General features: G+C 48.2%; 1 protein-coding gene across 1 annotated transcript; it reads left to right on the forward strand.

Annotated features, from left to right (window-relative positions):
- The first annotated feature begins 16,187 nt into the window (after window positions 1-16,187).
- LOC140386949 (heparin cofactor 2-like) lies at window positions 16,188-57,133 on the forward strand. The gene is made up of 4 exons (XM_072469870.1): window positions 16,188-17,385; window positions 31,217-31,490; window positions 49,998-50,145; window positions 51,915-57,133. Exons 1-4 carry the CDS (start codon window positions 16,581-16,583, stop codon window positions 52,104-52,106), a joined length of 1,419 nt encoding a protein of 472 aa, XP_072325971.1. The 5' UTR covers window positions 16,188-16,580; the 3' UTR covers window positions 52,107-57,133.
- The last annotated feature ends 14,956 nt before the right edge of the window (window positions 57,134-72,089 follow it).

Genomic DNA, 72,089 nt, shown 5'->3' on the forward strand with positions numbered 1-72,089 from the left:
ACCTTCAGAAACTGCTTTGTTGCTTAACTTGTCCAGCATCAAGTTACGGGTGATCAGGGACTTTCCCCAACATGCAATGCCTTGCTATGGTGTCCTATTTAACCCTAATCCCTTGTAACAGCTGTCACCGCTTACTACCACTTATTATAACCACGGCAACATGGGCAGCACGGTAGCACAGTGGTTAGCATGGGTGCTTCGCAACTCCAGGGTCCCAGGTTCGATTCCCAGCTTGGGTCACGGTCTGTGCGGAGTCTACACGTTCTCCCCGTGTCTGCTTGGGTTTTCTCCGGGTGCTCCAGTTTCCTCCCACAAGTCCCGAAAGACGTGCTTGTTAGATGAATTCTGAATTCTCCCTCCGAGTACCCAAACAGGTGCTGGAATGTGACAATAAAGATTATTATTATTGTCTCTGTCTGCTTTACCACAATCGATCAGAGCTGATGAAACTCTTACCCACACCTCTGTTACCTCCGTATTGAACGTTTCCAACACACTGCTAGGTCCTCCCCAGCGTATCTCAACTCCAGCCCATCACAAGAACTGCTACCTACATCCTGCCCCATATTCAGTCTCACTTGATCTTCAAGGTGGCACAGTGGTTAGCACTGCTTCCTCACAGCGCCAGGGACCAGGGTTCAATTCCGGCCTCAGATGACTGTCTGTGCGGCGTCTGCATGCTCTCCCCGTGTCTGCGTGGGTTTCCTCCGGGTGCTCCGGTTTCCTCCCACAGTCCAAAGACGGGCGGGTTAGGTGGATTGGCCATGATAAATTGCCTTGCCGTGTACAAAGATGTGCAGGTTAGGTGGGGTTAGGGTGGGGGAGTGGGCCTTGGTAGGGCGCTCTTTCAGAGGGTCGGTGCAGACCTGATGGGCCAAATGGCCTCCTTCTGCACTGTAGGAATTCTACGGTTCTACCCTGACTCACCTATGCTGGGGAGGATCTAGCAGTGCATTGGAAACATCGGGGTGGACAAACTGATATAAAACGTTGACACTTGGAGTCCAGATGCAATGTTCAAGTGGCTTTATTACACTTGCTGGGAGAAAACGCTGAGCCGTCAAGTTGCTCCACCGAGGTTCAAAATGGGCCGTTTATATATGTTTTATTATCAGTTACTACGAACAGCATTAGGTAGACAAAGGCCACAGGGCAATGGCCTCCGGTGGACTGGTAATTGTGTTGCTGTACAATATTATTCTGGTAATTGCATTACAGAAACTTGGTCTTGGTATCGTTTTCCAGACACAGCAAAGAACGTATTTATTTTGCATGAAAGGTTCACGGAGGTGAATGGATGTTGTTTGGGGCCATCGAGCTGTGTGACGGTAGCCTCCTGCCTTTCTTAATGAGGTTATTCTGTGTCATGGTTTGTGTTGTTGGAATGCACCCCCCCCTCGCCCACACCCTCGCTGTCCATTTGTTATTTGCAAATTTTTAACTGAGCTCTCTTGTAAGGCTGTGGTTGCCTGTGTATGTTACGGCAGCCTAGCTGCTGGAGCTATCTGCCACACTAAAGCCAAATTCAGCACCTTCACAGTCAATATTCTCATCCTCATTCCCAAATAACCTGCAGGCTCACATCCCGCGTGTACCTCCACCCAGCTCCCACCTCAGCCACAGTCCTTTAGGCCTCTATGTTTGGCCTTTCCCCTTTTCACCATTGGTCACATTGGGTGGGGTTTTCCGTCGCCCGACGCAGAAATCGGAACGGCGACCGGGCGGAGAATGGCTCCCGACTCCGGAATCAGGACAGACACCAGTTCGAGGCCGGGTCGTGATGCTCAGCCCCCTCCAAATCAGCATCATCGGGACCCGCGCCGCGCGCAGTCGCAGCCCCGATGGTGGGTGATTAGCCAGCCCAACGGCGCGGGCCACATGTGGTCCCAGCAGTCGGGGGGGCTTGGTGTGCTGGCCGCGGGGAGGGAGAGAGCGTGTGAACAGTGTCCAGCGCCACCACACTCGGCCGAGATGAGTGCCGCTGGGGGAGTGGCGGGGGGTGGCCAGGAGGTGGGCTGTGGGTCGGGGTGGGCGGGTACGTGGTCCAGCATGGTCGGCAGCATCTTTTCCGACACAACCGGTGCGTGTGTGGGGGGTGTAGGCGTACGCGCGTCTGCAACTCGTCAGCCCTGCGCATGTGCAGAACGGGACCCGGCGATTCTCCAAGCGTTTTCCACACGTTCTGCAGGTGTTTCACATCAGTTTCTGACTGTGCAGAGAAGTCTCGAGATCCTCATGAATCTACAGTGAAAGCCATTACAGACTGAAAACAAAGACCTGACCCAACTGAGCGCCTAGACTGAAACGGTCTAACTAGCAGATGCCCATCTGAAATGAGATCTTCACACTTTTACTTTTAGTATTATTATTACCTTCCTCTTTCCCATCTGTGTTTGTCTGTCTTGTGTGTGTACAGAGGGTGGGGCGTGTTAAAGATTAGAAATTAGATAATAATTAACCAAATGTATTTGCTGCCTATTTAATTATAGTTATTATTAATAAAGTTGATTGTGTTTAAATTTACAAACCTGGTGACTGTAATTATTGGCCAGCCAAAGACCAAAGGCTTTGGGTATTTTTTGAATTAAGAGTTAATTTCAATTCTGTTGTGACTCCAGGTCAAGTGGGGCTGGGGTTGACCTGCCCACTAGGCCAGGGTGTTGAGCTAGGGCAGACGGAGACAATGGGCGGGGTTCTCCGTAGCCCGACGCTGAAATCGTGATCGGCGATCTGGCGGAGGATGGCTTCCAACGCCGGATTCGGGGCTGGCGCCGGTTTGGTACCGGTTGGCAATGTACTGCCCTCTCCAAATCGGCGTCATCGGGATGCAAGCTGTGCGCAGTCGCAAGGCCGTGGCCGCGTCACCACCCGGCCCATCCGCGATCCTCCGCGCCCAATGGGCCCAGCTCCTGACGGCATGGGTCACGTGTGGTCCCCACGGTCGGGAACCGGGCGTGCCGGTTGCGGGCAGTGTCCTGCGTCGCTAAACCCGTCCGGGATCTGGGCCGCTGGCCGGGGGGGGGGCTGCTGCTAGGGCTGGGGGGTGTGGTGGGGGGTGGCCACGGAGGTGGGCCTTGGGGTCGGGGCAGGCGGGTTAGGGTTCCAGCACGCACGGCGCCATGTTTTCCGGCTCGACCGGGGCTGCTTGTCAGACCTGCGCATGCGCGGCCCGGGACCCGGCGATTCTGCGGCCGTTTTCAGCGCGATCCGCGGATGTTCAATGCAGCTCCGGTGCTAGCCCCTCACCGGTGAGGGGGCCATGCCGATTTTCCCGTCGTAAATCATCCACAGATTCTCCTTTGACGCAGGCACTTAATAATAATCTTTATTGTCGGGGCTTCCGGTGGCGCCCTCGAGGAAGCAGGCCGCAGGTCGGATCGCTCCCGCCCGCGATGGGCAAACGGACCTTTTCCTACGGACATTTTCGGGACCTGGCGACCTGAATCGGTGGAGGGGACGATAGGCTCCCCCCCCCCAGGGTATGGACAGCTGGACCAGAAGTGGTCGAGTGGAGCGGCAAAGAGCGAAGTGGGAACAGCGGGGACCCCAGACCGGACGGCGAAGCATGGCGGACGGCAGGGACCAGGGAGCGGAGGCTCACTGGCCAAGAGAGCAGCAGATGGAGTTCTTCAGGAATTGCTTCGCCGAACTGAAGGTGGACACGCTGGACCCGATGAGGGCGGTGATGGACCGAATGGTCGAGGCGCAGGCTGTCCAAGAGAAGGCGCTCAGGGAGGTTGAGGTGAAGCTCTCCAGCCAGGCGGACACGGTAACGGAGCTGGAGCACGAGGTGGAGGAGCTGAACGCCCGCCAGAGGAGGATGCAGGAGCAGCTTGAAGAGCTGGGGAACAGATCCAGGAGGCAGAACCTGAGGATCGTTGGCCTCCCTGAGGGCTGTGAGGGATCGGATGTGGGTGCATATGTGATGGGTATGCTCGAGGCGCTGATGGGATCGGAGGCCTTCCCTCGACCCCTGGAGTTGGATGGGGCGCCAAGGGCAGGGGTCAGCGTAACTAGCGTAGGTCAGGGGGCACCAGGGAGAGTAGGAGGAGGGGCGGGCTAGGGCCAAGCGCAGGGCTGACCTGGCAGGTCAGGCCTCGGGGGGCAGGGGAGGTCGGGGTGAGGGGTGGGGGGGGTCAGCTGAGAAGTAGAGCAGAGGAGACTTAAGTGGGCAAGGGGGGGTGACCAGGGATCCCCCGGGGGAGAAGGTCGCTTGCAGACTCTCAGGGAACAGCGCAGGAAACCGACAGCAGCAGCACCGGGGGGTGGGGGGGGGGGGGGTGGACGGCGGCGCTAGAGCCACGTTAGTTTAGTTGAACACGTGTGGCATGGGCAGACAGAGCTGACCGGGGAAGTGCCTTATTACCATGTTTATTCTTTCCCACTGTTCGTTTCCACTATGTTAAGGCTCTTTGCATAGGGCCTTTTTCTCTCTCTGTAAATGTTACAAATTTGTTTTAAATAAAAAATTTCCAAAAATAAAAAATAAAAAAATAAAATTCTTTATTGTCAGAAGTAGGCTTACATTAACACTTCAATGAGGTTACTGTGAAAATCCCCCTAGTCACCACATTACGGCGCCTGTTTGGGTACTCGGAGGGAGAATTCAGAATTCATCTAACAAGCACGTCTTTCGGGACTTGTGGGAGGAAACCGGAGCGCCCGGAGGAAACCCACGCAGACACGGGGAGAACATGTAGACTCCGCACAGACCGTGACCCAAGCTGGGAATCGAACCGGGAACCCTGGAGCTGTGAAGCAACTGTGCTAACCGCTGTGCTACCGTGCCACCCATAGCCTCAGGAACAGAGAATCCCACCCAATATTGCTGTGGTTGTAATAAGTGGTCCTGGGGATAGCTGTCACGTGCGAGTAAGGTTAAATAGGAGACCAAAGCAAGGCATTGCGTGTTGGGGAAAGCGCCTGATGACTCGCGACTTGACGTGCTTAAGATTCTGCAGATAAACTTGAACCACAACCTGCAGACTCGGAGGCAAGAGAGTGCCAACCACCAAGTCAAGACTGATGGGGCCGATGGAACTACTGTGGTTGTTGTTGACGCATCTCTGCTACAGCAGTGGCTGGGCACTATAATTGGGCCTTGGTATCTCCTGGCCAGAGAGTAAAGTAAAATCGTACTCTGGGCTCATTCCCGTTACCAATGGTTATCCTTTGATTTCTGCTGCCAATTGTGCAATTACGAGGCAGAACAGCATGATGCGGAACGATCGCCCTTTAGTTTGTGGGGACAGAGTCAGATCATTTCCAGGCTTCAGCACTGTTCCCAGGAGAAGCTGGTGATAAATGTATTCATGTGGTTGCACTGCCAGATTCCATTAGCAGCAGCCAAGTGGTGCATCTGGCGGAAAAAAAGAGTCAGAAGCAGTCGGATAAGAGGGGAACAAAACAGAAGAATTGCTTTTCCAATGAATTAACAGTGAACTCAAAACAGCTTCAGGAAAAAAAACAGCGAATTGACCATCTGCACAGTTCGTTATACAGTAGTATTTTGTCAGCCAGGATCGATAATCTTTTGAGTGCTGGACTGATAACAGTTATCTTGCAGACCATGCATCTTAAGCTGCTAAGCTTCAGAGCTGATTTTTATAGAGGGTAATGGATATGTGGAGAAGAAACTACATGCAGCTAACACACACTCTGGAGACAGACACAAGGCAATATAACACATTGACGGGTTGAGATGATGTCTGCGTTGTACCTGGGATCTCAACCTCAAGATTTATTACTGCCATTGTACACAACTTAGAGAGTGCTGTTATTTATAGCACCAGGAACAGAGGGATTTCATGGCCCTTCAATGTTCTCTCCTCACTTCAAGAAGATGGCCTTACCCATGTTGTCGGTGTGTGAGTCCTGACAGTAAGTGTGCGAGCAGGCAGGGGGTGCAGGGTGGTACATCACAGTCATAGCTGCACCCAAGGCTCATACAAACACAGGCACACACAAGCAAAGAGGCATACACACACAAATATATCCACAAACACCCCCACACTTACACAAACACCCCACACATACACACACAAATATATCCACAAACACCCCCACACAATTACACAAACATCCCCACACTTACACAAACACCCCACACATACACACACAAATATATCCACAAACACCCCCACACAATTACACAAACACTCCCACACTTACACAAACACCCCACACATACACACACAAATATATCCACAAACACCCCCACACAATTACACAAACACCCCACACATACACACCCAAATATATCCACAAACACCCCCACACACTTACACAAACACCCCATACATACACACACAAATATATCCACAAACACCCCCACACAATTACACAAACACCCCACACATACACACACAAATATATCCACAAACACCCCCACACACTTACACAAACACCCCACACATACACACCCACATATATCCACAAACACCCCCACACACTTACGCAAACACCCCACACATACACACACAAATATATCCACAAACACCCCCACACAATTACACAAACACCCCACACATACACACACAAATACATACACAAATGCCCCCACACAATTACACAAATGCCCCCACACAATTACACAAACGCCCCCACACTATTACACAAACACCCCCACACAATTACACAAACACCCCACACATACACACACAAATACATGCACAAATGTCCCACACAATTACACAAACAGCCCCACACAATTACACAAATGCCCCCACACAATTACACAAACACCCCACACTTACACAAACACCCCACACATACACACACAAATACAGACACAAATACCCCCACACAATTACACAAATGCCCCCACACAATTACACAAACGCCCCCACACTATTACACAAACACCCCCACACAATTACACAAACACCCCACACATACACACACAAATACATACACAAATGTCCCACACAATTACACAAACAGCCCCACACAATTACACAAATGCCCCCACACAATTACACAAACACCCCACACTTACACAAACACCCCACACATACACACACAAATGCCCCCACACAATTACACAAATGCCCCCCACACAATTACACAAACGCCCCCACACTATTACACAAACACCCCCACACAATTACACAAACACCCCACACATACACACACAAATACATACACAAATGTCCCACACAATTACACAAACAGCCCCACACAATTACACAAACGCCCACACACAATTACACAAACACCCCACACATACACACACAAATACATACACAAATGCCCCCACACAATTACACAAACACTCCCACACAATTATACAAACGCCCCCACGCAATTACACAAACACTCCCACACAATTACAAACACCCACACGCAAACACCCACACACAAACACCCACACACATACACACACAAACGCCCTCACACAATTACACAAACACTCCCACACAATTACACAAACACTCCCACACAATTACATAGATACCCACACACAATTACACAAAAACTCATACTTACACACACACTCATTCACAAAAACTTGCACACAATTACACAAACACACATACTTACACCACACACACTCATTCACAAAAACTCACACACAATTACACAAACGCGCATACTTACACACTCATTCACAAAAACTCACACACAATTACACAAACGCGCATACTTACACACACACTCATTCACAAAAACACACACAATTACACAAACGCGCATACTTACACACACACACTCACTCACAAAAACGCACACACAATTATACAAACGCCCAGACTTACACACATACTCATTCACAAAAACTCACAGAAACAATTACACAAACGCGCATACTTACACACACACACAGTCATTCACAAAAACTCACAGACACAATTACACAAACACTCATACTTACACACTCACAAAAATTCACAAGCATAATTACACAGTCACCCTTGCACACACACTCACTAAGCTCACACACACATTTACACACCACTCATAATTACACACACTCATAAAAACCCATGCACACAAATACACAAACACTCATACTTACACACACACACACACTCACTCACAAAAACTCACAGACACAATGACACAAACACACACACAATTACATAAACACACTTGCACACACACTCACACAAACACATTCACAGGCACAAACACTCACACCTACACACAAACAAACACACAACTTCAAATACTTTATGACAGGGTGTCAGTCACTAGGGAACAATCAGGAGTGAGAATATTGGGTGTTGTGTTCTGCGGCCTTGTCCTTGCAATAATTCATACAGAACTGCTGGTGACTTAACTAGAATGATGATTTATTGATTTACATGTGATAAGGTAACAATCAGAATGCTATACAGACTAAGTTACTAAGTGAGTTACATGTACTCTCCTGGAACCACCCCTATGTGCAACTATCCTCGTGTGTGCCTTACAACTTTCTGTCAATAGCCGGATGTCACATGACTGATGTCTGACGCCCCCTGCTGGTTGGAGGCCACATAGCTAAGTGTATATTGTTCACAGACATTTCACCACATCCCCTTTCCTTTGGAGATGTTGATCTTTTTTTAAAAATATATTTTATTGAAAATTTTTTCGATCACAATTTTTTCCCTTTACAAATCAAACATAACAGTAAAGAAAATTTAACAATAAACAAATGGCTAATCAACATGGTAATCTAATGGTTTAACATAAACTAAAACTTCCATAACCCCCCCCCCCCCTGGGTTGCTGCTGCTGGCCATCTATCTTCCCTCTAACATTCCCCTAGGTAGTCGAGGAACGGTTGCCACCGCCTGGTGAACCCTTGAGCCGATCCTCTCAGCGCAAACTTTATCTGCTCCAGTTTTATGAACCCCGCCATATCGTTTACCCAGGCCTCCAGTCCGGGGGGTTTCTCCTCCTTCCACATGAGTAGAATCCTACGCCGGGCTACTAGGGACGCAAAGGCCACAACGTCGGCCTCTTTCGCCTCCTGCACTCCCGGCTCATCAGCAACTCCAAATAAAGCTAGCCCCCAGCCTGGTTTGACCCGGGCCTTCACCACCTTGGAAATCACTCCCGTCACTCCCTTCCAATACCCCTCCAGTGCCGGGCACGACCAAAACATATGTGCGTGGTTTGCCGGGCTTCCGCCGCACCTCCCACACTTGTCCTCCACTCCAAAGAACCTGCTCAGTCTTTCTCCCGTTATGTGTGCTCTATGTAGCACCTTGAATTGAATCAGGCTAAGCCTGGCGCACGAGGAAGAGGAATTTACCCTGCTTAGGGCATCAGCCCACATACCCTCCTCTATCTCATCCCCTAGGAGATGTTGATCTTTAAATACAAATATGATAAATATCATTAATTTGCACATTTGGCTTATGTATAAACAGATTTAACTAATGCGTCCATAGACATGATATGCCTGCTAGGTGCGTGTCCCTTGTGCACAGTCATAGTGCCTCCCTAATGGGATCAATCAGCTGATCTTCTGTGCTCTTGTCAGCTTTTTTGAAGACTGGTTTCCGTGCCGGTCTTTTGCTCTTTGCCCATTTGACGCAATTCTTTTTGAAGGCATATATCCTTGTTGGCCACACGTGCGCCACCAGCTTTTTCTTTTTTTGTGTCCGTACACGATGCTCTTTGCTGCTGTGCCATTGTGCATTCTCTGTCTCTGGCTTCTCGGCCACCAAGTCAACGTCTTCTCCCTTGGTGTCACCAGTGGGATTCACGGCATCGTCCACTCTCCTGCTCTTCCTCTTCTTTGCTTTGATCACCATTTGCGAGTGATTGCGTGAGTGCTCCTCTTTATGAGTTTGGGTTTGGCGACCCCTGTCTTGCCACCGGTCTGCACCATGGGAACAGCAGTGTGTGGCGCATCAGTCGGGACTTCTCGTGCCGGCATGCTTCCGAGGGACTGGGTGGTCGTGACCAAGTCTGTGCCTTCAATGGGTGATTGCAGAGACTGCCGCCCTGCTGCCTGGATCTATACCGTCGGGTATATCTATACCGACTGATGTCTGATGCCCCCTGCTTGTTGGAGGCCCCACAGCTAAGTGTATACAATATCGTTCATAGGCATATCATCACACTGGGGCGGCATGGTGGCGCAGTGATTGGCGCTGCTGCCTCGCGGCACCGAGGACCCGGGCTCAGTCCCAGGCGACCTCCATGTGGAGTTTGCATGTTCTCCCCGTGTTTGCGTGGGTCTCAGCCCCACGGCCCAGGGGATGTGCAGGTTAGGTGGATTGGCCATGCTGAATTGCCCCTTAATTGGAAAAAAATAATTGGGTACTCTAAAATTAACTCAAAAAAAAGGAGTGAGAATACTGGCTGATTCTCCCCTCCCTGGTTCTACCAGGCACTGGTCCCGAGTTCCTCCTGCTCCTGTGTAGTGTAACAGGTGATGGATTCATCCATTAAGTCCTTAGGGAGATGGCACTGCAAAAATCGTATGTGGAACAGAAAGTTACAGAAGAACATTGTCATTACACCGTGTTCCTCAGCTCCGCTGGCTTCTCGTTCGATCTCAACGAGGCTGCGACTTCAAAAATAAATGTGTTTTGATAAAAATAAGACACGGGGTCGAGAGAGGCTGACGTTTTGGCCTTTGCCTCCCTGGTAGCCCGGAGATGGATATTGCTAGTGTGGAGGGACTCGAAACCCCCCAAATCAGAGACCTGGGTTAGTGATATGGCTGGGTTTCTAAGCCTTGAGAAAATCAAGTTCGCCCGAAGAGGGTCAAGGCTAGGGTTCGCCCGGAGGTGGAAGCTGTTTATCGACTTATTCGGGGAAAATTAACTGTCAGCAGAGGCGATAAATCTAAAGGGGGAGGGGGAAAGTTAGGCTATTTTCTGTCAAGGGTAGGAGGGATTGTTGGGGACGGAAATTATGTATGTACTATGTTTATATTCGCTTTCTTTTCTGTTGTTGTTATTATTATTATTTAAAATTACAAATACCATAATAAAATGATTCTTAAAAAAAATAAGACACACTTGTTCTCTATTCGATGAATCACGATATATAAACACTTTTCCAACTTCAATACGGAAACAGCTGCTTCAGGTCTAGGCTGCAGTAATGGAAACAGCTGGAAGCGGACTGACCTGACCATGAACTTCTATGATTTGTCAATCTAATCAAAAGCCTGTTGGTTGTATTGAGCGGTCCACTTCATTACATTTTTAATGATTAGGTGTTGACTATTCAATGATTGTATCAGCTTTGGCTCAGTCAGTGGCATCCTTATCCCTGAATCAGTAGGTCATGGGTTCAATCTGCATTCCAGAAACTCGAGGATGTAATCCAGGCTGACCCTCCCAGTGTAGTACTGAGGGAGTGCTGCATTGTCAAAGGTGCTGTCTATTGCCATGATTTTGTGAGGTTCTGTAACGTGACTCTGGCCCATAACAAGGACAGAACGGGAAATTGAAAGTTCAGATGGGCAATTAGCTTGAACTAGGAGCTATTGATTCTTTGATTTAAATCGCAGATTTCAGATGGTTCCAACTGTCTTAGCAGAATAGATACCCAGGAAAAGTTAGAAGACATAAAACCACTTCTAACTAGGCAGCACGGTAGCACAGTGGTTAGCATTGATGTATGTACTCCCCGTACCGGCCTCCCCGTACAGGAGCCGGAATATGGCGACTAGGGGCTTTTCACAGTAACTTCATATGAAGCCTACTTGTGACGATAAGCGATTTTCATTTCATTTCATTTTCATTTCAGCATTGTGGCTTCACAGCGGCAGGGTCCCAGGTTCAATTCCCGCTCAGGTCACTGTCTGTGCGGAGTCTGCACTTTTTTCCTGTGTCTCCGTGGGTTTCCTCCGGGTGCTCCAGTTTCCTCCCACAAGTCCCGAAAGATGTGCTGTTAGGTAATTTGGACATTCTGAATTCTCCCTCGGTGTACCCGAACAAGCGCTGGAATGTGACGACCAGGAACTTTTCACTGTAACTTAGTTGCACTGTTAATGTAAGCCTACTTGTGACAATAAAGATTATATGTAAAAAAGCTGGGTAACTATAATACTGAACCTCCCCCCCTCCCCACCTCCCTTCGCGAAATCCCCACTGGACTTCCCCCGACTTCCTCCAAACCTCTCAATTAACCCCCGAACATCTAACTACCCCCCACGAAACCCTCAACTACAACCCACACCCTCCAACTAACCCCCAGCCCCCAAAAGCACCCCACTCCCTCACTGACCACCCGTCTCCCCCCACTGACCATCCAAACCCTTCCCACTGACCATTCAGCCCACTCCCTCCACTGACCACTCAACATCTCCACGGCCCATACTCCTGCCATCGTACCCCTGACTTCTCAAAGTGGCTGGATCTTTAAACTTACCTGCTTTACGGCAGCTGGTGCTGTTTAAAAAAAAAGGCTGCATTTTGCCCGATGCTGCTGATCTCAACTGAAGACCTGGGGGATCCGCTGCACTGCTCTATTCTCAGCTGGCCCAAGCTGAAAGGATGGGATGAGTAAGGCGTCACTGCATTGCAGTGTAAGTAAAAAGGAATGGAGTGGCTCCCCAATGGGATTGTGGTAATGTTTTGAGGCTATCTTTTAAATTCCAGATAAAATGAAGGAATGAAGGGATCTGCCATGAATTCTCCCCCTCTCCAGGCTTGGTTACTACGAGACAGGCAAGCTGGTCCAAGATGTTCACACTTGAAAACAAAAGGCAATAGCAGCTGTGCTGACTGTGGGTAGGCTTCCAGTCGCCAAGCTTTCAAACAATAAAGGAGAGAGCGAGAGAAAGAGGTCTGACAGTGAGAGAGAAAGGGCTATAACTCAGAGAGGGGAAGCTGCGAGTTCTCTGTGAGCTACCATAGCAGAATGTGGAGAAAACATGGCGCGCGAATCAGCGACCCCGTTTGCTAATGAAAAATTAGGACTCGATGAATGTCAAGCATCAAGAAATCCCCATTAAAGGACAGCACAGTGGTGCAGTGGTTAGCACTGCTGCCTCACGGCGCCGAGGTCCCAGGTTCGATCCCGGCCCTGGGTCACTGTCCCATGTGGAGTTTGCACATTCTCCCCGTGTTTGCAAGGGTTTCGCCCCCACAACCCAAGGACGTGCAGGGTAGGTGGATTGGCGACGCTAAATTGCCCCTTAATTGGAAAAAATGAATTGGGCGCTCTAAATTTTTTTTTTAAGTCCCCATTAAGTAGCATGAAAAGTGCCTGGAACAGGAAAAGAGATTAGCGATGGATCAGAACAGGTGGTCGAGCACAGGATTGATAACCACAACTGATGAAATGTTGGAACTTCACCGTGAAAGGAACAGATGAGGAAAATTCTAGCAAATAGATTGAGGATCTAACAAGTGAATTGGAGAAATGTAAGGAGCAGTCAGCGACCATAGAAAAAAGACTGAACGGAAACTGAGCGCCCAGGCGAAGTTGTTCAGCTTGTTTAAAGATTCCACAGAAAACTCTGAAACAAGGACAACCGAGCTCACCAGAATAGTTAATGAGCTGAATGAAAAGATGGATAGGCTTGAAAAAGAACCGGAAATTAGGAGAGAGAACAAATACTTGGCTACAACCGTTAAACAAGTGGGAATGAAGCTTCCATTTTTTGAAACATCAAATACCAAGAGGACTCTATGGCAGACACCATGGAAAAATAAAACCCGAATCCACTCTCTGAACAAACAGAGCAAATATTCCCTCCGGGAGGAATGGGACAAGCCCTTGGTATCTGAACAAAAAGGATGGTTGTCAACAAAGAAAAACAACACTAAAGAGCGTAAGGAGCAAACCAGATGTTGAAACCCGACTCTTTGAAACATCAAGTCTGACAATTTAAACTCTCAACCAACAAATTATTCAGTCCGAAAGAACTGGGATCGCCACTCCTCCGAATGGGCAGAGAATAAGATCTAGAAGAGTTATAAAGCGACCAGGCCATCTGAATGTGTAAAGTCAAAGGCTTTTTTTGTCCGGGGGGGGGGGGGGGGGGGTGGGGGGGGGGGGTGGCTGGAGAATGGGTAGAATTGAAATAGTATATCATAATTATTTTTTAAAATAAATTAGGAGTACCCAATTATTTTTTGTTCCAATTAAGGGGCAATTTAGCGTGGCCAATCCACCTACCCTGCACATCTTTGGGTTGTGGGGGTGAGACCCACGCAGGCACGGGGAGAATGTGCAAACTCCACACAGACAGTGACCCAGGGCCAGGATTTGAACCGGGGTCCTCAGTGCCATGGGCCGCAGTCCTAACCACTGCGCCACCTTCCCGCCATTATATCATAATTATATTTGGAAAAGGACTTGGTGCAGTGAGTCTTTTGGGTTTTAAAAAGAAAATGAGTCTTTGGGTTTGCCAGAGCTAATGTAGGACTGGGGAAACAGTGCTGCCCACATTATGATGTAGAGAGTCACACAATAGTAAACTTCTGTGTGGACAAATTTTGAGAGAAATCGGCATGAAGATAGCGCCTAGTTAGGGCTATAACTTGGAGATGTATGTATATATACACGTTGGGGCTGTTTAGCACAGAGCTAAATCGCTGGCTTTGAAAGCAGACCAAGGCAAGCCAGCAGCACGGTTCAATTCCTGTACCAGCCTCCCCGAACAGGCGCCGGAATGTGGTGACTAGGGGCTTTTCACAGTAACTTCATTTGAAGCCGACTTGTGACAATAAGCGATTTTCATTTCATTACATATATATATTGAAAGGAATATGTTGATGGGGTGAGTTGTAGGGGCTGGAAGGAGTTTGAACACTGACGTGGGCCGAATGGCCTTGCTCTAAATTCTATATGGGAAAAGCCCCTCACTGTGTGAAGCGTTTAAAGCCGTTTTAACAGTACGGTGAAACATCGCATCAATGCAAGTAAATGTTCTTTCTCACACCCTGAACTTTCTAAATATTGATTGCTGACTGCTCCGGTAAGATGCACCCCTGCCGTGAAAAACTCTCCCTCCTGCCCGTCCCTCCTCTTTGGGAGGTGTCAGGTCTCTGACTTCACCGCTAACTCTCAGCTCAGATCATAGAATCATAGAATCTCTACAGTGCAGAAGGAGACCATTCGGCCCATTGAGTCTGCACCAACCCTCCAAAAGAAACATAGGGGTGGGATTCTCCGACCCTCCGCGCTGGAATCACTGCCGTGGGGGCGGAGAATAGCCGTTCACGCTGGAAGACGTCACTTCCGTGATTCTCTGCGGACCTGCCAGTCCCACGCGTGGGCCGTTGGATCAGGCCCCCGCGGCGATTCTCCGCGGTCGACCGGCCGAACACCCGCCGCCGTGGTTTACATGTGGTACCTACCACCCAGCGGGAGCTGGGACCCGCAGTGGTGGTCCTGGTGTGGGGCAGGGGGTATCTAACTCCGAGGAGGCCTCAGCAGTGGCCAGGCCCACGATCGGGGGCCACCGATCGGCGAGCCATCGCGATCTGGGAGGGACCTACCTTCCTCCGCGCGGGCACGCTGTGTGGCTCCGCCATGTCGGCGGCGCCCGGGCCGAGGTGGGCCGCCGCACACATGTGCAGACCCGCTTGCGGCCGCCGGGCACATGCGCGGCCGTGCAGTCTGGCTAGCAGGGCCCCGCCGGCAACCAGCGGGATGCACGCCGGGGCTCCGCTGGCCCCCTGTAAAACGGAGAATCACCCCGGACCTTTGAGGAAAAAGCCCGGAGTGATTCTCACCCGTTTTCCGGCGGGCGTGGGGACTTAGTCCCCAGAAGGGAGAATCCCACCCAGGCTTCCTACAGTGCAGAAGGAGCCCGTTCAGCTCCGACCCTCTGAAAGAGCACCCTACCTCAGCACACTCCCCCTCCCTATCCCCGTAATCCCACCTAACCTGCACACCTTTGGACGCTTCGGGGCAACTTAGCATGGCCAGTCCACCTAACTTGCACCGGAGCACTCTTACCTAGGCCCAATCCCCGTAACCCCACCCAACCTGCACATCAATAACTGGAGTTGGAGGATTGTGGGCAGGAAGGATTCTCTCTCCCCCACTCCCCCACCCAACCCTAGCTGCCTAACTTTAAAATGTGCCTTGCTGTGGTCTCAGGGCGTCCCGGACGTCCTTGACAAACCCATGACCTTTCTTGAAGGCGCCGCCAGGATCAGTAAAACCTGTTGTAGGGAGATTGTCAAAGCAGGAAGACGCCTTTTGGCAGGCACTTGGGACGAGGTAACTGACACCCCACACATGGAAATAGTTAGCGACTGGGAAAGAAAATCGCTACAATTCGCCGCTGCGGCTGCACCGCATGCGAGAAACAATTTGAAGTCAGGGAGGTTCCCTTCTGCCAAAACACCGCCCTTAATTCATTTCAGTCGTCCTGGCAGGGTTTGAGGGAATTCTTTCTGTCTGCCTTTAGCCGATGGGATTGATTTTGTCGACAGGGTCACCCCGTGTCGTACAACAGCTGTGAGGGAGATGGAAAATAAACTACAATGATTCAGGAAGTGAAGTATTTTTGAAAGTTGTTACTTGCTGAAGGGAATGGGCTGGCCTCAGCTTTTTATTTATTTTCGGATTTAATTGAAGGGGGGGGTTCTCAGTCTTCTTGCTACAGTCTTCTCCACTTCCCTGGGTATAGACAAGCAGCCGAGCGTTGGGAGAGGATTGACATGAGGATGATGTGTGGGGTTTGCTTTGTGCTGTGTAGTCTGTGTTTGCTCAGCACAGAGGCAGCCGGGCCCAACTCCCACCCTGGGCAAGGGGAGGTGCCCCTAGAGAGTAACACCCTGACCCGGGAGCTCAGCGTGCCTGAGCTGGACGAGTATGAGTACTACGCTGAGCCCGGGGACTATGAAGATGAGGAGGACCACCCAGCGGAGGTGGGCAAGGGGCGCCTCCCAGCCCCCAGGAGCTGGGATTCCCTGCGGAGGAGATTCAGGGGCAAATCCCGGCTCCAGCGCCTGGCCCTGCTCAACACCGACTTCGCCTTCAGCTTCTACCGGAGCCTGGCCAGGTCCCAGCCAGCGGCCGACAACCTGGTCTTCTCCCCCTTCGGCCTCTCCAGCCTGATGGCCATGGTGGTGGCGGGGGCTGGGAACGGGACCCGGGAGCAGATCTCTCGGGCTCTGGGCTTTAATATGTTCATGGCCAGCCAGCCTGGGGGGGAGGAGATGCTGCTACATGACATCTTCCACAAACTCAACCACCGGCTCTACAAGCACCACTTCGGCTACCGGCTCAAAGGCTCCTCTGGCATCTACATCAGGGGTGGGCTGGAGGTCAGGAAGACCTTCGAGGAGGGCTTGAGACATTACTACGGGGCCCAGGCCCAGTCGGTGGACTTCCTGGACCCGCAAACAGTGGCCAAGTTCAACCGGCTCATTTCAAAAGCCACCAAGGGCAAGCTTCAGGATGTGGTAGAGGACATTGACCCCCAGACGGTGATGCTCATCTATCAGGCTCTCCACTTCAAAGGTCAGTGTTGCAGGACACATGCCGTTGAATGAGACATAGGTATACAGGTACATTCTATACATTGGGCCAGGATTGGCTGGCAAAGACATAGGTAGGCCGATGCTGTCACGGGTGTTCATGTGTAAATGCTACTGGTTTCCGCTGCTAGTTCCGCTAGATGGCACCTCGCTATTTGCCTCTGAAACGCTCTGAATGACATCTAGCTACTGTGTCACGCGGAATGCACAGAAACTCAATTCGCGACAGAAAGCCAACTCTCGTCCATCCCAGTGTGTGCACATTTGAACGACGAGACAAGTGCTAATTGCTGCCAACCAAACCTCCCTGACAACTGCAGATGAACGATTACATCTGTCCAGTTTCATTCTTTCAGGTTTTAATTGCCGGACATTTTTCAAAAATGTCACATTTTTTTAACTTTTCCATTCCATTTTAACTTCTTTCTACCTCTTAATCCAGTCGTTCTCTCTATTTCTCTCTCTGTATCTGACTTGACATTGAATTCATCCACTTTAATTTACGCTTTCTTCTCCGTCCCTACACTGTTAATTTCACAATCCTTCAATCCTGATTAAGGAGCTACAGTTACTTGCTCGGAGCTTCCAGATGCCCTGTTTTTCTCACTGTGATGTTATCAGCTTGTACTTGCAAGAACTTGCCATGTAAGGTCAACACTAACTAATGGCAGACGCTATTACATGCCCTGCCACGGCAAATTATGGCCCATTATTAAAAAGGCATGCAGCAAGATTGCTGGATCCTGAGTAAATGTATTACACCGTGTCGTGTGACATTTCCAAGAGGTACAATGGCATATTAGTGTTCCAATATGCTGCGCCCCGTGGCAGTATGTGGGGTTCTGTCTGCAATGAATCGCGTGCCAAGCAGGAGCCAGACATTTTAGTCACAGGGAAAAGGTGGGGTGAGGACTGAGTAGAAATTGTGAAACAGGAGGCATTTCAAGATATTTAGCAACTTTGCCTGTCTATTCTCTTGGAGTACAAAAAGACCTAAAAGTGGGGTGTCATCTGACTAACATAATCAAACACAGCTCAATCAAACCATTGAACACTCGCCTCAACACATCTGCTGCTGAAGGGTTTCCTGCATAATTTTGTCACCTCCAGACTAACTATTCCAATGTTCTCTTGGCAAACTCCCATTCTCCACCATCCATAAACTTGAGCTCAACTCTACAGGTACCCAAGTCCCACTTACCCATCATCCCTGTGCTCAGTGACCCACATCAGCTGCCAGTCCCTGAATGCCTCTAATCTAAAATTCACTTCTTTGTTGCTTCAACCTGTTTGTGGTCTCACCTTTTCATATTTCTGCACCTTCAACCAGTCCTGTAACTTCCGGGAACTTTTTGCTCCTGCACCATCTCTTATGCATATGCCCACATCATTCAGTCCAATATTGGGGACTCAGCTACTTAAGCCATAAACTCTGAGATTCCCTCGCTAAACCAATCCATGTCTCTCTCCTCCTTTAAGATGCTCCTTAAGTTTTTAATCATTGCTCTGAATACTCGTTCTTTGGCTTGATATAAATTTTTGTCTAATTATGTCCTTGTCGGATGCCTTGTGACTGTTGAACCTAATTTATTAATCAAGCTTTCGGTTACCTGCCCTAATGTAACCTCAGTACTGCACGGCAGCTCTGTGTCAATTATTTTGTCATAGAAGGCATCTCTCACAGAATCCCTACAGTAAATACCTACAGTGCAGAAGGAGGCCATTTGGCCCATCTGGTCTGCACCGACCACCTGAAAGAGATCCCTACCTAGCCCCTCTCATCTGCCCGCTCTGCCCTATCCCAGTAACCCCATAACCTGCCTGCAGATGCCTGGACACTATTTAGCAATTCAGCATGGCCAATCTACCTGACCCGCACATCTTTGGACTGTGGGAGGATACCGGAGCATCCGGAGGAAACCCACACAGACAGTGACCCCAGGCCGGAATTGAACCTGGGTCCCTAGTGCCGTGAGGCAGCAGTGCGAACCACCGTGCCGCCCTCATTTTATCTGATGATATTCTTGCAAGCGCATTGTGAAGCTCTACTGTCCACTACATTCTGCCATATGTCTGCTGCATCTCAGTTGAGTGTTTAAGACATAAGGCACTGGGTAGGCTGATGCTGCCGTGCGGTACTGAGGGAGTGCTGCACTGTTGAAAGTGCTGACTCTCAGATGAAATGTCTGCCCCTCAGATGAATATAAACAATCCCACGGTACTGTTTCAGAAAAGAGCTGCGAGCTATCCCTAATTCCAGCCCCATATTTATTCCCCAAACTCAATTTCAAAACAGATTATTTGGTCATTATTACGTCGCTGTCTGTGGGAGCTTGCTGTGCGCAATTTGGCTTCTCTATTCTTTCATGGGATGTGGGTGTGGCTGGCTCGAGTGAGTGGTTTGCTAGAGACCATTTCAGAGGACAGGTAAGAGTCAACCACACTGCTGTGGATCAGGAGTCACGTGTAGGCCAGACCGGGTAAAGGACGGCAGATTTCCTTCCCTAAAGGACATTAGCGAGCCAGATCACTGTTTAGGACAATCAACTTTGGTTTCACGGTCATCATTAGACTCTTAATTCCAGATATTTATTGAATTCAAATTTCACCATCTGCAATACCTTGCACCTCTGGATTAATATTCCAGTGATGATAGAACATAGAAAAATACAGCACAGAACAGGCCCTTCGGCCCACGATGTTGTGCCGAACCTTTGTCCGAGATTAATCATAGATTATCATTGAATTTACAGTGCAGGAGGAGGCCATTCGGCCCATTGAGTCTGCACCGGCTCTTGGAAAGAGCACCCTACCCATAGCCAACACCTCCACCCAACACTAAGGGCAATTTTGGACATTAAGGGCAATTTATCATGGCCAATCCACCTAACCTGCACATCTTTGGACTGTGGGAGGAAACCGGAGCACCCGGAGGAAACCCACGCAGACACGGGGAGGATGTGCAGACTCCGCACAGACAGTGACCCAAGCCGGAATCGAACCTGGGACCCTGGAGCTGTGAAGCAATTGTGCTATCCACAATGCTACCGTGGTGCCCTTAAGAACAAATAAATCTACACTATATCATTTTACCGTAATCCATGTACCTATCCAATAGCTGCTTGAAGGTCCCTAATGTTTCCGACTCAACTACTTCCACAGGCAGTGCATTCCATGCCCCCACTACTCTCTGGGTAAAGAACCTACCTCTGACATCCCCCCTATATCTTCCACCATTCACCTTAAATTTATGTCCCCTTGTAATGGTTTGTTCCACCCACTGAAAAAGTCTCTGACTGTCTACTCTATCTATTCCCCTGATCATCTTATAAACCTCTATCAAGTCGCCCCTCATCCTTCTCTGTTCTAATGAGAAAAGGCCTAGCACCCTCAACCCTTCCTCGTAAGACCTACTCTCCATCCCAGGCAACATCCTGGTAAATCTCCTTTGCACCTTTTCCAAAGCTTCCACATCCTTCCTAAAATGAGGCGACCAGAACTGTACACAGTACTCCAAATGTGGCCTTACCAAAGTTTTGTACAGCTGCATCATCACCTCACGGCTCTTAAATTCAATCCCTCTGTTAATGGACGCTAGCACACCATAGGCCTTCTTTACAGCTCTATCCACTTGAGTGGCAACTTTCAAAGATGTATGAACATAGACCTCAAGATCTCTCTGCTCCTCCACATTGCCAAGAACTCTACCGTTAACCCTGTATTCCGCTTTCATATTTGTCCTTCCAAAATGGACAACCTCACACTTTTCAGGGTTAAATTCCATCTGCCACTTCTCAGCCCAGCTCTGCATCCTATCTATGTCTCTTTGCAGCCGACAACAGCCCTCCTCACTATCCACAACTCCACCAATCTTCGATTCATCTGCAAATTTACTGACCCACCCTTCAACTCCTTCATCCAAGTCATTAATGAAAATCACAAACAGCAGAGGACCCAGAACTGATCCCTGCGGTACGCCACTGGTAACTGGGATCCAGGCTGAATATTTGCCATCTACCACCACTCTCTGACTTCTATCGGTTAGCCAGTTCGTTATCCAACTGGCCAAATTTCCCACTATCCCATGCCTCCTTACTTTCTGCAGAAGTCTACCATGGGGAACCTTATCAAATGCCTTACTAAAATCCATGTACACTACATCCACTGCTTTACCTTCATCCACATGCTTGGTCACCTCCTCAAAGAATTCAATAAGACTTGTAAGGCAAGACCTACCCCTCACAAATCCGTGCTGACTATCCCTAATCAAGCAGTGTTTTTCCAGATGCTCAGAAATCCTATCCTTCAGTACCCTTTCCATGACTTTGCCAACCACCGAAGTAAGACTAACTGGCCTGTAATTCCCAGGGTTATCCCTATTCCCTTTTTTGAACAGGGGCACGACATTCGCCACACTCCAATCCACTGGTACCACCCCTGTTGACAGTGAGGACGAAAAGATCATTGCCAACGGCTCTGCAATTTCATCTCTTGCTTCCCATAGAATCCTTGGATATATCCCGTCAGGCCCGGGGGACTTGTCTATCCTCAAGTTTTTCAAAATGCCCAACACATCTTCCTAACAAGTATTTCCTCGAGCTTACCAGTCTGTTTCACACTGTCCTCTCCAACAATATGGCCCCTCTCATTTGTAAATACAGAAGAAAAGTACTCGTTTAAGACCTCTCCTATCTCTTCAGACTCCATACACAATCTCCCGCTACTGTCCTTGATCGGACCTACCCTCGCTCTAGTCATTCTCATATTTCTCACATATGTGTAAAATGCCTTGGGGTTTTCCTTGATCCTACCCGCCAAAGATTGTTCATGCCCTCTCTTAGCTCTCCTAATCCCTTTCTTCAGTTCCCTCCTGGCTATCTTGTATCCCTCCAATGCCCTGTCTGAACCTTGTTTCCTCAGCCTTACATAAGTCACCTTTTTCCGCTTAACAAGACATTCAACCTCTCTTGTCAACCATGGTTCCCTCATTCGACCATCTCTTCCCTGCCTGACAGGGACATACATATCAAGGACACGTAGTACCTGTTCCTTGAACAAGTTCCACATTTCACTTGTGTCTTTCCCTGACAGCCTATGTTCCCAACTTATGCACTTCAATTCTTGTCTGACAACATCGTATTTACCCTTCCCCCAATTGTAAACCTTGCCCTGTTGCACGCACCTATCCCTCTCCATTACTAAAGTGAAAGTCACAGAATTGTGGTCACTATCTCCAAAATGCTCCCCCACTAACAAATCTATCACTTGCCCTGGTTCATTACCAAGTACTAAATCCAATATTGCCCCTCCTCTGGTCAGACAATCTACATACTGTGTTAGAAAAGCTTCCTGGACACACTGCACAAACACCACCCCATCCAAACTATTTGATCTAATACCACGAGGTCCCTGCCTCCATCTCCCCCGCTACCAGCTCCTACACTTCAAATGTATTTAATTGGCTGCAAAGAGTCTTGAGATCGCGAAAGCTGTTATAAAAAATTCAAACAAAAGAACAAAGAACAAAGAAATGTACAGCACAGGAACAGGCCCTTCGGCCCTCCAAGCCCGTGCCGACCATACTGCCCGACTAAACTACAATCTTCTACACTTCCTGGGTCCGTATCCTTCTATTCCCATCCTATTCATATATTTGTCAAGATGCCCCTTAAATGTCCCTATCGTCCCTGCCTCCACTACCTCCTCCGGTAGTGAGTTCCAGGCACCCACTACCCTCTGCGTAAAAAACCTTTCCCTCCTTTCAAGGTACTGCAGAAGTGTCAGTTGTTGTTGTTGTAATATGCATTAGGGAGTGCAGAAGTGGTTCACACGTTGGGGAATGCTTGATATCCAATTTAATCAGAACCGGCCTCCTCACTTCAATTTCACATTTCCTTCACCAACAGAGGAACTGGCTTAACCGAAGGCAGAGTTTTATGTTTCCCCCACCTCCCCAGCAGGTCCGTAGGTGGGTGGTTTGCCCTACAGTTCTTTGGATGGCCTTCCCGCTCTGTTCCCACTCAGCACAACTTTTGGAATTTTACAGCGGGACAGGTGAGGTGCAGGCTCACCCACCCCACCCCCAACCCTCGTCCCATTTCATGCGGCTAATTAGGACCTCTTTTCCCATCATTTCCCACCCAGCCTCAATGATTAATCTGGTGGAAGGGGCCCAGGGACAGGATGGGGTGAGGGGGAAGCCCCTAACGTTGACCCTGCTCAGGCTTCAGGAAGGAAGGAGAGGGGGGTGGGAGTGGGGAAGCACCTTCACCTCCGGCCTCCTTTAGAAATTGGGCACCCTCCTCAAAAGGTCTGGCTGCTGTGGGTGCTTCCTCAGCACCCCCCCCCCCCCCCCCCCCCACACACACACACACAGGCCTCTCCACTAACACACACCCCTCCTCCCCAGGCTTCTCCTACCTATTGCATCCTGAGCCCCCCCCAAATCTTACCCGGTACTGGAATCCTAGCACCGAGGCTCCAGGGACTGCTGCAGTCCCGGTTCTGCTGTAGGGAGTTTCGGTAGGATAAATCTTTCGCCTGTTACTGAAGATTTCCTCAGATGGTGGGAAGGGAAACTCCACCATCGGGAAAAATCCTGGCCTATGGACTGAACAGAGATGCAGGATCTGACACTCAAGTCTGGTTTCACTGGTGTTGTGGGAAACACAAATCTTCAGTCTGCGTTACTGGCTCACTTCAGTTGCAGTGTGATGTGGTCCAGAGGGATCATCAAATAGGAAGAACTGAAACAGAGTATTAATCACAGAAACACAGGCAAGGGAGTAGAGAATACGGCAGCCACACATCAAATGTATCTGTTTAAACTGTAATCTGAGGAACTTGGAAAATTCTGATCATATATTACTACTGGACAGAGTCCAAGTTTCACAGATGTTACTGCAGTATATTTATGTAATGTCTGTCATAAACTGTAGGTTGGACATAAAGTGAGACTTTGAAACTCATTTTTCTTTTTCTTTTCAAGTTCATCCACTCCTCTTGGCTGCGGCTCAGTTGGTAACATGCTGCTCTCTGAGTTACGGAAGTTGTAGGTTTAAGTCCCCACTCCAGAACTTAAGCTCAAAACCCTAGGTTGGCATTCCCAGTGCTGTACTGAGGGAGTACTACACTGGTAGAAGTGCTACCTCTCAGATAAGGCAACTACCCGTTGTAAAACATCCCATAGTACTGTTTTGAAGAAGAGCAGGGGAGTTTTCCCTCCACGCCAGTGTCCTGACCAATATTTGCTCTTCAGTCAATGTCAGGTCATTATCACATTGCTGTTTCTGGGATCTTGCTGTGTGCAACGGCTGCCGCATTTCCCACGTCACACCAGTTGAGCACTTTGCAATGCTGAGGTTGTGAAAGGTGGGATTTTGCGCCGCTTCCCGCCAGCAGGATCATCCGATCCTACCAAAGGCCACCCCTGTGGTGGGTTTCCTTGGTGGCAGGGCGGGTGAGCCACACAAAACACCGTTGTTAGGACTCCCGTACAAGAAGCCCAACAACTTGCAATTTGCAAGACTGTGAGGGAAGACAACTAAACCACAGGAGTGATAACGCTGACCAATAGGTATCTTTCATGCTAAAACAAATTTTAATTTAAACACAGAATTAACCACATTAGCAACACAGTAATATGTTTCAATTAACAGAATAGTTCTTAAATAAAAAGGGAAAAACAAACTTTAACTCCCTATCTCCAACTGCCACAATATATTCCAATTAAACAGTCCAATACAGTTCAAATGCCACTTATAAATAAAGTTAACAATCAGGGTTACTGGATGGCATGGTTGGGGCAGTGGTTAGCACTACTGTTCATGGTGCCAAGGACACGGGTTCGATCCAAGCCCCGGGTCACTGTCCGTGTGGAGTTTGTACATTCTCCACATGCCTGCATGGGTCTCACCCCCATAACCCAAAGATGTGCAGGGTAGGTGGTGGATTGGCCACGCTAAATTGCCCCTTAATTGAAAAAACAAAAATCAGGGTTACTTGCTGTAGACCTTTGGAAAGGAACCATTTCAGGAATCCTGCTACCTTGTCAGACTAAAATCCTCAGGCTAAACAGCCCTGTCTCCTCCCATTAATTTCATCATCTGTATCCCAAGCATAAAGCATTCTCCAGTCTCCTCAACGAAGATGTCCCATAACCTGTTCAGCTAGAACTAAACACAATCCTTCAAAAATTATCTATGCTGCAGGGAACTGGGAACGTCTTAAACATAAACACTATTCCATTAGCCATCTATGTGTAAACAAGTAAATTGTTAAAATCAATGATCAGCTCACCTTTACAAACCCTTGGTCACAGTTTTAGCAGACATACTGCCTGTATTTATTTGTGACATCGAAACAAACCTGTTGGACTTTAACCTGGTGTTGTAAGACTTCGTACTGTGCTCACCCCAGTCCAACGCCGGCATCTCCACATCATGTATTTATTTGGCCCAGGGTTTATAATAACATTACGACAACAAAATATAATCTATAACAATTTCCTACATTCATCACTCTGTAGACATCGGGGGGGGGCCGGAAAATACTGCCAGTGGCCAATGGTGAACTACCGAAAAACATGGGGGAGTGACGGAAAACCTTGCCCTAAGTCCTTCTTTCCAAAGTCGCTGACTCTTCCTCGTTCAATAAATATCAGCAGCTCCCCTCCTTTGGTAGTACTTTTTGCCTGTGACTAGAACATAGAACATAGAACATATAGAACATACAGTGCAGAAGGAGGCCATTCAGCCCATCAAGTCTGCACCGACCCATTTAAGCCCTCACTTCCACCCTATCCCCGTAACCCAATACCCCTCCTAACCTTTTTGGTCACTAAGGGCAATTTATCATGGCCAATCCACCTAACTTGCACGTCTTTTAGACTGTGGGAGGAAACTGGAGCACCCGGAGGAAACCCATGCAGACACGGGGAGAACGAGCAAACTCCACACAGACAGTGACCCAGCGGGGAATCGAACTTGGGACCCTGGCGCTGTGAAGCCACAGTGCTAGCCACTTGTGCTACCGTGCTGCCCTAAAGCTTCCGAAGATTGTTTGTTCAAGTCTAGCCCTAGAAAGTCCCATGCTCAGATACCGAATGCAATACCGAAACTCCCCTGGTATTACATACCTTCTAGAAGGAGAAAGAATACCGATCCTTATTTTCTCTCTTTGCTGAGTCCAAGAACACTAATTATGGTGCCCTGATCTGAATGGCTAATTCAGCATAGACCAGGGATCAAATCTCACCCTCCTGCTCTGCGTAGCTCAGTCCCGCCTCAGACGATGACTTTAATGCGGTAGCTTCATGGGACAGCTTATGATTTTCATTTTCTTTTGGTATAAAGGATTGGAATAGTTTAATTTGTAAATGCAAGTGTTAACAGCGAGAATTGTAGAATTCCATCTTCCAACAACCAATGTGAATAAGCAAACACTGGGGTGGAAAAAAAGATACTTCTAATTCTTGCAAAGGAAAGCCCCAATGGAGACACTTCACCAGATCAGGCTATCCCACATGAAGGGCTGGGGCTTCTTGGATTCTGACACCTTGATGTTGTGCTGTGCGATTATTAGCTTCCACAAGTGAATTACATTCGTGTGCAGTTCCATAGCTTGCTGTTTTAACAGATACTTCAACCTCTGGAGGAAGAATAGCAGGTGGAGGGATTGCATGGGATCACCTTAAGCATTAATAATCCCGCCACATGATTTCAAGGCATGAATGTTTTGAAGCAAGAGGAGATTTAAAAGCAGCGAGGTCAGAGGCAGGCTACGGCCTGCAGAGTGTTCAGCAGCGATTAATTCTGTTGAATTCTTAGACAGCAATACTCTTGAAAAGATGTGTCCTGGCACAGTTTTAATTGGATGTAAACTGGCGATATTCTCGGTTTGCCTGCTATTCAGAGGAGACCTTTTTGAAATATTTACAGAACACTCCCAAACCCTAGTAGCTTCATGGAATGGCCCAGAAAGGGGCCTTTCGGCCCATCGTGTTATGTCAGCTCTTTGCAAAAACTATCCAACTAGTTTCCCCTCCCTTGTACCTTCCCCACAGCCCTGCAATTAGATTTTTCTTTTCAAGTTTATGCCTAATTGCCTTTGCGAGAGTTACCATTGAAATCTGCCATAACCGCTGTTGTGTTCTGCTTCTTCATGTAGCATTAGCTGCTTCCTTGATGGATGCTCTGACAAAGGAAGGTTCAGACTTGGAGATAGGTTTAACACATTTATTGAACAGTGAACAATTCGCCTACTTGAGTTCGACTCTCCTGCTAATCTTGCTATAGTAACTCAGTCTAACTAACCAGTCTGCTCTAAGCCACGTGGTGGGTGTGATGCTTCTGATCTGCCCCTGTCCTACTCTCTAAGTGTCACCTGTGGAAAGAGAAAGAGCACGTGAAGGGGAGGTCGTGTCTCACTAACTTGATAGAGTTTTTCAAAGTGGTCACAAAGATGATTGATGCAAGTAGGGCAGTGGATGTTGTCTATATGGACTTCAGTAAGGCCTTTGACAAGGTCCCTCATGGTAGAATAGTACAAAAGGTGAAGTCACACGGGATAAGGGGTGAGCTGGCAAGGTGGATACAGAACTGGCTAGGTCATAGAAGGCAGAGAGTAGCAATGGAAGGATGCTTTTCTAATTGGAGGGCTGTGACTAGTGGTGTTCCGCAGGGATCAGTGCTGGGACCTTTGCTGTTTGTAGTATATATAAATGATTTGGAGGAAAATGTAACTGGTCTGATTAGTAAGTTTGCAGACGACACAAAGTTTGGCAGAATTGCGGATAGCGATGAGGACGGTCAGAGGATACAGCAGGATTTAGATTGTTTGGAGATTTGGGCGGAGAGATGGCAGATGGAGTTTAATCCGGACAAATGTGAGGTAATGCATTTTGGAAGGTCTAATGCAGGTAAGGAATATACAGTGAATGGTAGAACCCTCAAGAGTACTGAAAGTCAGAGAGATCTAGGTGTACAGGTCCACAGGTCACTGAAAGGGGCAACACAGGTGGAGAAGGTAGTCAAGAAGGCATAGGGCATGCTTGCCTTCATTGGCCGGGGCATTGAGTATAAGAATTGGCAAGTCATGTTGCAGCTGTATAGAACCTTAGTTAGGCCACACTTGGAGTATAGTGTTCAATTCTGGTCGCCACACTACCAGAAGGATGTGGAAGCTTTAGAGAGGGTCCAGAATGTTGCCTGGTATGGAGAGCATTAGCTATGAGGAGCAGTTGAATAAACTTGGTTTGTTCTCACTGGAACGACGGAGGTTGAGGGGCGACCTGATAGAGGTCTACAAAATTATGAGGGGCATAGACAGAGTGGATAGTCAGAGGCTTTTCCCCAGGGTAGAGGGGTCAATTACTAGGGGGCATAGGTTTAAGGTGCAAGGGGCAAGGTTTAGAGTAGATGTACGAGGGAAGTTTTTTACACAGAGGGCAGTGGGTGCCTGGAACTCGCTGCCGGAGGAGGTGGTGGAAGCAGGGACGATAGTGACATTTAAGGGGCATCTTGACAAATACATGAATAGGATGGGAATAGAGGGATACAGACCCAGGAAGTGCAGAAGATTTTAGTTTAGTCGGGCAGCATGGTCGGCACGGGCTTGGAGGGCCAAAGGCCTGGTCCTGTGCTGTACTTTTCTTTGTTCTTTGCCCTTATATATGGGTTGTGTAAATGGCCCCTTGTGGTAGTGTCACCTCTGGCTGTCTTGACTGTCCATTGGTCGTGTCCTATTCTATGTGTTCATTAGCTGTTTGTCTGCATGTCATGATGTCTCTGGTGCTCCCTCTAGTGTTTACTTAGTTGTAGTGTATTTACATTAACCCCTTGTGTATTTACAGTGATGCATATCACCACAACCGCCCTTGCAGGCAGCACATTCAAATCATAACTCGTGGTGTTTTAAAAAAAAACTCTCCTCACCTCCTCTTCTGATTCTTTTGCCAATTAGCTTTCAATCTGCATCCCCTGGTTACCAACGCTTAGCGACCAGGATAATTTCTCCTTATTTCCTCTCTCTTTTGAACACCTCTATGAAACCTTCCCTTAACCTCTCTCAGCTCCGAGAACAATTTCAGCTCCTCTGCTTCCTCCCAAGTGATTGATGTTCCTCATCCCTCTTCAAAGTCTGGAAAATCTGTGCTGCACCCTCGCCAAGACTACTGATTTGTTAAGCAACTTCCAAAACAAGACCCCACCCAGGCCGGCCATAATGTAAAAATTTGCAAGATGTTATTTTCCGCACATTAATCATGCAGACCGCAATGAGAATTGTTCATGTGCCCTGAACCACAGGACATGTCTGGAACAATTTCTCTTAAGGAAACATATTTTTAGACTGCTTCCTTCATGATTCAATGGACAGACCAGGGAAATAGAAATAATGTCCCAAAGCGCTCTACAGCCCGCGAAGTGCTTTCTGAAGTGTAGACTCTGTTGTGATGTGGGAATTACAACATCCAATTTTTGCACAGTAAGATCCCACAGACAACAATGTAATTATGACCAGTTGTTTTCTTAGTGATGTTGCTCGACAGATCAATATTGGCCTCAAGGTTAGGGAAATGATCTCTGTTCTCCACTGATATAATGCCATGCGATCTATTATGTTCACCTTAGAGCGAAGATGGGCCTCGGTTTAATGTTCCATCTGAAAGACGGCACGTCTGACAGTATAGCACGCCCACAACACTGTAATGGAGTGCCAGCCTAGAGTCACAGAGTTTTACAGCACAGACAGAGGGCATTCAACCTATCATGTCTCCGCATGCCATTAAGCACCTACCTACTTTTAAAAAAATTTACAGTACGCAATTCATTTTGTTCCAATTAAGGGGCAATTTAGCGTGGCCAATCCACCTACCCTGCACATCTTTGGTTTGTGGGGGCGAAACCCACGCAAACACGGGGAGAATGTGCAAACTCCACACGGACAGTGACCCAGAGCCGGGATCAAACCCGGGACCTCGGCACCGTGAGGCAGCAGTGCTAACCACTGCGCCGCCATGCTGCCAAGCACCTACCTACTCTAATCCCATTTTCCTTAGATTTTTGAGCTCAAGTTTCTGGTGTGAAATTTGAACCCACAGACTCAGAGGTACACACTCTGAATTTCTGAGCAGGGGCTGACATCTCCACACCCCTACCAGTCCCCTTCCCCCGGGTTGAATGCTCAGTTCTGCATTAAGCTGATTTAATCGGGACAGCAATCGCCTACTCAATGTTTGCAAACTATGGAAAGCTGAAAACGGTCAGCTAGAGTTCCTACATCTGATTGCTATAGTGACGCTTAATACAAAGTGTTGGAAGATCGGGAAGGACAGGATCAGGCAACTAGAGGAACTTCTAGTGCCCTGAGACATTGTAGGAGTTGTTGACTTACAAAAGAGGAATGGATAAAATGTAGGAAAAATTAGAATCATAGATCAGAGGAAGAGGCCATTCAATCCACTATGCCTGTGCCAGATCTTTGATAAAGTTGTCCAATTATTTACACTCCCCTGTTTCCCTTCTTTCCCCATAGCCCTTCTTTATTACTTGAAGGAAAAATACCAAGGAGTTGCTTTAAGAAATCACGAACAATTCTGATGTTGGAAATATTCTGGTGGTATCACAAAACATTTCAATAATTCTTGTTTGCTTTGAATGCATGCACTGGGAGACATCCATACTATTATTTGGATCATTGCAGCAACTAATGCAATCATTTTCCACAGCGTTATCATCCTTGTCGCTGCCATCAATCTTAGCTACAGTGCAATGGTAAATGACTTTGTTATTACTCTGCAAATCCATTGTTTGCAGGCTCGTGGGAGCATAAATTTATTAAAAGCAAGACCGCCATGCTCCATTTCTACACCGGCAGGTCGGCCGTGGTGAAGGTGCCGATGATGTATGTCAGAGCGACCATGCTTGCCACCACGGATCACACCCACGAGTGCGACGTCATCAGCCTCCCGTACAGTGCCAACGCCAGTATGCTGCTCGTGGTCCCGTACAGAACCTTTGGTTTGAGGCACATTGAGAGAGAACTCAGCTGGGAAATGGTTGACAACTGGCTCAAGGACATGACCAACAGGTAGCGTGGCAGCATTAAGGATTATTCGAACTCCACTCTCTTAAATTACCTCATCAATTGTCTGTTCCTTCGAAGGAGCTAGTTACTGACAGAGAACTTGGGATGTTTATGTATCCGTGTGCCTGTGTGTGTTTCTGAAAGTTTACACTTTCTAGATGATTGCAGAAAACATTTTTTCCCTCTGGAAAGGAGGTGTAAATTTTCAATCCGTTAAGGGAGGGTGGCTAATACTGGGGAATGGGATATATGTCACTTTTTGCATCCTTTGTGCATTTAAAGCAAGGCCCAATTTTCCCTCTAAAGGGGACCTAATAGATTCCATGGCATTATTTTGAAGAAGTGCAGGTAAGTTTGTCCCAGCCACTATCACGCAGCCAAGGTCACTAAAAAGATGATGCTGTATTATGGCACTGCTGTCTGTAGGAGCTTGCTGTGCATAAACTGACTGTCATGTTCTCGACTACAACATTGAGCACACTTCAAAAAGTACTCCATTGGTTGTAAACCGCTTGGGCACATCACGCAGTTGTGAAAGAAATGCAGGTACTTTCTTTGCTATGTTAACATCGCAGGCTGTCCATGGAGATTGAAACACCCTTTTCTGTGCCCCACTGAGGCGTACTGTGTGTCCAACCTCAGCTCGCCCTTCATTTCTGTGTTTTTTCATCAGTCACACTCATGGCCTCTTCTGAGTGAAATTGCCAGCCATGATTTGTTTCAAATCACAGCACCTAGGAACAGAGCAAATTCATGCACTTGGGCGCCTTACAGCTTCCAACAAGCGACTTGCATTTCATCAGTCTGAGCTTGTTTTGAACCCAGATCCCATCAGCGAAAGGACTTTCGCTTACGACAGCTGAATGATTGGAAAACTTAAACCCGCTGCTGCCAACACTCTCTAGTTAACAGTAGCAGTAAAACACAGCCCGACACAACTCACTCCTAACTTTTAAAAGGCAGTTTGTGGGCGGCATGGCAGTGCAGTGGTTAGAACATAGAACAGTACAGCACAGAACAGGCCCTTCGGCCCTCGATGTTGTGCCAAGCTTTGTCCGAAACCAAGATCAAGCTATCCCACTCCCCGTCATTCTGGTGTGCTCCATGTGCCTATCCAATAACCGCTTGAACGTTCCTAAAGTGTCCGACTCCACTATCACAGCAGGCAGTCCATTCCACACTCTAACCACTCTCTGAGTAAAGAACCTACCGCGGACATCCCTCCTATATCTCCCACCCTGAACTTTTTGCTATGCCCCCTTGTAACAGCTACATCCACCCGAGGAAATAGTCTCTGAACATCCACTCTATCTATCCCCCTCATCATCTTATAATCTATATTAAGTCGCCTCTCATCCTCCTTCGCTCCAATGAGAAAGCCCTAGCTCCCTCAACCTTTCCTCATAAGACCTACCCTCCTGGTAAATCTCCTTTGCACCCTTTCCAATGCTTCCACATCCTTCCTATAATGAGGTGACCAGAACTGTACACAATACTCCAAATGTGGTCTCACCAGGGTCCTGTACAGTTGCAGCATAACCCCACGACTCTTAAACTCAAGCCCCCTGTTAATAAACGCTAACACACTATAGGCCTTCTTCACGGCTCTATCCACTTGAGTGGCAACCTTCAGAGATCTGTGGACATGAACCCCAAGATCTCTCTGTTCCTCCACATTCCTCAGAACCCTGCCGTTGACCCTGTAATCCGCATTCAAATTTGTCCTACCAAAATGAATCACCTCACACTTATCAGGGTTAAACTCCGTCAGCCATTTTTCGGCCCGGCTCTGCATCCTATCAATGTCTCTTTGCAGCCTACAACAGCCCTCCACCTCGTCCACTACTCCACCAATCTTGGTGTCATCAGCAAATTTACCAACCCACCCTTCAACCCCATCCTCCAAGTCATTGATAAAAATCACAAATAGCAGAGGGCCCAACACTGATCTCTGTGGTACACCGCTGGTAACTGGTCTCCAGTCTGAAAATTTACCATCCACCACCACCCTCTGTCTTCTATGTGATAGCCAGTTACTTATCCAATTGGCCAAATTTCCCTCTATCCCACACCTCCTTACTTTCTTCATGAGCCGACCGTGGGGAACCTTATCAAACGTCTTACTGAAATCCATGTATACGACATCAACTGCTCTACCTTCATCTACACACTTAGTTACCTCCTCAAAGAATTCAATCAAATTTTTGAGGCAAGACTTACCCTTCACGAATCCGTGTTGACTATCCAGGATTAAGCTGCATCTTTCCAAATGGTCATTAATCCTATCCCTGAGGACCCTTTCCATTAACTTACCGACCTTTTTCCTCTTGACAAGACATTCAACCTCTTTTGTGAACCATGGTTCCTTCACACGGCCATTTCCTCCCTGCCTGACAGGGACCTTTCAAGGACACGCAGTATTTGTTCCTTGAACAAGCTCCACTTTTCATTTGTGCCTTTTCCTGACAAGTTTCTGTTCCCATCTTATGCTCCCTAATTCTTTCCTAATCGCATCATAATTACCCCTCCCCCAATTATAAACCTTGCCCTGCCGTTTGGCCCTATCCCTCCCCTCCATTGCAATAGTGTTAGCACCGCTGCCTCAGGGCGCTGAGGACCTGGGTTCGATCCCAGCCCCGGGTCACTGTCGGTGTGGAGTTCGCACATTCTCTCCATGTCTATGTGGGTCCCACCCCCACAAGCCAAAGGTGTGCAGGGTAGGTGGGTTGGTTATTCTAAATTGCCTCTTAATTGGGTAAAAAAATAAAAGGCACTTCGAACCATGTTCCTGTCAGCTTTCCAATCCTTACTATCTCTCAATGACTCAGGGAGATTGGTGCACTGAGACTTCTGTGGCAACACCCTGGACGAGTGCGCAGTCAATTCCAGCCCACTTTAAAAAAAAAAAATTTGGAGTACCCAATTAGTTTTTCCCAATTAAGGGACACTTTAGCGTGGCCAATTCCCCTAACCTGCACACCTTTGGCTTGTGGGGGTGAAACACACGCAAACACGGGGAGAATGTGCAAACTCCACACTGAAAGTGACCCGTGGCCGGGATCGAACCCAGGTCCTCGGCGCGTGAGGCAGCAGTGCTAACCACTGAGCCACCATTCTGCCCCTATTTCCAGCCCTACTTGACCCGGAGTCACAACACAATTGAATTAACCAATAATTCTTGGAAAAATACCAAAAGTCTTTGGCCCTTGGCTGTCCAATAATTACAGTCACCAGGTTTGTAAATTTAAACGCAACTACATTTTATTAAGAACAAGAACTGTAATGAAATATGCAGCAAATGCAACTGGTTAACTATTACCAAATTCATAACCCCCCACTTTAACTTGCACCCACCCTCTACACACACACACACACACACACAAGACAGACAAACACAGAGGGGAGGAGAGGGGTGTAAAAAAGTAAAATATGGTTGTTTATTGCACACTGCCCCTCAAGCCAGACTTTCAGGTCGAGATTTCTGCTTTCTAGCATGTAATGGTTTTCATGCTGATCCATTCAAGTCTTTGCAGTTTCAGAAATACAGCAACTCACAGTCTTTCTGGAGAGAGAGAGAGAAGGTCCATTTCCCCCAGTGTCCAGGTCTCAGCTCTGCTTTCCTTAGGTCTCTGGAAATCATCCCACTCAGGCAGGATCCAATCACTACCTGTTACTGGGCAGAATATGGGGTGGGATTCTCTGATCCTGAGGCTAAGTGTTGACGCCATCGTAAACACCGTTGCGTTTCTCGACGGCGTCAACATGGCCTCAGGAGCAGCGATTTTGACCCCTACAGGGGGCCAGCACGGCACTGGATCGACCCAGACCGCTCCAGCTGACGATCCCCGGCGTTAGATGGGCGCCGCGGGTCTGTGTATGCGCAGTGGGACCGGCGGCAATGGGTACATGTGCAGTGGCTCCCTTCTCTGCGCTGGCCCCGACGCAACATGGCGTAGGGCTACAGGGGCTGGTGCGGAACAAAAGAGGCCCCCAGCCCGAGAGGCCAGCCCGCTGATCGGTAGGCCCCGATTGCGGGCTAGGCCACAGTGGAGGCCCCCCCCCCCGGGGTTCGGACCCCCCTCCCCCCCAACCAGGCTGTTTAGCACAGGGCTAAATTGCTGGCTTTGAAAGCAGACCAAGGCAGGCCAGCAGCACGGTTCGATTCCCGTAACAGCCTCCCCGAACAGGCGCCGGAAAGTGGCGACTAGGGGCTTTCCACAGTAACTTCATTTGAAGCCTACTTGTGACAATTTCAATTCATAATGAGCTTGCCTTACTGAGAAACACAAGGAAAAAAATGATAGAAGGGTGGTTCTGGAAATCGAGTTGAAGGACGTGTTTGGGAAGTTATAGTGGCCCAACAGCAGACCAGGAGTTGAGAAATCTGATGCCCATAATTGGAAACATTTTGCAGCCAATTGTAGTCATTTGTCTGAAAATCTAGCCCTTAGTCATTGGCATTTTCCCCTTCCTCGGGCTTCCCGTCTCCTCTGCTGACGGCAATATCCATCTCTAGGTATTAAATTCTGTCCATCTCTTTTCAGAACTCTATATGGTATCTGAACCAAACTTTTTATTCATCGCGTAAAGTTGCGGTTGAAGCAGTTGCCATTAAATGTTACTGAAGGATGGAACAGAGTAAGTAGACAGAGGGAAACAATCTCCTCGGGTGGGAGAGTTCATAACCATAACATCAGATCCAAGGCATTCAGGGGTGATGTCAGGAAACACTACTTCACACAATCTGGAATCCCTCCCCCCCCCCCCCCGAAAAAAGCCGTTGAAGCTGGGGTTTAATTGTGAAATTTCAAAACTGTCTCAGTGATATTTGTGATTCAAGGGTCTGAAGGGCTACAGTCATGGCGGATAAATTACATAAAGTTGAGAATTCAATTCCGCTAATTGTATAGTGGATCATGGCTTGAGGGAGTGAATGGCCGTCTCTGTTCCTGGATTGCAGTATACCTCAACAGCATTCAGGTCCAGTGGCTCAACACGGATCATCCAAAAGCTAGAGTTATCCAAAAGCTGGGCATTTTAAGAATGTGCCATGCAACAACTTTGAGTAAAATAAGAAAATAACTTACCTGGACAAGTTGACTAGGTGACGCATTGCACGGTGTGGTGCTGGGCTAGTTATTAGCTTTGCTGCTTTGCATGCTGGTCTATTCTCATGCTCTGAATGACCCTTGACCCCACCCAACCCAGCTTGGCCTGAACCGCCCATGGCCAAAACCGCCTAACCCCAAATCTGGCAAGATCCGGAAAGGCCTCAGTCCCAAGGTTGCCAGTTTTGAGACACTGCACTCCATTCAGTCAGGGATGGCTCCAGTTGGTCTCAAGGTTCCTTGTCGAAGGAGGTAGAACATAGAACATAGAACAGTACAGCACAGAACAGGCCCCTCGGCCCTCGATGTTGTGCCGAGCTTTGTCCGAAACCAAGATCAAGCTACCCCACTCCCTGTCATTCTGGTGTGCTCCATGTGCCTATCCAATAACCAGAAATCCCCTTCTCTTTCAGTGTGTGTGGACTGCACAAGGAGTTCACACTTGTGCGGTCATAGGCTGAGTTTCAGGAGTGTCTTCTGCTTGGATGGGCCTTGTGGTTCAATAATCTGTCAGCACTCACTTGTGCACGAGCAATTGAGTTTCGTCGCCGAAAGTAGGCGAGGGTCAACAGCAAAAGGAACGCATAGCAACCTGGGCACCCCACCAACCTGGCCACCGCACCCACCCATTCTCCATCCACCTTCTCTCCCCATCCCCACCTGTGACAGAGACTGCATTGGACTCCCCAGTCACCTGAGTGTTGTGTTTGGTCCTTTATACCTTCCGAAGGACTCCGCCAAACACTTTGGCTTGTCCAAACCAGAATCTTTTATTGAGTCTCGTATGGTAAGATAGCAATTTGATATACAGTTATCATGGAGTCTGCCAACTACTCCTCTGGAACTTGCACCTAGCACTGACCATTCTCCTGTCTGCCTTATTACCCTCTCAATCTTCTTCTGAAGGTGGCCGGAGGTGTCTCCCCTGATATGGGAGTCACTGGTCACATGACCTTGGTCTAGAGACTGCATGGTGTGTCTGCACCGCCACCTGCTGGTTGGAGGACTCATTTTTATTGTGCAAACAAGTAACTGACAAGCCCGAGGGGAAGCCCAAGAAGAGTAGAATGAGCAAAACTATGGAACTCAACCTCAGTCTTCTTTACTGGCAGAGTCACGAGGCTGCAGAATTCACTTCCAAAGTTACTGTGGCAGAAGCCATTTTAGCATAAGCATCAGTTTGGAAAGGTGAATGGAAGGGAAAGAGGTTGACAGGATGTGGGAGCAGGGTGGGTAAATGTGATTGGAACTATTTGCTCCCATGGTGGGTAAACAACAACATGGACTGATTGACACAAGGGTCCTGTTTCTGAGTTGTCACGACGATGAATATCTAGCAAGGCACCACCTTCAGGAGAGAACATTTTTTTAAAAATTTAGAGTAACCAATTGTTTTTTTCCAATTAAGGGACAATTTAGCGTGGCCAATCCACCTAACCTGCACGTCTTTGGATTGTGGGGGTGAAACCCACGCAGGCACGGGGAGAATGTGCTAACTCCACACGGACAGTGACCCGGGGCCGGGATCGAACCCTGGTCCTCAGCGTGCTAGGCAGCAGTGCTAACCACTGCGCCACCGTGCCGCCCCTTCAGGAGAGGACATGAGAAAAGTGACAGAAAGAACAAATGACTTCCACACAAGCTAACTGTTCGTAAGCAAGGTAGTTTGTCGCTGGTCCCTGTAGGGAAATCAATAAAAAATTTATAATTTTAACATTTAAAATTTAGAGTAGTCAATTGAAATTTAAAACCCAATTAACATTTACAACCTACTTTAAAATGGTGTGGATACTGATGTAGGACTCAACGTAATAGGATAACATCAAGCTGCTAGGAGCAGGTATCTTATTAAACATTTTTTATAAAGAAGGATGAGCAATAGAGAGATAATTCATCTTATGTTTACAGGCAATTTCATTCTTTACCTCATTCCCCAGAACTATTTGAAAAAACACTTAAGCTATTAAAATCAGTCTTACGGTTGGCTCGCTAGGTTGTCCTGTGTTTCTTTCCAAAATCTCCCCTCCTCCAAGGCAGCAACTGATGTGGAAGTAAAAAGAACGAGCTTGCATTTATATAGCACCTCTCTTGACCTCAGGATGCCTCGAAGTGCTTCACAGCGAATGGCCGATCGTCACTGTGGCTTTGTCGGCAAACATGAGTTTCAAGTGACAGCAAATTAAATGATTGGATGGTTTATTTTTTGTGGTGTGGACTGAGGGATACATGTTTACGTGCACCCTGGGCGAACTCCTCACAGACAGGGCGTCAGTTTAATGTCTCCTCTGAAAGAATGCATTTCGACCAGTATGCTGCACTCCCTCAGTACTGCGCTGAGGTGTTAGGCCAGATTGAGTGCTCCAGTCACAGAATCACAGAATAATTCAGGGCAGAAGCGGCCCTTCGGCCCATTGAGTCTGCACCGACGCATGAAAATCACCTGACCTGTCTACCTAATCCCACTTGCCAGCACTTGGCCCATAGCCTTGAATGTTGTGACGTGCCAAGTGCTCGTCCAGGTACTTCTTAAAGGTTATGAGGCAACCCGCCTCTACCCCCCTCCCAGGCAGTGTATTCCCGACCGTCACCATCCTCTGGGTAAAAAGGTTTTTCCTCAAATCCCCCCTAAACCTCCTGCCCCTCACCTTGAACTTGTGTCGTCCCGTTTCCCCCCCCCCCAATAACTGACTCTTCAACTAAGGGGAACAGTTGCTCCCTATCCACCCTGTCCACGTCCCTCATAATCTTGTCCACCTCGATCAGGTCGCCCCTCAGTCTTCTCTGCTCCAGCGAAAGCAACCCAAGCTTATCCAACCTCTCTTCATAACTTTTTGTAAAATAAATTTAGAGTGCCCAATTCTTTTTTTCCAATTAAGGGGCAATTTAGCGCGGCCAATCCACCTACCCTGCACATCTTTGGGTTGTGGGGGCGAGACCCACGCAGACACGGGGAGAATGTGCAAACTCCACACGGACAGTGCCCCGGGGCTGGGATCGAACTGGGTCCTCAGCGCCGTAGGCAGCAGTGTTAACCACTGGGTCAACGTGCTGTCCTCTCATCATAACTTAAATGTTCCATCCCAGGCAACATGCTGGTGAATTGCCTCTGCACCCCCTCCTGTGCAATCACTTTTATCCCTTAATCCTGGAATGAAATGTGTCCTTACTGACTGCGTCAGTGGCTGGAGTAGAATTACTGAGTCAATCTAACACTTAATCATTTTGTTTTTAAATTTAGAATACCCAATTCATTTTTTCCAATTAAGGGACAATTTAGCGCCACCGTGCTGCCCTTGATACTTAATCATGTGGGGAGTTGATACCCCTTCCAAGCAGCTATTCTTTACCTGCGAATGAGAGTGAATGAAATGTTGGACTAGATTTTACGTCCGCATATCGGACGGACCAGCGCCTGCGCGAACGTTAAATAAGGTGTGATGACGTTGGGTCAGCAATACAATGTCATCACACCAGTCTCCAGAACGATGGAAGGCGAACTGACATGGAAATCGACGGCCCGCCTGTCATTTTGAAAATACCACCGGCAGAGGCGTTGCCATGGAGAACGCCTCTACCAACCAAGAGTCCACCTGCCAGCCAATCGGCACTCTCTTCTCGTGCAGTATAATTTGTTGCTCCCTTTACTCTTGGTATTCTTGTCGGTTTGCCCTGATGAGTGCAAGATGAAAAACTTTGACAGCATGTCTCTTTTTTCAGCATTACTCATTCATTTACGTTGATCTATGCAACTTGGTTTGCGCAAAATGAAACAAATAATGCACTGCACATTCCTCATATCACTGGATCATTCCCTGCCTTTTTTTCAATGATTGTGTAGCATCCCATTACAAAAAAACCTCTCACTCCATTTTTGTCTTTCCCCACAGAAAGGGAGGAATTTCCAGCACAAGTTCCCGGCTTGGGTCACTGTCCGTGCGGAGTCTGCACGTTCTCCCCCGTGTCTGCATGGGTTTCCTCCGGGCGCTCCGGTTTCCTCCCACAAAGTCCAGTGAGGTTTATGATATTCCCAACGAGCCTACTAAAAAACCTTTCAAGTACCATATGAATCAGCATTTGACCAGGGCTCTTGTCTCCAAATTTGAGAATGTACTTTCGCTTTAAAGATCAATACAATATTGCTAAATGTTTCAAATCCTTTCTAAGGATGATTCTTCAGAATATCCTGAAACATGACAGCATCCCTTTGAGTTAGTCAAGGAGCTAAAAGCATTCTACGGGGTGAGATAAATGAAAACCAAAGTGCATGTTTTGCTGAGCATTCCATAGTATAAGCACAGGTTGCACGGCCGCACAGTGGCTAGCACTGTTGCTTCACAGCGCCAGGATCGGATCCCAGGTTCGATTCCCGGCTTGGGTCACTGTCCCTGCGGAGTCTGCACGTTCTCCCCCGTGTCCGCGTGGGTTTCCTCCGGGCACTCCGGTTTCCTCCCACAAAGTCCCGAAAGACGTGCTTGTTATTTGTGAATTGGACATTCTGAATTTTCCCTCCGTGTAGCCGGAATGTGGCGACGAGGGGGTTTTCACAGTAACTTCATTGCAGCGTTAATGTAAGCCCTACTCGTGACAATAAAGATTATTATTAAAAGGTTTGTAAATAGGTTCTCCAGGTGTCCTTTTTTATTAACCTGGGAACAGTGTGTAGATCGAACCAATCTCAAATCTACCTTTACACCAGCTGAGAGCGATCCACAAAGCTCCGACCTATCGCCGCTTTTAACACCATCTGAATCAAACAATGTTGTTCTCACCGACCTGGCAGAGCGCAGATAATAAGGCTGAAAGCCTGCATTCATTAACATATCAAAAACATGAGGGAATTGCGAAAGCTATTAACACGTGTACTTCACAGCAGGAAACTGGTTCATCTAAATGGTCTGGTCATATTACACCTCCACGTTAGTGTCACCGTTCCCAAAGTAACAAGGCAAAGAATTATCCCAATAAAGTAGATACTTGAAGACACTTCTTGCATTTTCAATATTCCAGCCTGTTTTAAACACCATATGGGGAAAAAAAAAGCAGAATACCAACATTTTCCACTGGGGGCCTCTGCTTTCACATGATAGTCATTAAAAAGGGATTCAAAGCTGACAATATTAGCTGCCGTGCCCTTGCAGCTAGTTGTGACGAGGTATATGGAGACCACGGTGAATTAGGAATCACTGCGAATGTTCGGAATGTCAGAACTCTGACCGACTCTTCGCAAACTTCGGGCACTCTCCGTCCTATCATAGAATCGAAGGACGATGCGGCAAGAGGAGGCTATTTAGCCCAGTGTGGCTATGTTGGCTCTTTCCCCATAGCCCTGCACATGATTCCCCTTCTAATGTTTAACAAGTTCTCTTGGAACGTTGTGGGGTAGGATTCTATGGCCCCCTAGCCCCGTGTTTCTCGGCCGCGCGCCGTTCACTGGCGGCAAGATTCTATCCTCCCGCCGCTTATCAATGGGATTTTCCATTGAAACCACTCGATGCCGCCGCGAAACCCGTTGGCGGGGGTGCGCTGCCAGCGGGAAAAGAGAATCCCGACGACCGGAGAATTCCGGCCATACAATCAGCTTTTAGGCAGTGCATTCTCACAAGTCACTGCCTTTGAAAAAAAAACACCCTCTCCTCATTCTCCTCCGGTTCTTTTGCCAATTATGAAATGAAATGAAATGAAAATCGCTTATTGTCACAAGTAGGCTTCAAATGAAGTTACTGTGAAAAGCCCCTGGTCGCCACATTCCGGCGCCTGTTCGGGGAGGCTGGTACGGGAATTGAACCGTGCTGCTGGTCTGCTTTGAAAGCCAGCTGTTTAGCCCTGTGCTAAACCAGCCCCAATTATCTCTGAAGCGCAGCACGGTGGCGCAGTGGGTTAGCCCTGCTGCCTCACGGCGCCGAGGTCCCAGGTTCGATCCCGGCTCTGGGTCACTGTCCGTGTGGAGTTTGCACATTCTCCCCGTGTCTGCGTGGGTTTCACTCCCACAAACCAAAGATGTACAGGATAGGTGGATTGGCCATGCTAATTTGCCCCTTAATTGGAAAAAATGAATCGGGTATTCTAAATTTATATATTTTTTAAATTATCTCTAGATCTTGCCTTCAGGTTACTGACGCAACTGCCACCGTAAGCAGTTTATCCTTAATCACTCGATGAATACCTCTGATGAACCTCCCCATAACCTTCTCTGCTCTTGAGGAGTCCAACTCCAGCTTCTCTAGTCTGTGTAACTGAACTCCCGCACTCCGAATGCCACCCTGGTAAAACCCCTCAGCACCCTCTATAAGGCTGCGGAGCTTATTGTTCAGAACTGGGCTGGTTCCCTTGATCCCCAGCAAGAAGGTAGCCCCAAGCTCCACGTTTGTGAATAAAAGCAAATTACTGCGGATGCTGGAATCTGAAACCAAAGAGAGAATGCTGGAAAACCTCAGCAGGTCTGGCAATATCTGTCAGGAGAGAAAAGAGCTAACGTTTCGAGCCCTGGTGACCCTTTGTCAAAGCTTTGTCACCTGGACTCGAAACGTTAGCTCTTTTCTCTCCCTACTAGAGGTGCTGCCAGACCTGCTGAGATTTTCCAGCATTCTCTCTTTGGTTCCAGGTTTATGAACCTTTGATGGATGTTCACGTTCACTGGGAAATTGGTTTATGGGGTGAGTGTTGACAGAACATGCAGCGTTCTCAGGGAATGCAAACAGCAAGATAGCGAATGTGCATTTTCCCAATACAATATTGGTGCAGCAATCCTTCCGCGTTGTTATCTTATTCTGCAGCCATATGGAAAAGCATATGGAATTGTTATAAGCAAGACATAATTGCTTCCCAGTAGAGGAGTCACCGAAGGCTTATAGATTCGTCCAGGGATGAGTTTGCCTACATAACGGTGACAACACGTCAGAGTAACTCATGATGTGAAACACTTTTAAGATATTTTTGAGAGGCATGGTTACGATGCTATGAAAATGCCAGTCTTCCTTTTTATTTTATTTATAGCTGAATTCTGCTGCCTGGTTCATGAAATTGTCTGATACAAGATCAAAGACTGGATTACTCACCAACTAGTCTCTGTCAAGAAACTGAAATGTAGACACCAGCTCATTAAAATTAGATACTGTAAAGGAAAATACAAAAATGTAGCGTTAGAAGTCCGGAAATAGCATTTTTGAACCTCGTGGCTTTTAATTTATCCTGCAGTGTATAAGACTCAGATTTATTTATTGGACATGTCCGACCTCCACTGAAAATTGGACAAGATTCGTGAATTCAGATGTACTACTGACATCAAAGGATTGAGACATGAACATAGAACATTACAGCGCGAAGCAATGGTTTTTGGATTGGTTGACATGTTGAGCTTTAGTTATTAAAAGTCTGTAAAGTTATAAAGTTATAGAGCACTTCACGTGATAGGCACGCTGTTACTAGCTGCACAAGCGTGCAGCGGCTGCAGTGTGTACAGCGTGTCTCATGATATCCATATTAACATATAATGGTGCAATCACACACACACACTGATGGACAGGTAGATGGACCAACCAACACACACACAACATCACAGCCAATCACCAGTGAGAGCACACGCACTATAAAACAGGGAACACCACCGTTCCCACTCATTCTACCAGGAGATAGCTCAGAGCACAGCTCACAGCGTGCCACTCAGACATACACCATGTGCTGAGTGCCTCACTAAGATAGTGCTAGGGCTGGGTCCACAGGTTAGCTGGTGAAGTATGAACCACAGCCAGAAGTTAATAGTTATTATTGTACAGAATAATAAAACAGAGTTGTACCATCTACAACCGTGTTGGTTTGTTTGTGTATCGGAACACCCAACATGACAGGGTGCACAACAGCACCTTACCAAGGTTGCTTCAATGGTACCTCACTTTCACGTTCAAACCGAGGAAGAGAGTAGCTGTGATGTGGATGTTTTGATGATGGAGATGTAAGAGAGGGTCAGCCCTGTGCAGGTCACACTGCGTACTAACTTGGACATGTATCTCTGACCTTCATCGTGACGAGGTCAACACCTTGCATTTCCCCAGCATTATCGCGGGAGCACCATCACTACAAGGTCTGCAGCGATTCTTGGCGAAAGGCCACTATCATCCTCCCAGGGTAACCAGGTATTTGCAATAAACGCCCGCCTTATCAACCACGTCCCAAGAACACATTTTAAAAAAGATACATTTAATTAAGTGGCACAATTGAAAATACCGTATTTGGATTATTCCGTGCCCACCGCTCAGGTCCTCGAGCTTTAAATATTCGGGTAACATTCTCCGTTTGGGAGACTATGTTCTACTGAATTTCTACTGATTTGTCCTCCCATCAGGAAGCAATTCACTATCCTTCGCCATGCAGATTTATGCATGGTACGGATTACAACGGATTCCCGCTATTGGACCGCCCAGTAGCGAGGTCCCACGACTGGCCACCACCCACCCACCCCATCGCAAATCAGCCCCCCAACTCTCCTCGCACCGCACATCAATCCCCCAAGCCGCCCCCCACATCCCAAATCATCCCATCTTCCCCCGCCCCCCCCCCCCCGCAGCGCAAATCAACCCCCATCCCCAGATTTTCCCCCGAGTTAAGCGCATTGCAATCATGTCCCTTCACATTTGAGTGATTTTGAAGTGCTCAGCTGGAAATTGACAGCACTTGACTCTCTTCGAAGTGGTTGAGGTTTGTAAACATTTTGGTTAGAGCACCTCAGAGTTACTCAACCATGAAGGAAGATGAAAGAAGCAAGGCTCACAGCTGTGTGTGTGGACACAGCACAGTGAGGGAAATGAATGAATGGTTTGCAGCTCAAGGATCTGAGGGGTTTAAACACAGGTCACAGCTTGCCCTTTCCAGGAATTGACTTGAGGTGCTTCCTGTGTCTGAGCCAGCAGTTTGCTCTGGTGAGTGTTGCAATAGTAATTCTTTTCACTGCCTCTGTCTGGCCTGCTCTCCAGCTTCCAGTCACGTTTCTGTTTTCTAGTGGGTTTCCTGGCGAATTTCTCTTTTTTGGGGGGCTTCCTGACAGGGGCTCTTTTCTGGGGGTCTGTGGGGGGTCTCCCTATTTAGGAGATCTCTGTGGGAGGGACTCCCTATTTAGGGGGTCTCGATGGGGGGTGGAGGGGTCTCCCTATTTAGTGGGTGTCCTGGAAGGGCATCTCCCTATTTGCGGGGGTCTCCGAGGGCGGGATCTGCCTATTTAGGGGGTCTCCCAATTTAAGAGGTCCCCTATTTACGGGGTCCCTGTGGGTTGTCTCCAGGGGGGATCTCTTTATTTAGGGGATCTCTGGAGAGGAGACGTTGGTCAGTGGTTTGATGGGGTTGGGGTGAGCAGGTCTTGCATTGTAGGGGCAGCGTGGCCACCGGATGGACTCTGGGGGCAGCTCCCTTAAGGAGTTACTCCCTTGGCCCATGGCAAGATCCACCACATCAGGGCCATGCCTGTCAGGACCAGCAGTGATCTCGCCCACACGATTCCTGGAGCAGAGGACCAGAGAATCACGAGGGCCTGGAGAATATGGTGCCCGGCCGCTGGTGGGTGGGCACAAACCTCAATCCCGCTACCAGCGGGGGGACCGAGGCATTGGAAATGGGAACCCTGCTACCAGCAGCGGGTGGCGGAGAATTTTGCCCACAATATATGGAGACATCAACAGTGACAGCCTTCTGTTTCATAAAACAAAAGTTTGCAAAGTGCTGGTCAACTCTCTGTTAAGTCGATCTGCCATGTTGTGTTAACAATCTGCAGCAAAACTGGTATGTCTTTTCCAGGGTGCAAGCCTGGGAAACTTTTATGGAGACCCTGGGCTGCTCAAGCATCAAGGTCCACCTCTCGACCTCTCCGGCTGAGTCCCAAGGAATGCAAAACTACACTTTTGGCTCCGGTTTAGTTGCAGGAGGTGCCGGACAGATGGCATATTAAGCCATCAGTCCGCCATTGGGCTCCACTACAGAGTTTGCTGCCTTAGCCTTTAACTTTCCACCAGACAGTGGAGCTATTCGGCCACGGCTGAGAGTTTGGTTCATGAGTGCTCGGGCATGTCCACATGCTGGTGAACCTGCACACTGCAGGTCGGGGGGCGAGGGTCAAACTTTCTCGGAGTTCTTCTGAAGCTTTAGTCTGGGGCTGCGAGGGATCCAGTTCCTGTGTATCAACACAAGGATGTGGAGATGCCGGCGATGGACTAGGGCGGGAACAGCAAAAAGTCCCACAACACCAGGTTGAGACTTAATCCCAGCTCAGACTCACATTCAAAGTATCGTCTTGCATCATTTACTTTGTCTATGTATATGTTTCTGGAACCCACCTCTTCATTCACCTGAGGAAGGAGCTGTGCTCCAAGGGCTGGTGATTCAAAGCAAACCTGTTGGACTTTAACCTGGTGTTGTGGGACTTCTTGCTGTGCTCACCACAAGGAGACACAGATGAGGACTTGCTGATGGAGAGGCTGTACACTGACTGGGAGAGACTTACACACTTGAACACTTACACATAAGAAGCAAACCACTACACAAAAGCAGAAAGCACACCACACCAACCTAGTGGGCACGCATTGATTGTGAGACATTAACATACAATGTATAACTTGCGCAAGGATTTTTAATAATGCTTACCATTAGGTGCCCCTGTCTAACCTGCTCACCCCATTAGTATGAAGTATTAAACCAGACACTACTTATTTTATCGATAAGTGTTTATTCACTGAATGTAGTAATTATGCATATCTGCTTCCTTCCTGCCATCCTAGTGTCCCAGCAATCTCTTTATATTATTTTAAACCCCAAAATAAGCAAATTAACAAAGTGTCAGCCCTTTAAAGGGGCACGGTAACAAAAGACAACATTTATCTAATTAAATAAAAATGTCATTTCCGGGGCTGCTGACACAGTCCAGCAGTCAGTCCCTTTTTATAAATACTATTAGTCCTCACTTAAACAATGTTCTTCACCAGTGGGTCCTAGCAATAGACTTCGCATATTATTAACAATCCCTGGCTGAGACACCAGTTAGTTAACCTTCTTGCAGATCTTACCAGTGCCTCTGTGATAGATTGTTAGGGGCAACACGGTGGCACAATGGTTAGCACTGCTGCCTCACGGCACGAGTTCCCAGGTTCGATAACGGCTCTGGGTCACTGTCCGTGTGGAGTTTGCACTTTCTCCCCGTGTTTGTGTGGGTTTCGCCCCCCACAGCCCAAAAGATACACAGGGTAGGTGAATTGGCCACGCTAAATTGCCCCTCAATTGGGAAAAATGAATTGGGTACTCTAAATTTAGATTAAGGAAAAGGAAAGACATTATACACCATGATCTGGTTAGGGACCATTAATATTTAAAAAGGTATCCAAATGCTTTGTTTTAACTACTGGAAGTATGCCACAAGATTTCACTTTTCTAAAAAACCACAACAAATGTTATTGTGTATATAAGGTTTTTTCTCTTTTAGAAATCTTTTTTTCCCAATTAAGGAGCAATTTATCATAGAACTTACAGTGCAGAAGGAGGCCATTCGGCCCATCGAGTCTGCACTGGCTCTTGGAAAGAGCACCCCACCCAAGGTCAACACCTCCACCCCATCCCCATAACCCAGTAACCCCACCCAACACTAAGGGCAATTTTGGGCACTAAGGGCAATTTATCATGGCCAATCCACCTAACCTGCACATCTTTGGACTGTGGGAGGAAACCGGAGCACCCGGAGGAAACCCACGCACACACAGGGAGAATGTGCAAACTCCACATGGACAGTGACCCAGGGCCGCGATCGAACCCGGGTCCTCAGCGCTGTGAGGCAGCAGGGCTAGCCACTGCGCCACCGTGCTGCCCCAATATAAAAGGTTTAAACAAAGCATTATTAACTTAACCACATGGCTTATAACTATATATAAAAGCAAATTGCTGCAGATGCTGAAATCTGAAACGAAAGAGAAATTCTCAGCAGGTCTGGCAGCATCTGTAGGGAGAGAAAAGAGCTAACGTTTCGACTTTTCACAAACGGAATGTTAGCTCCTTCCTCTCCCTACAGATGCTGCCAGACCTGCTGAGATTTTCCAGCATTTTCTCTTTCGTTATGACTATATATGTTATTATGCACTCATATTTACTTCTTACTTCCCAAAGAAGACATGAAATTCTTAAAGTTATTTCCTTCTTTATAAGTATGCCTGAGACCCTCGTCCTGGTTACTTTTCCCATTCTTCCAAGCTACTCTGCTGGCTATTTTCATTTGCAATAAGACACTGTGAGGCCCACTGTAGATTCTCCCACCAGCTTCAAACTAGGCAATCTTCCAGCCTCACAAAATAATTCCAACTGAGATGAAGCCTCAACCACCTTCCAATGATCAATGATGAAGTTCGTGTTTTACTCTGCTTACAGTATGTTACTTGTTTTGACTAACATTTCTCAATAAGCTGCAAACTGCACCAGATTCCTAATTGCAACCAAATACCTCTCTCAGCCAACTCCCAGATAAATTGAAATGAGAGAGAGAGCCTTCCTAAATTCCACCCATCATTACAATAAAAAAGCCTGGGCGGAATTCTCTGATCCTGAGGCTAAGTGTTGACGCCGTCGCGTTTCTCAACGGTGTCAACGCGGCTTCAGGGTCAGCAATTCTGGCCTCTACAGGGGGCCAGCACGGCACTGGAGCGGTTCACGCTGCTCCAGCTGCTGATCCTGGCGTGAACTGAGCGCCGTGGGGTCCGCGCATGCGCAGTGGGGCCAGTGCCAACCCGCGCATGTGCAGTGCCACCGGCGCCAACGCGCGCATGCGTGGTGTCTCCCTTCAATGCGCCGGCCCCAACGCAACAGGGAGCAGGGCTGCAGGGGCCGGCGCGGAAGAAAGGAGGCCCCCAGCCAGAGAGGCCGGCCCGCCGATCGGTGGGCCCCATCCCAGGGTCGGACCCCCCTTCCCCCCCCCCTACAGGCCACTCCCCAACCCTTCCACGCCGAGTTCCCGCCAGCTGAGAGCAGGCGTGAACGGCGCCGGCGGGACTCGGGTTTTCTGACACGGCCGTTCGGCCCGTCCTGGGCCGAGAATCACCGGGGGGCCCAACAGTCCAAAGATGTGCAGGTTAAGTGGATTGGCCATGCTAAATTGCCTTCAGTGTCCAAAATTGCCCTTAGTATTGGGTGAGGTTACTGGGTTATGGGGATGGTGTGGGCTTGGGTAGGGTGCTCTTTCCAAGAGCCGGTGCAGACTCGATGGGCTGAATGGCCTCCTTCTGCACTGTAAATTCTATGATTTTATGAATCAAGGTGGAATGTCTGAGGGTCCAGAGACAAATGGAAAACTTATGCCAGACCTTTCTCTTTAAGTGAAATATTTTAACTAAAAGCATGAATTCCAGTTGACTGTTTGATGTCTCAGTGATTTATAACTCTTCCACAGGACAAGAGAGGTCTATATTCCAAAGTTCACTCTACATGGCGACTATGACTTAATTGAAACATTTGAAGATCTGGGCGTGACAGATCTCTTCCACAATCAAGCAGATTTGTCCGGTATTTGTGAAGAAAGAAAGCTGTACGTCAGTTCGGTGAGTATTTCAGTTGTGCCTTTGTCACATGCTCGGACCAACTCTGAAACTTCCACCAGGTAGAGGGAGTGATTAGTTAACTCAGGTATGAAGCACTGTGGCGGAGTCATTAAGATAGTGAACAAATGATCCAGGCACATGAGTTCATATCCCACCATAGCAACTGGAGAATTCAAATTCAATTCAGAGAATCACAGAACCCCTACTGTGCAGAAGGAGGCCATTCGGCCCATCGAGTCTGAACTGACCATCCAAAAGAGCATCCTATCTAGGTCCAATCCCCCGCCCTATTCCCGTAACCCCACCTAACCTTTGAAAACTTATGGGCAACTGAGCATGGCCAATCCACCTACCCTGCACATCTTTGGACTGTGCGAGGAAACCGGAGCAAACCTGGAGGAAACCCACGCAGACACGGGGAGAATGTGCAAACTCCACACCGGCAGTGACCCGAGGTTGTAATTGAACCCGGGTCCCTGGTGCTGAGGCAGCAGTGCTAACCACTGTGCCAACGTGTAGCCCAATTAATTAAGTATATCATAAATAAAAAAGCTAACATCAGTATAGCCATGAAACTACTGGTTTATTGCAAAAACCCATCTGGTTCACTGATGCTGTTTAGAGAAGGAAACCTAGCATTCGTATCTGGCCTGGCTTATATATGTTTCCAGGCTGTTACAATCCGGGACCAAACTCCAACATTCGTTAAGATGCCAGACAAGAAGCCCAATCACTTCGATTTTTAATTTGTAAAACTGAAGAAAGGATACAGCATTCCACAAGTGATTCCATTGACCAATTGGTATCTTTTATATTAAAAAAGACTGCATTGTTAAAACAGGATTAAACACATTAACATCAGAGAAAATAGTCGGGGCGGCATGTGGCGCAGTGGTTAACACTAGGACTGCGGCGCTGAGGACCTGGGTTCGAGCCCTGGGTCACTGGCTGTGTGGAGTTTGCACATTCCCCCTGTGTCTGTGTGGTTTTCACCCCTACAACCTAAAGATGTGCAGGGTAGGTGAATTGGCCATGCTAAATTGCCCCTTAATTTGAAAAGAAAAATAATTGGCTACTCTAAATTTTTTTTTTAAATCATAGAAAATAGCCTGCAACTAACAGTTGAACAATTCCTAACAATAAAAGGAAACACTTTAACTTCTAACTGATGCCACCTCTATCTCCAATCAAGCAAAATCCATCACAGGTCAAAAGCCACTTATAAATAAAGTTGGCACTTTGACTTTATTTGTTGTACACTTGTATAGACCTTGCTTGGAAAGATTGCTTGAAGATAGAAAGAATCCCTTTCAGGAAACAGCCTGCAGATCTTTCGGTCTGTGTCAGGCTACTGTTTAACCTGACAGCCTTTGGCAAAAGCTCCTGCTCATCTTAAAGCTCTTGGCAGACTAAAAGTTAAACTGCTTGCGGGGGGGCTGCAGGGTAATGGGGAAAGAACAGGTGAGTGGGACTAGTTGGTAGCTTTTTCAGAGAGCTGGGATGGGCCGAATGGCCTCTTGTGTTGTATAATTCTATGATGACTCAGATGAGCCTCGTTAATCTTTCTCCTTCCAAGGCCAGGCCTTTCTCCTTCCACTATCCCAACTGAGAACAGAAGAGCTCATTCAAAAAAATGTGGGACCTTCCTGATCCATAAGGTTCTGATCCTTATTAGTTAGTGGTTTGCATCCAGTGACTTGTGAATATTTACTGACTTTATCACTGTTCACATGATGTATTCATAGGCTTTCTCCTTCTCCCCCCCACAGCTGAAGCAGCACGTTGCACTGAAGGTGGACGAGGAAGGCAGTGAAGTTGCTGCCGTCTCTCTTTCCGGGTTCATGCCCCTTTCCTCACAGGCCAAGTTTATGGCCGATCACCCATTCCTGTTCCTCATCTTTGAGCACCACACCCAGTCGCTGCTTTTCATGGGGCGAGTGATGAACCCCTTGAACCAATAACGGGGAGGCAGTGAACATGATCATGTAAATTCCAGCAGACGTAAAGATACACGATGTTACCTATGGAGCCTAGAGAATTCCCCAAACTAGCCACCACACAGCTTGATTATTCACTTTACCCTGTCCATTCTAAATGTCCGCATTACATCAGAACAGAATTCTGGAGTTTATAATAAGCTGAAGCTTATACATTTCCAATTATTACCTGGCCATTTCCTTTTACAGCACAGTGCTGAGATTAGAAACTCCGAATGAGGGGAAATTGATCCTGTCGTGAAGCACTTCTGGACAATGCTGGTGGTTAATCAGCTTGCCAGCGCCCCTAAATGCATTGCACCTGCATTTGAACATTTTCAAATACAATTCAGGCGTTTCCCCTTCAGTTTGCAGAGTATTTTTTCCGGCTCCATGCCTCTCTCAAGAGACGACATGGTTTCGGTTGGAGTGATTGGGACACCCAAGAGCTGGAAATCTCTGGCCGCCCGCTGGCGGCGGGATTCTCCGGTTCCGCCGGCAGTGCGGCACCTCCCGCGGGTTTCCCGGCGGCGTGGGGTGGCTTCAATGGGAATTTCCATTGACAGCGGCGGGACCAGAGAAACCCACCGCCGGCAAATGGCCTGCCGCCGGAAAACACTCGGCTCAATGGGCTGAATGGCCTACTCCTGTTCCGCCTTTTTACATGGTCTTCTTAGGGATGGACCAGATAATCTTTTCCCGGTCTGCTATTGTCCATATCGCTATTCAGTCAGTCCATCACACGTTACCCGACCTCAGCTATGAAGCAGTCATAATGCTACAATTCGCCTCAGCACTCCTTAGCTCGGGAGGCAGAAATAAATGATCAGGGTCCCTGCTTCTTATTGTTACCCTGCCGACCGGTGTGCATGGTGATGGCAGGCGAGGAAAGGATCAAGCTTACCTACGATCCCCTCCATGACTAAGCAGCTTGTTGATGCTCACAGATTAAGAACATCCCCCGGGTGACAAACTGAATGAGCTGGAAACAGTCATCCAACCAAGGGTTGAGAATCACATTTTATCAAATATCTTTGGAGTAATGGAACAACTGTTAAACTGGAAAACAACTTTGTTTTGGACAGGGTATTGAAGTATATTCCGTCTACATTGTGCTCTTTACAAAGAGTTGTTGATACAGCGGTTTTATCTGTGGACTTTCTGTTGTGGATGCTGTTGTGTCGCCGTTAGGTTACTGGACTGGCAACTCAAAGGTGATAAAATCAGATCCTAAAAAGACTAATGATGAAATTGAATTGAAGTCAATGGGCGGGATTCTGCAATAATGGGGCTGTGTCCCCACGGCGGCGTGAAAACCGGCGGCAACCATTCCGGCGTCAACGGCCCCCGAAAGTGAGGAATTCTCCACTTTTTCGGGGCCCAGGTTGACGCTGGAGTGGTTCCCGCAGCTCTAGCCGGCGCCAAAGGGCCGGCGCGAGTTCGAGCATGCGCGGAACGGCTGGCGTATTTCCGCGCATGCGCAGAACGGCCGGCGTATTTCCACCCATACACGGGGGTTCCCTTCTCCCCGCCAGCCCCCGGGCAATACGACGGAGCCCAAAGGGGCCCGGCGTGGAGGAAAGAAGTCCCCCACGGAACCAGCCCGCCCACAGATCGGTAGGCCCCGATCGTGGGCCAGGCCACCATGGGTCCTCCCCCCGGGGTCAGATCCCCCCAAACCCCCCCCCCCCCACCCAGGGCGTCCCCCTGAGGTGAGTAATTCATGCCGGCGGGACTGGGCAAAACTTGCCGGCCGCCGGCCCACCGGGGCCCAGAGATTCGCCGGAGGGGCCGCTGTCAACGGCCCCCGACCGGCGCGGCAGTAATCCCGCCGGCCCCTGAAAAACGGCACCGGAGAATAGGGCAGCCGCCATAGGGGCAGGATTCGCGCCTCCAGCTCAGGGTCGGGGAATCCCGCCGAATAAATCTGATTTGTGGGCCAGCACTAGGAAGAGAATTGTGAAAGTTATTAAGGGCCAAAAGCCCAACGAGTTCACTAATATCCTTCCCTGCGTATCTGGTTTCTACCATTCCACACCAAGTGTCCTCTGAAAAAGCCTGGCATGTCACTTGGCTCAAGCCACCTGTTCAGGGCAGCCAGAGCGATGAGGTCTGCATCATCCACATAGAATCATAGAATCCTTACAGTGCAGAAGGAGGCCATTCGGCCCATCGAGTCTGCACCGATCCCTCGAAAGAGCACCCGACCTAGGCCCACTCCCCTGCCCACCCCACCTTGTCCCAATGATCCCAGAACCTAACCTCCACATCTTTGGACATGAGGGGACAGTTTATCATGGCCAATCCACCAAACCTATACATCTTTGGACTATGGGAGGAAACCCACGCAGACACGGGGCGAACGTGCGAACTCCATACAGACCATCCGACACCCAAGGCCGGATTTGAAGCCTGGTCTCTGGCACTGTGAGGCAGCAGTGCCGACCACTGTACGACCGTGCCGCCTGATAGTCATCCGGACTTATAAAGACAATAGGCGTAATTTAATGGGAAAAGTTCTACGTATCATGTCAGGCCCGACTTCCCAGGAGCTTCACGGCCGAACTGGCTGACCCGCCAGCTGTAACCACGCCCGTCTCCCCGGTAACAAGGAGGAGCTGTTCATAAACGTTCCCTCTGAACTCACTCCCTGGGAAGCATGCACACACATGCATGATCCGGAGGTGGTACACAAGTTAAACTATCTGGGATTGGAGCCCATTCCTATTAATGAAGGGCACTCCCTGATGCCCTGGTGCGCCCAACGTGACAGGCGTGCCATCTATTACCCTAGATCTGGGGCAGCCTTATGATAGCAGAGAATTCTGTTGCCGGGCACCTTGATGGACTTGGTCCAGCTCAAGGTTACTGTCGTCAGCTGGCCGGACATCCAGGGCATCCGTGACTTCACAGATGCACTTGTGAGCTATGGCTTGGGAACTGGTACACAAGTCCCCGCTCGAGCCCTGGAATAAACCCGTTGCATAAATGTTCAGGGCTGCAGCGACCTTCACGGCCACCGGCAGCGGATGTCCTCCTCCTCCATACGGTGCCAGGTCTGCGAGGACATGTCACAGGTGCCGCACTGTCTCTTTGATGAGACGGAGTTCCCTGCGGCACATGCTGCCTGTCACCTCCTCGAATGACCAACGACACCTGTACACCTTGGGCTGGCACTGCCGTCCCCCTCTGGATTTCCCCTCAGCCTGATGGGCGGCCAGGGCTGCGGGATGTTCGGCAGCTCCCTGCACATCGGGTGCCACCTCCAGCCTGCGTCGATGCTGCTGCCACCTTCTCCGGCATCTGGGGGCCTGGGCTGCCACTCGAACCGCGAGGGCTGCCGCTGTGTGATCGAGAACTCCATCCATCCTGGTTGCTGTAAGGAATTGGAGGAGACAATCAGTTTGGACTTCCCCCCCCCGGGACCCTCATATCCCCCAAGCCTCCCCCATCCTTACTTGCCCTGTCTTCTCTCAGAGTGCCATCCACCTAGCCAGTTGTACCGCACGACCCTGCTCTGCGCATTTATCCCCGGCAACAACAGCAGCCTCTAGACCGCAGACACCTGCCAGGAACATTAGGGAGACCATACTCAGGTGCCCTGCACTGATCCACACAATCACCCTCTGGTCATGGGGATATCCCCAGTGCTGAAGCCCAGATCTAGTGTTTGTTGGCTGCTGACGCCTCCAGTGTTCAGGTAAAGTGTCCAGGCCTCACAGCTTGATTGGAATGCAAGGCAATAACACTTGGCTGAGACACGGCACGAGATTGTACTTGAGAGCTGTGAAGTGGTCATACAACTAACAATGCCAATTCCTCATTAGCAGTAGCCTTCAAATGTGCAGCCAGAGGCAGTCAGTATATGACCGCGAACAGGGCTCTGTCTTGGAAGTGTTCAGTAGGTCAGACAAGCAGCAGCTGTAGTTGCCACGGTTATGGGTATACACAATATTGGAGGAAGGCCCGTAGGCCCCGTAGATGGCAATCCCCCCTGGCCCCCCCTCCCTCCCCCAGCGAGGGGCGACAATCGACCCACAATGGCCAGCACCCCGCCCAGGCCCATCCCCACTGAGGGTCTCGCCTCTCCCCCTGCCCGAGCACCGGGGCAGCAGTGCCTGTGTCCCCTGGTTGCATGCCGGAGCATGGAAATGATTACTCGCCTCCTCCGATCCCCTCAGCCGCCATCGCACTAGCCTCCCGTTATTAAATAGGAGTGCCAAACGGCGCCGGTGCAACCTCACACTGGGGAGCTGGTTAATTCCCGGGAGGCCATTAGATTATGCTACCATCTCGCTAATGAGATGGAGATTGCTCTTAAATGGTCTCAATTGGTGTCTCGCCACGTCAGGGCAGGGTCCGGAACCCGCCAGTGAGAGTGGCCCGATTAGGTCGACGACCGATTCGCGCCCGACGTGGATCCCGATTTTGGCCCCTCCCCCACGATTTAACAGGTGTGCCCGGAACACGCTGGGCGCAACGCGGCCGTTAAATCGCGCCCAATATTTCTTTCCGGGAGAGACTGGCATCACCCACACCGCCTGTACCCTGCAGCCATGACCATAAAAGCTTTCCAGACGAGTACTGCTTGAATTAAAAGTACATTTGAAAAATGTATGAACTACAGCAGAGGTTAAAAAATGTCATGTTGCTTGGCCAACGTATCTATTCGAGTTGGTGTCTTAGGTAGATTTGGGATACTGGTTTTATTAGACAAGGACCATAATGGCTCACCTTACTCCCTTGTTTGTGCTGCTGTATTTGTTGCTTGTTAAATATCTATTTTGAACTTACTTTCATGTATGTTTTGTATAAGTTTTAAAATTTTAAAGAAGTCGCAATGATGAATCTGCCAGCTTGGAATTTGTTGTACAAAGAGGCACTGAACGCCTTGGACTTCAGTTCTGAAGATTCTGCGATAAGGATCAATGGCTCTGTTTAAATTAAATCAATTCAATCCATTTCTTTGTCAACTTGCATTTAATCTGATCAATAAATCTGATAAAGAGAAATTCTAGCCTGCTTATGTGGACTTGCTGTTTTGACTCAACAGATTATATTTTGACCGTAAACCTCAAATCCTGAGTAATTGTGGTACATCTTTACAAACCGTGCATTGTAAAACCTTAATGGTAAACTTTTAACTTAAAAAAATGATGCTTCTTTTTTGCGCGGGGGTTTGCGAGACACAGCCTGTGGTCCATTTCCATCCCTCAAGTTTTAGCAATCTGGATCACCAAGCAAAGTGTATTCACTTCTATTTGCATTTATTTCACAGATTTCACAGATACACAGATTTGTCCAGTTTGAATTGAGTGCCTGGAGGTTTAAGAAAGGCTCATCTTAGTACGACTGCCTCTTTGGTGGAACAATTCTCATTTAGAGCTTCAAGTTCTGTTATTATCGGCAGCTTGAGATACGTGCAAATTAACAAGCATATATTTTTTTAAACTATATTTATGGCCTCAAGACTCCACTTTTGTCAGCACAGCCTTTAGCTGTCTCTCCATGAATCCAATGTGTCTGGCAAATGACATCTCTCTCTCACTCTCTCTCTCTCCCCTCCTCCAAAAACCTCTTCAAAATCTACCTCTCTGATCTTGATTTAAGTCACTACCCCGTATGTCTGGTTATTCTTGCTGATGTGAAACACGTTGGGATGTTTTATCGAAGTGCTACGTTAATGCCAACATGAACTAGTGGAGTCAAAAAGTACCGCCTATGTAACTTTATTCGAGTTCAGATGGTCACTGGCACTGATATTGTACTTCCTGTTGCTGCTAATTTACTGAGTAATTTCTGCAATGTGTTAAAAGGTTCAACCATTGTAGAATTGTGACGAACATCTTGATGAAGGTGGCAGGGCAAAGTTTCGCAAAGTTGTTTAAAAGGCTGTTAAAAACTGGAGCTTTAGAAATGGTGCTATAGAGTACAAAAGCAAGGAAGACCATAAGATATAGGAGCAGAATTAGGCCACTTGGCCCATCGAGTCTGCTCCGCCATTCAATCATGGCTGATATGTTCCTCATTCCCATTCTATTTTTAAAATAAATTTAGAGTACCCAATTCATTTTTTCCAATTAAGGTGTAATTTAGCGTGGCCAATCCACCGACCCTGCACATCTTTGGGTTGTGGGGGTGAAACCCACGCAGACACGGGGAGAATGTGCAAGCTGCACACGGACAGTGACCCAGAGCCGGGATCGAACCTGGGACCTCGGCGCAGTGAGGCAGCAGTGCTACCCGCTGCGCCACCGTGCTGCCCTCCTCATCCCCATTCTCCTGCCTTCTCCCTGTAACCCCTGATCTCCATATTAATCAAGACAGCCACTTATTGGGTGGCACGGTGGCGCAGTGGTTAGCACTGCTGCCTCATGACGCCGAGTTCGATCCAGTCTCGGGTCACTGTCCGTGTGGAGTTTGCACATTCCCCCCCGTGTCTGTGGGTCTCACCCCCACATCCCAGAAATGTGGATGGTAAGTGGGTTAGCCATGCGAAATTGCCCCTTAATTAGAAAAAAATAATTGGGCACTGTAAAATTATTTTTGAAAATCCACTTATTAATCAAGAACACCAGTTATGATAAACCCCTACCAATCACTAGTTAAGAACATGGGAACATAAGGGGCAGGATTCTCCCGTATCCGGCGGGACGGAGTGGCGTGAACCACTCCGGCGTCGGGCCGCCCCGAAGGTGCGGATTCCTCCGCACCTTCAGGGGCTAGGCCTGCCCCGGAGTGGTTGGCGCCCCGCCGGCAGCCGGGATAGGGGCCTGGCTCCATGCCAACCAGCGCCGAAGGGCCTCCGCCTGTCCGCGCATGCGCGGGAGCACCAGCACATGCTGGCATCATCCCTACGCATGCACAGAGGGATTCACTTCCACACTGGGAATGGCGGATGACCACGGCCTCCGGTGCGGAAGGAATAGAGTTCCCCGCGGATCGGTGGGCCCCACCGTGGGGGCACCTCCAGGGGCCAGATCCCCCCGTGACCCCCCAAGAACCCCGGAGCCCGCCCGCGCGGACAGGTCCCGCCGGTAAGGGGCCAACTCCAATTTACGCCGGCGGGACCAGCATAGAACGGGCGGGACCAGCGCGGGCCGGAGAATCGGGACACCCCGGGGCCCATTGAGTCACGCCGGACCCCGTCATTCTCCGAGGCGGGCGCGCGACTCACGCCGGGCCGGATTTTGGGGGGTGGGAGAATTGGGAGGATGGCGGTTGCGGGATTTACGCCGCCCCCCGGCGATTCTCCCACTCGACGGGGGGTCGGAGAATCCCGCCCAAGATATTGCAACAGGAGGTGGCCATTCCGTCTCTAGAGCTTGCTCTAACATTCAATGAGACCTTGCCTGATCTTCAGCTACATCCTTCCACACTATCCTCACATTCGTTGATTTAGAACATAGAACATTACAGCGCAGTACAGGCCCTTCAGCCCTCGATGTTGCGCTGACCTGTGAAACCACTCTAAAGCCCATCTACACTATTCCCTTATCGTCCATATGTCTATCCAATGACCATTTGAATGCCCTTAGTGTTGGCGAGTCCACTACTGTTGCAGGCAGGACATTCCACGCCCTTACTACTCTCTGAGTAAAGAACCTATCTCTGACATCTGTCCGATATCTATCTCCCCTCAATTTAAAGCTATGTCCCCTCGTGCTAGACATCACCATCCAAAAAAAAATGCTCTCACTGTCCACCCTATCTAATCCTCTGATCATCTTGGATGCCTCAATTAAGTCACCTCTTAACCTTCTTCTCTCTAATGAAAACAGCCTCAAGTCCCTCAGCCTTCCCTCATAAGATCTTCCCTCCATACCAGGCAACATTCTGGTAAATCTCCTCTGCACCCTTTCCAATGCTTCCACATCCTTCCTATAATGCGGCGACCAGAATTGCACGCAATACTCCAAATGCGGCCGCACCAGAGTTTTGTACAGCTGCAACATGACCTCATGGCTCCGAAACTCAATCCCTCTACCAATTAAAGCTAACACACCATACGCCTTCTTAACAACCCTCTCAACCTGGGTGGCAACTTTCAGGGATCTATGTACATGGACACCGAGATCTCTCTGCTCATCCACACTGCCAAGAATCTTACCATTAGCCCAGTACTCTGTCTTCCTGTTATTCCTTCCAAAATGAATCACCTCACACTTTTCTGCATTAAACTCCATTTGCCACCTCTCAGCCCAGAGCTGCAGCTTATCTATGTCCCTCTGTAACTTGTAACATCCTTCCGCACTGTCCACAACTCCACCGACTTTAGTGTCATCTGCAACTTTACTCACCCATCCTTCTACGCCCTCCTCCAGGTCATTTATAAAAATGACAAACAGCAGTGGCCCCAAAACAGATCCTTTTGGTACACCACTAGTAACTGGACTCCAGTCTGAACATTTCCCATCAACCACCACCCTTTGTCTTCTTCCAGTTAGCCAATTTCTGATCCAAACTGCGAAATCACCCTGAATCTCATGCCTCCGTATTTTCTGCAGTAGCCTACCATGGGGAACCTTATCAAATGCTTTACTGAAATCCATATACACCACATCAACTGCTTTACCCTCATCCACATGTTTGGTCACCTTCTCAAAGAACTCAATAAGGTTTGTGAGGCACGACCTCTCCTTCACAAAACCGTGTTGACTATCTCTAATCAAATTATTCCTTTCCAGATGATTATACATCCTATCTCTTATAAACCTTTCCAAGATTTTGCCCACAACAGAAGTAAGGCTCACTGGTCTATAGTTACCGGGGTTGTCTCTACTCCCCTTCTTGAACAAGGGGACAACATTTGCTATCCTCCAGTCTTCTGGCACTATTCCTGTAGACAAAGATGACTTAAAGATCAAAGCCAAAGGCTCAGCAATCTCCTCCCTAGCTTCCCAGAGAATCCTACGATAAATCCCATCCGGCCCGGGGACTTATCTATTTTCACACTTTCCAGAATTACTAACACCTCCTCCTTATGAACCTCAAGCCCTTCTAGTCTAGTAGCCTGAATCTCAGTATTCTCCTCGACAACACTATCTTTTTCCTGTGTGAATACTGACGAAAAATATTCATTTAGCACCTCTCCTATCTCCTCGGACTCCACGCACAACTTCCCGCTACTCTCCTTGACTGGCCCTACTCTTACCCTAGTCATTCTTTTATTCTTGACATATCTATAGAAAGCGTTAGGGTTATCCTTGATCCTACCTGCCAAAGACTTCTCATGTCCCCTCCTGGCTCTTCTTAGCTCTCTCTTTAGGTCCTTCCTAACTAACTTGGAACTCTCGAGCACTCTAACTGAACCTTCATGTCTCATCTTTACATAAGCCTTCTTCTTCCTCTTGACAAGTGTTTCGACTGCTTTAGTAAACCACGGTTCCCTTGCTTGACCACTTCCTCCCTGCCAGACAGGTACATACTTATCAAAGACACGCAGTAGCTGTTCCTTGAACAAGCTCCACATTTCCATTGTGCCCATCCCCTGCAGTTTTCCGCTCCATCCGATGCATCCTAAGTCTTGCCTCATTGCATAATAATTACCTTTCCCCCAGATATAACTCTTGCCAAGCGGTATACACCTATCCCTTTCCATCACTAAAGTAAACGTAATCGAATTGTGGTCACTATCACCAAAGTGCTCACCTACCTCCAAATCTAACACCTGTCCTGGTTCATTACCCAGTACCAAATCCAAAATGGCCTCGCCCCTCATTGGCCTATCTACATACTGTGTCAGGAAACCCTCCTGCACACATTGGACAAAAATGGACCCATCTAAAGTACTCGAACTATAGCGTTTCCAGTCAATATTTGGAAATTTAAAGTCCCCCAAAACAACTACCCTGTTGCTTTTGCTCCTATCCAGAAGCATCTTTGCAATCCTTTCCTCTACACCTCTCGAACTTTTTGGAGGCCTATAAAAAACCCCTAACAAGGTGACCTCTCCTTTCCTGTTTTTAACCTCAGCCCATACTACCTCAATAGACGAGTCCTCATCAAACGTCCTTTCTGCCACCGTAATACTGTCCTTGACTAACAATGCCACCCCTCCCCCTCTTTTACCACCTTCCCTGAGCTAACTGAAATATCTAAACCCCCAGCACCTGCAACAACCATTCCTGTCCCTGCTCTATCCATGTCTCCGAAATGGCCACAACATCGAACTCCCATGTACCAACCCATGCCGCAAGTTCACCCACCTTATTCCGGATGCTCCTGGCATTGAAGAAGACACACTTTAAACCACCTTTGTTTAGTCTCCAAAACTCTTGTTGATTTCAACTAAGTCCTCAACAAGGGAATTGCATCCAATTTTGGGCTCCGCGCTTTAGCAAAGTTTGGATCTAATGGTAGCACACTGGCTATCACTGTTGCTTCGCAGCGCCAGGGTCCCTGGTTCGATTCCCGGCTTGGGTCACTGTCTGTGCGGAGTCTGCACGTTCTCCCCGTGTCTGCGTGGGTTTCCTCCGGGTGCTCCGGTTTCCTCCCACATTTCCCGAAAGACGTGCCTGTTAGGTGAATTGGACATTCTGAATTCTCTCTCTGTGTACCCGAACAGGCGCCAGAATGTGGCGACTTGGGGCTTTTCACAGTAACTTCATTGCAGCGCTAATGTAAGCCTACCTGTGACAATAAAGATTATTATTAAAATTATTATCTAGAATTAATACCGGCGATGAGGGGCTTCCATTACCTGGAGAGACTCGAGAAGCTGGGATTGTTTTCCTTACAACTGTGGCTACGAGATTTAATAGAGGTGTTCAAAATTATGAAAAGTTTTTGAAAGAGTTAACAGAGAAACTCTTTCCTCTGAGAGAAGCGTTCTGAGTAATTGGTAAAGGAAGGGAAAAGCGCGATGAGAAAATGTTTTCCTCAGCAAGTTGTTACGATCTGGAATATTTGAAAAGATGGCAGAAGCAGGTTCAATAGTAGAAAGCGAAGGAGAACTGGATCTCCACTTAAAAAATAATGAAAATGTAGGGCTATGGGGAAAGAGCAAGTGTGTGGGGTTAATTGGAAACCCCTTCAGTGAACTGGTACAGGAATAATGGGCTGAATGGCCTCCTTCAGTGCTGTCTGATTCAATGAATTAAAATAACCACAAAATTACACTGGAAGAAAATGAGTATCTCTGATTATCAGTTCTGTGCTCTGTTAGCTGAACCAACAATACAACGAAAGCTCCTTATTCACTGGTCCACGAGCCAACATCAATTCTATTGAGACCAGATTGCAAAATGCAAGAGCTTCACAAAGCCAGGCACTCTCATTATCTTCTCCATCCCCAAATCATTTTGGCATTCCAACCGAGACTGTATTTTGCCAACACAGGAATGAAACAAAAAGAGACGCAGATTTCAGTGAGTGTGTTTGATCATGCTTTGCAAAGAAGCTGGGTGTGTAAATAATTTTTTGAAATGTAAAACATTCCTTGACAAGCAAAGCATTCGCTGGCGCGGTAGTTAGCACTGCTGCATTAAGGCTCTGAGGACCCGGGGTTCGAACCCGACCCCGGGTCACTGTCCGTGTGGAGTTTCCACATTCTCCCGTGTCTGCGTGGGTCTCACCCGCACAACTCAAAGATGTGCAGGGTAGGTGGATTGGCCGCGCTAAATTGCCCCTTAATTGGGGGAAAAAAATTGGGGTACTCTAAATTTATTTTAAAAAAACAAGTAAAGCATTCATAATTCCTTTGCACTGATGTTTTTGCATCTTGTATGTGGGCTACTGTCGGCACCATAAGACCATGGGCAGCACGGCAGCACAGTGGTTAGCACAGTTGCTTCACAGCTCCAGGGTCCCAGGTTCGATTCCCGGCTTGGGTCACTGTTAAGCCCAAATCAGCCACTAGAGGGAGCTAGATGTAGACCTCTTTCAAGCATCGATGCTAAGCCTTGTGGGTGGAAGGTTGAGGAGAAAGCGAAAAGACAGACTGTATGAAAGATAGTGTGAGTGAGAGCAGATCATAGTTGATGTATTAATGTAGAGATTAGTAGTAGTTGAGTGTAGATTGTATGTTTATTATCAAATGTGTATTATATAGGAGTAAATGAAATGAAATGAAAATCGCTTATTGCCACAAGTAGGCTTCAAATGAAGTTACTGTGAAAAGCCCCTAGTCGCCACATTCCAGCGTCTGTTCGGAGAGGCTGGTACGGGAATCGAACCGTGCTGCTGGCCTGCCTTGGTCTGCTTTAAAAGCCAGCGATTTAGCCCAGTGTGCTAAACCAGCCCCTTGTTGAATCCAATTAAGTAATGTAAATAAATCTGTAGCTTTGTTCAATTTAAAAGCTATTTGTGGTCTTTGTGAACACCATGCCAACCATCCTAGAATTAGCACCACATTGAATACCACAATGTTTATATAGAAGAAACTGGAATATTAAATTTGTTATTTTCTTAGTGCTCAATTAACTATTACTTACTAACCAAAAGTGAGGAACGGAGGGGTGACCTGAGTCAGAACACTGTTCTTTCAACTCTGTGATCAGGCTTTGAATCCAGCTCAGAAAAATGGGACCAAACTGGTATCTCTGCTGACTCCGAAATTACTAAATGGAATGGGCATGGATAGTTTGAACCCAGATCCCAGTGGGTGAGAGGACATGCTGATGAATTGTGACTAAATCTAACTAAATCATCATTTTTTCTCAGAGTTACCAGGAGGATGTGTGTGTGAGGAATGTAAAGAGCTCGGCGGTGTGTTATGGGTATATCCTTGGAGTCAGGAGAGAAATAAGGGGCGAGATTCTCCGATATCGAGGCCAAGTGTTCACGCCGCCGTGAACACCGTCGCGTTTCACGACAGCGCAAACAGGGCCCGGGCATGACCGTGGGGGCCAGCACGGCGCTGGAGTGGTTCACGCCGCTCCAGCCTCCTTACGCGGCGCCAAATGGGCGCCGTGCCAACCCGCGCATGCGCAGTTGGGGCAGCTCAATCCTACGCATGTGCGGGGAACATCTTACGCGCGCCGGCCCTGACCCAACATGGGGTCGGTGTTCAGGGGCCGGCCGCACCAGGAAGTAGGCCCGGGGGAGGGGAAGAGGCCGGCCCGCCAATCGGTGGACCCCGATCGCGGGCCAGACCCCATCGGAGGCCCCCCCCCGGTGAAGGAGACGCCCCCCCCACAGGCCGCCCCCCAAGCGTTCCCGCAGAGTTCCCGCCGGCAGCAACCAGGGGCGAACGGCGCCGGCGGGACTATCATTTTGTTCGCCGGCCGCTCGGCCCATCCGGGCCGTTGAATTGCGCTAGCCGTTTGCGGCGATTCTCCGAGTGGCCCGGCGCGATTTGCGCGGCGCTGGTTTCGGTGGGGGTGTGGGAGAATCGTGTGCAGGGGTCGGGTGGGCGTGGCGTGATTCGCGTGGCGCCCCGGCGATTCTCCCACTCGGCGGGGGGGTCGGAGAATCCTGCCCAAAGCATATATTCTGAGCGGCTGTACAGATGCCGTTCTATTTTCCGCCCGACAGCTTTCCTTGGGAACACTTCATGCAGACACTTAGAGGCAAAGATAAATACTGCTCCATCTACGAACAGTGATAACCTTCACCGTAATATAAAACCAAATATAAAAAGAAAATGAAAGCACATCACACAAATTCAAAATGAGGAAATGGGTCAAAAGAAAAGTTGACCCGATAAGTTGTATGAGATTCTCTGAGCTGACACTTAAGAATAATTTGCTTAATGTAAGTTTTCTGTTCAGTCACTTGTGTCAAGATAATAATGAGATTCTCACATACCTAAGAAATAGGAGCACAAAAATGCCATTTGAATGGAATGGGCATTCATTGCCATTCAATAGGATCAGGGCTGATTTTCTACTTCAACGCCACTTTTCTTGCCCGATCCCCATATCTTTAGGATTCCTTTACTATCCAAAAATCCATTGGATCTCAGCCTTGAAGATACTCAACTGTGATGATAGGCAGATTATCATCTGTATATAATATGAGTAGTTCACCATCACTGTAAATGCTATGATCAATGATCTGAATGTATATTATAAGTTATATGTTTTACTGTTGTAGTTGTAGCCCCGACCAGCGGGTGGGGCGATTATGGAGTCCCAGGACCCGGATGCACTATGTGTTCCTTCAGAAAGTGTTTGTAAGCAGTCGTATATTAGAGTAGCTCTGTAGTATCTTAGTGTAAGTTAGTGTTAAGACATTTATTTCCAACTATGTTCATCTTAGACGTTTTAGTTATTCGTCAGTGTTGTGTTACTAATAAATAACTTTGTTTATAAAACAAAGTCTAATGTTCTTTGTTCACTCGGCAATATCGAGATTCCACATTAGCACCAATCAAAGAACATTACAACAATGACTGACCACAGAGTTCTATGGAATAGAGAATTCCAAAGATTCACGACCTTTCTTGCAAGGAACGCCTCGGAGATTGACCAGCATCAGAAAGAGAAAATTGGACAACCGTTTCAGACTATCAAAGGAAGAACGCGACTCAGAATGCTGCAATGTTGCTCTTTTTCAGAGGCTGATTGACTTGGACAATAAAACCAAAGGGATGAAATGTGGTACTAGAAAGCTTCAAGATTCCAATTTATATTGGCCTGGGTTTTGCGGGTTTTAATGACGATGAAAACTAGTGTTCGCTGGCATTACAACTATGAATCTGACAGCTAATTGCTGGTACCCACAGGTGCCCAATTAAACACAGCAACCCAAAAGCTGGTGCCACAGATTACCCACTCTTCCACAACGTGTACTCTTTTTTTCTTAAAATGTATTTTATTACTAAGATGTGACAAAACAGGTTACAACACATAAACACCCCGGGAAACATACTTCCCAGAATCAACGAAACAGTCTGTACCAATTTTTTCCCCTTTTTCACCCTCCCCCATTCCCCCCTGTGACGAACAGCTCCTCAACCACGGTCACAAACATCCCCCACCTTTTCGCATACCCCTCTGCAGAGCCCCTTAACTCATAATTTATCTTCTCCAACTGCAGGAAGTCGTATAGGTCACCCAACCAAGCCGCTACCCCCGGTGGCGATGCCGACCGCCACTCCAGCAAAATTCGCCGCCGTGCAATGAGAGAGGCGAAGGCCAAGACATCGGCCTTCCTCCTCTCCATGAGCTCCGGCTTCTCTGAAACCCCAAATATCGCCACCACAGGGTCCGGGTCCATCTCCTCCTCCACTATCCTGGCTAAGACCGCGAACACTCCTGCCCAGAATTTTCCCAATATTTCGCAACCCCAAAATATGTGCGCATGATTCGCTGGCCCCCGTCCACACCTCTCACTCTCATCTGCTACCGCCTGAAAGAACCCACTCATTCTCGCCCGAGTCATATGCACCCTGTGCACCTTAAACTGTATCCGGCTCATCCTTGCACAGGAGGATGTCCTGTTTACCCTATGCAGTGCCTCACTCCATACTCCCCAATTGCACATGTACTCTTAAAGTTAACACAGACGAAAATCTTTAGAAAACAGGTGAACCTGATGTGAGTGTCCTCATATATCATTGTTCTTTTTAAAAAATATATCATTGTTCTTAAAAGGAAAAAGTGATGCTTTGTTAAGTGAGGTGCAACTGGGTTTCAACCCCTCGCTAAGTCATAACTACCGCCAGCAACTGCCTTGGCCCTTAACAAATAATCATATATTTGCGGAATGCTAAACCTCTACTCCGTGACAACAATTCCTTAAGTTCTAAACATAATTTTTTTAAATTTAGGAAAATATTATGGGCACGAGTTAATGGAAAAGAAAGTGTTTTGGGCGCGTTTAGCAGGGTGTTTCCGGCAGGAAGGACTCCGTCATTAAATGGGACTCTGCTTCTTTTTCAGGCCTTGGCGAGGAACGCCCCGCCAAGGCGGCAAGTGGACCCATTTCCTGCACTAACAAGCTCAGCTCGCCAGTGAATGAAGAGATCAGGGCAGCATTTAAAAATGGCATCCCGAGCTCTCAACCCGTGGCTCCCAGAAACCCCAACACCTCAACTTACCAATTAGGGGCCCTCTCAAGACCCCCACCTCACCTCATAAGGGCAGGGTGCCCCCAGGCCAGATCCTCAGCAGGGACAGGATGCAACATGGGCATCTTGGCACTGCCAGCCAGGCAGTGCCATCTGACATCACCAGGGTGGCACCTGGGTGGCACTGCCAGGGTTCCAGGCTGGCAGTGTGACAATGCCCAGGTGGCATTGGGGGTGCCAGGGTATCACCCTGCCCAGAGCCCGACCACCCGGGGGCTTCCAATCTCCTGGGAGACTCCCCAGGTGCCATTACTCCTGGTCTACATTGGTGGAGGCCGGTGCTAAATGGCAACCGGCCGGTCGAGGTCTCCAAGGCGCAGGAGTCCGGTCCTGCTCCTTGGGTAACTCCAGTGTGAACATATTTAAGTGTGCTTAACTGCGCACTTAAATATGCAGATCTGGATCCTGCCCATTGAGGGTGGGGTCCAAATCGTGAAGTCTCGCGAGATCTTGTAATGAGCATCATAAATCTTGTGAGAGGCCTCTCGCGAGATTTACCAGCCTCGTCGCATCCCGGGTCGGGCGCAACGAGGCCGTTAGATCACGTCCTATATTTCAGCTTCTACCTTATTCCTATTTGACATGTTCTCATTTATTTCACTATTCAGCTCACTATTACTAATTATTTCACATTTTAAGTCTCCTTAAAAATATCCTAACGATTAATAATAGTGATGTGGTCATTGACTGTAATATTTCTTTGTTGCCGCAAGGAGAAAAGGTTTGGAGGTGCCCACACTCTGGATTCTTGCAAAACACGATGAGAGGTTTATTCTGGGTGTTTCTCAATACAATCAAAGAAGGTGATCTGACCCAACACTCTGCTGTCGCCTCTCTGCACATCACGTGACCCAGAACCAGCACGAATGCATTCTCAGATTCATAACACCCCTCCCTCTTTACTTCATTAATGCAACGACAACAATTCACATTTTATCCAACAGATCTCTCATATTATTTCTATAGTTATATACAATTCAATAAGACAGTCTCCGTGCTGGAAGTCTTCCTTTTTGATAGAATTCAGTGTTCTTGAATTTGCCTACTTGAGACCTCAGAAGTGCCCTCGTTTTCTGTAGCTGGTACGACTTGAATAGTTATTTCAGTGTCTGTCATTGAAAAGCCCTCAGAAACAGAATCTGAACTCATCACTGTCTCTGGTCTCCGCTCCGAAGAATTGCTCTCCAGATCTTCTAAAGGCAGAATCTCTTGAAAAGTTTCAGCAAAATCACTTAGTGCAGCAAATAACCGATCAACATGATGTCACCAAACTCTTTCATCATCTGTCTGTACGGTGTGTGATAGCGGGCCTGTCTTTACTAGGATCATAGCCGTCTCCCTTTTCCTGTTGGTGGTGTACCTCCTAGCTAACACTCTCTCTCTCCCAGGTTAAATACTCGCTTTTTGCAGATTTTCTCCCTCTTGGAAATTTGTGTTTGTTGCCGTCGTCTGACAATCTCTGAAGTATCAGATAGAGTTAACAAATCAGGGCGGCACGGTGGCGCAATGGTTAGCACTGCTGCCTCAAGGCGCTGAGGACCCGGGTTCGGTCTGGGCCCCGGGTCACTGTCCGTGTGGAGATTGCACATTCTCCCCGTGTCTGCGTGGTTTTCACAACCCAAAGATTTTTGATTTGATTTCTTATTGTCACATGTATTTACAGTGAAAAGTATTGTTTCCTGCATGCTGTACAGACAACACATACCGTACATAGGGAAGGAAGGAGAGACTGTAGAATGTAATGTTACAGTCATAGCTAGGGTGTAGAGAAAAGATCCCCATCTCCTATTTTCCCCCTATCCTCCTCCCCTTTCCTCCCTCTGTATCCATTCCCCCCCCCCGTCAACCTCTTGATTGCTAGTCACAAACGGGTGTTGGAACAGAACAAAGAACAAAGAACAAAGAAATGTACAGCACAGGAACAGGCCCTTCGGCCCTCCAAGCCCGTGCCGACCATACTGCCCGACTAAACTACAATCTTCTACACTTCCTGGGTCCGTATCCTTCTATTCCCATCCTATTCATATATTTGTCAAGATGCCCCTTAAATGTCCCTATCGTCCCTGCTTCCACTACCTCCTCTGGTAGTGAGTTCCAGGCACCCACTACCCTCTGCGTAAAAAACTTGCCTCGTACATCTACTCTAAACTTTGCCCCTCTCACCTTAAACCTATGCCCCCTAGTAATTGATCCCTCTACCCTGGGGAAAAGCCTCTGACTATCCACTCTGTCTATGCCCCTCATAATTTTGTATACCTCTATCAGGTCGCCCCTCAACCTCCTTCGTTCCAGTGAGAACAAACTGAGTTTATTCAATCGCTCCTCATAGCTTATGCCCTCCATACCAGGCAACATTCTGGTAAATCTCTTCTGCACCCTCTCTAAAGCCTCCACATCCTTCTGGTAGTGTGGCGACCAGAATTGAACACTATACTCCAAGTGTGGCCTAACTAAGGTTCTATACAGCTGCAACATGACTTGCCAATTCTTATACTCAATACCCCGGCCAATGAAGGCAAGCATGGCTGGTGAATACATTCCACATTGTCATGTGAGAGTACCTTTAAGGAATGGGGGTTTATAAAATAGCTGTAGTGGATGTACCTTTCAGAAATGGGTGTTTATCAGTGATGTCAGAGTGTGGGTGGAGCTGGACTGTCTGTCTGCTGCTTTTACTTTTGTTTTAGGCTGTTTGCTACAGGGTGTGTTTGGTTTTGTTTTAGATTTGGAGAAGCTGCAGTCACAGCAAGAAGTGTATGAATCTCTGCAAACTAAAGAATGTTCATTTGGTGATTTCAAAGTGGTAACTGCTCTCAGTAGAGAAGTTAAACCTGATGTCTTTCTGTCAAGAGGGTTCTTTTTTGTCTTATGGATGTTGCAAGGAAAGATTAAGAGTTACGTATAGAGTACTGTATTCTTTGGGGGATTTATTGGTGTTGATAGTTGTTAAGATGTTTGCTGTGGGTTTATTAAGTGTTAACTGGTTTCATAAATAAACGTTGTTTTAATTTAAAAGTACTTTAACTCTCTGTTGCACTATACCTAGAAAGTAGGCCCGTGTGCTCCCCATAACCACAATCTATTAAAAGTTGTGGGTCAGGTGAGCTCCATGATACACTTTGGGGTTCTCTCAACCCTGGCCCATAACAACATATTGTGGAACTCTTCCTTCGATCCTCGACTGGTGTATTTGATCTTTTCCAATTTAAGGAATGTTGCCAGGTCGGACAGCCAGGCTGCGGCCTTGGGTGGCGCTGCTGATCTCCAGCTGAGAAGGAGTCTCCGGCAGGTGATCAGGGAGGCAAAGGCTAGGGTGCCTGCCCCTCTCCCGCTAAAGAGTCCTGGCTGTTCCGATACCCCGAAGACGAAAACTAGTGGACACGGTTCCACCCTCACCCCCACAGCCTTGGACATGGACTTTGAAAAGGCAGCCCAGTACTTGACAAGTCTGGACATGACCAGAACATGTTGGCCGGGCCTCCGTGGCACCGTTTTAATGCATCCTCTTCAGTGTACATCCTTAGGATCACATTTGCTGGTTTTATAACAATAATCTTTATTATTGTCACAAGTAGGCTTACATTAACACTGCAGTGAAGTTACTGTGAAAATCCCCGAGTCGCCACACTCTGGCGCCTGTTCAGGTACACGGAGGGAGAATTCAGAATGTCCAATTCACCTAACAAGCACGTCTGTCGGGACTTGTGGGAGGAAACCGGAGCACCCGGAGGAAACCCACGCAGACACGGGGAGAATGTGCAGACTCCACACAGACAGTGACCCGAGCAGGAATCGAACCTGGGACCCTGAAGCTGTGAAGCAACAGTGTTAACCACTGTGCTACCGTGCCACCCAAAGGTAGGTGCTTCAGCTTTTGATGAGAAATTGTCTTAGGTAGTAGCAATACTGCTGCGGCCGTATCCACTTACATTTTAATTTCATGACCTTCAAGT

Source organism: Scyliorhinus torazame, chromosome 12, assembly GCF_047496885.1.
Source record: "Scyliorhinus torazame isolate Kashiwa2021f chromosome 12, sScyTor2.1, whole genome shotgun sequence".
Taxonomy (NCBI): Eukaryota; Metazoa; Chordata; class Chondrichthyes; order Carcharhiniformes; family Scyliorhinidae; genus Scyliorhinus; species Scyliorhinus torazame.

Coding starts and splice junctions, on each gene's coding strand:
- LOC140386949 (XM_072469870.1), top strand. CDS start 16,581: ATGAGGATGATGTGTGGGGTTTGCTTTGTGCTGTGTAGTCTGTGTTTG. Junction 17,386..31,216: donor TCAGGCTCTCCACTTCAAAG/GTCAGTGTTGCA, acceptor CATTGTTTGCAG/GCTCGTGGGAGCATAAATTT. Junction 31,491..49,997: donor CTCAAGGACATGACCAACAG/GTAGCGTGGCAG, acceptor ACTCTTCCACAG/GACAAGAGAGGTCTATATTC.